The sequence below is a fragment of the Zingiber officinale genome, chromosome 6A, assembly GCF_018446385.1.
Source record: "Zingiber officinale cultivar Zhangliang chromosome 6A, Zo_v1.1, whole genome shotgun sequence".
Lineage (NCBI taxonomy): Eukaryota > Viridiplantae > Streptophyta > Magnoliopsida > Zingiberales > Zingiberaceae > Zingiber > Zingiber officinale.
This window is the reverse complement of record NC_055997.1, coordinates 143,048,736-143,120,824: the sequence shown is the minus strand read 5'-3', so window position 1 is coordinate 143,120,824 and position 72,089 is coordinate 143,048,736. Positions and strand designations below refer to the sequence as shown.

At 38.6% G+C, this 72,089-nt stretch overlaps 5 protein-coding genes across 6 annotated transcripts; 3 read left to right on the top strand and 2 right to left on the bottom strand.

The window, feature by feature from the left end:
* Positions 1–27,072: 27,072 nt before the first annotated feature.
* On the top strand, positions 27,073–29,628 carry LOC121998442 (abscisic acid 8'-hydroxylase 3-like). The gene is made up of 9 exons (XM_042553376.1): positions 27,073–27,370; positions 27,439–27,757; positions 27,858–28,010; positions 28,093–28,335; positions 28,417–28,506; positions 28,596–28,674; positions 28,763–28,869; positions 28,948–29,066; positions 29,151–29,628. Exons 1-9 carry the CDS (start codon positions 27,159–27,161, stop codon positions 29,272–29,274), a joined length of 1,446 nt encoding a protein of 481 aa, XP_042409310.1. The 5' UTR covers positions 27,073–27,158; the 3' UTR covers positions 29,275–29,628.
* A 5,347-nt stretch (positions 29,629–34,975) lies between these two features.
* Positions 34,976–38,631, top strand: LOC121998441 (protein disulfide-isomerase SCO2-like). 2 transcript variants are annotated; one of them, XR_006116498.1, is made up of 4 exons: positions 34,976–35,454; positions 35,541–35,667; positions 36,163–36,288; positions 38,271–38,631. XR_006116498.1 is itself a non-coding variant. In XM_042553375.1 (3 exons), exons 1-3 carry the CDS (start codon positions 35,077–35,079, stop codon positions 38,342–38,344), a joined length of 579 nt encoding a protein of 192 aa, XP_042409309.1. In that variant the 5' UTR covers positions 34,976–35,076; the 3' UTR covers positions 38,345–38,631. The 2 variants fall into 2 exon arrangements, 1 of the variants encoding a protein (XP_042409309.1); XM_042553375.1 differs by lacking the exon at positions 36,163–36,288.
* Positions 38,632–40,493: 1,862 nt separating this feature from the next.
* LOC121998440 (polcalcin Syr v 3-like) lies at positions 40,494–41,048 on the top strand. Its single transcript, XM_042553374.1, has one exon. It carries the CDS (start codon positions 40,623–40,625, stop codon positions 40,914–40,916), a length of 294 nt encoding a protein of 97 aa, XP_042409308.1. The 5' UTR covers positions 40,494–40,622; the 3' UTR covers positions 40,917–41,048.
* Positions 41,049–42,394: 1,346 nt separating this feature from the next.
* On the bottom strand, positions 42,395–43,204 carry LOC121994521 (probable BRI1 kinase inhibitor 1). The gene has a single exon (XM_042548528.1). The coding sequence runs from the start codon at positions 42,929–42,931 to the stop codon at positions 42,524–42,526; it is 408 nt and encodes a 135-aa protein (XP_042404462.1). The 5' UTR covers positions 42,932–43,204; the 3' UTR covers positions 42,395–42,523.
* Positions 43,205–44,466: 1,262 nt separating this feature from the next.
* Positions 44,467–57,039, bottom strand: LOC121998439 (phenylalanine--tRNA ligase alpha subunit, cytoplasmic-like). Its single transcript, XM_042553373.1, has 18 exons — positions 56,755–57,039; positions 56,536–56,658; positions 56,302–56,394; positions 54,598–54,654; positions 50,446–50,501; positions 49,689–49,781; positions 48,943–49,033; positions 48,582–48,619; positions 48,465–48,503; positions 47,844–47,920; positions 47,672–47,756; positions 47,508–47,607; positions 46,186–46,282; positions 45,991–46,062; positions 45,464–45,530; positions 45,262–45,387; positions 44,852–44,906; positions 44,467–44,762 (listed from the first exon to the last, which is right to left on the bottom strand). The coding sequence occupies exons 1-18, from the start codon at positions 56,902–56,904 to the stop codon at positions 44,709–44,711; spliced, it is 1,473 nt and encodes a 490-aa protein (XP_042409307.1). The 5' UTR covers positions 56,905–57,039; the 3' UTR covers positions 44,467–44,708.
* Between the last annotated feature and the right edge of the window lie 15,050 nt (positions 57,040–72,089).

Sequence of the window (72,089 nt, the reverse complement as noted above, 5' to 3'; positions counted from 1 at the left end):
GAGGGAATCGATTATGAGGAGACCTTTTCACCGGTAGCCATGCTTAAGTCTATCCGGCTACTCTTATCCATTGCTGTTCATATGGATTATGAGATTTGGCAAATGGATGTCAAGACAGCTTTCCTTAATGGAAGTCTTGAAGAGAACATCCATATGAAGCAACGGTTTATTGAAAAAGGCAAAGAGCATCTAGTGTGCAAGCTCAATCGGTCCATTTATGGACTGAAGCAAGCTTCAAGGTCTTGGAACATCCGGTTTAATGAAGTAATCCAGTCGTATGGATTTATTCAGTGTCCGGATGAGTCTTGTGTATACAAGAAGTGTAACGGAAACGTGGTGGTATTTCTTGTACTATACGTAGATGATATTTTGTTAATTGGCAACAATGTCAAGGTATTATCAGACGTAAGGGTATGGTTGTCCAAACAATTTGATATGAAGGACTTAGGAGAGTGTGCACACATTCTTGGGATCAAAGTGATAAGGGATCGCAAGAAAAGAATGTTGTGTCTGTCCCAAGCTTCATATATAGATACAATCCTTGCTCGTTTTAGCATGCAGGATTCCAAGAAAGGTTTCTTACCTTTTAGACATGGAGTAGCTCTATCTAAAGAGATGTCTCCGAAGACGTCGAAAGAGATAGAGGACATGAAAGCAGTTCCTTATGCTTGAGGGAAGCCTAATGTATGCAATGTTATACACGAGACCGATATCTGTTTTGCCATGGGCATGGTCAGAAGATATCGTAACCCTCGACAAGGACATTGGACTGCGGTAAAGCATATATTAAAGTACCGAGAAGGACTAGAGATTATATGCTAGTTTACCAAGCGATTTGCTCCCTGTGGGTTACACGATTGATTTCCAATCGATAGGGACAATAGTAAGTCTACATCAGCTATGTGTTTACTTTAGGAGGTGGAGCCATTTCATGGAGGAGTGTTAAGCGGAAAGTGTCGGACTCAACCATGGAAGTCGAGTATGTAGCACCTCTGAGGCGTAAAGAAGCAGTATGGCTCAGAACTTTCTAATGGACTTAGATGTGATTCTGGTTTGCCAAAATCATCACAATTTATTGTGATAATAGCTGTGCAAACTCGAAGGAGCCACGAGCTCATAAGGCAAGTAAACATATAGAGCGCAAGTACCACCTGATACGAGATATCGTGAAGCGAGGAGAAGTTGTCATCGCCAAGATTGCATCAGCAGATAACCTGGCAGATCCTTTCACTAAGGCCCTTCCGGCGAAAGCTTTTGATCGGCATGTGGAGGGAATGGGAATCAGATGTATGGTAGAAGATATGGCAGCTTAGTCATTAGTATAAGTGGGAGATTGTTGGAGTGTATACTGAAAGTCTAAGCTTTGTAAACATTCATTATCAATAAAGAATCATATTTGGTCAAATGGTCTACATTTGTTTGTAGTTGTTCATTTAATTTATATTGTAGATAACATAGTATGTGGTGTCACATACAGAAGATGATGTTATCAGTACCTTATAAATTATAAACAGTAGCTCACGACCAGAATGGAAAGGAACAAACCATTAGAAGGTCGTAGTGTAATTAGGTATTAGTTTATCTTGACTATATAATTACACTAGTACACTCAGAGTGTATTGAGTAGGACCATTTGAGATCGTTCCTTTTATACTGATTTTATAAAGGAACAAAGACCTCAGTTATTATGGAAGTGTGTGCTCTTAATCCTAATATAATAACAAGCACATATATTTGATATTTATTTCTTTAATTTATCAATGGGTGAGATTTAGTTCGATGAATCAATAAACCCGATAAGTTGGGAAATGGTATCACTTATAGTGTGTGTTGTTGATTATAGAAGGAAACTGTGTCCTAGAGATACTAGGTTGATAATGTCCCCAAGAGGAGCTCATAAGGATTGTCATGTTAAACCCTGCAGGTGGACTTAGTCCGACATGACGATAAGGTTGAGTGGTACTACTCTTGGACTTAGATATTAATTAAATGAGTTGTCAATAACTCACTTAATTAGTGGACATTCGATATCTTAAACACAGGGGGACTAACACGCTCATAATAAGAAGGAGCCCAAAAAAATGTAATTTGGGATTGGTGCGGTAGTTCAATAATAATTCTCTAGTGGAATGAATTATTATTGATAAAATTAAGTTGTGTGTTCGGGGCGAACACGGGATGCTTAATTTTATCGGGAGACCAAAACCAATTCCTCCTCTCGGTCCCTATCGTAGCCTCTTAATTATAGAGTACTATACCCACCTATACCCACCTTCTATACCCACCCAATAGGGGCCGGCCAAGCTAGCTTGGGAACAAGCTAGGGCCTAGGTATAAAATTGGGTGACCGGCCCTAGCTTGAACCCAAGCTAGTAGGGCCAAATAAAATAAAAAAGAAATTTAATTTTAATTTTATTATTATGTGGAAGATATAATTTAAAGAGAATTAAAATTAAAATATTTCTCTTGTAAAAGATCTACAAAAGATTAAAGAAAGAAATTAGATCTCTTTCCTTATTTGTAGATTGGAGAGATGTTTTATTTTGTCTTTAAAAATTATTCACATGTTGATAAAATTAAAATTATAGAAATTTCCTTTTATCAACCATGAAGAGATTTTAAAGAGAAATTTTATTTTTTAAAATTTCCTGAAACAAATTAGGAAGTTTTAATTGTTGATTAAAACTTGTCCAATTTGTTCTCCAATGATGTGGCCGGCCATGTGATTGTAATTGGGGAAATTTTATTTTATTTTCTCAATAAAATCATGTCAAGGAAATTGAGGAAATTTTATTGTAATTAAATTTCCTAATTTGCCTAGGCCAAGGAATATAAAAGAAGGGGTGAGGGTGCCTTCAAGAGAGACAACCTCTATTGTTTTCTCTCCCTCTTTTCCTTGGTGTTGTGGCCGGCCATCATCCTCTCCCTCTCTTCCTCTTGTGGTGGCCGAATACTTCATCTCTCTTGGAGTTCTTGTGGTGGCCGGATACTACTTGGAGAAGAAGAAGAAGAAGGAGAGAAAGCTAGCATCTCTTGGAGCTTGGTTAATATTTTGATTTTAATCTTTGGTAAAGTTCTTCCTTTGTGGCCGAACCTTGCTTGGAGGAGAAGAAGGTGGTTGGTGGTTTCTCATCTCGGTAGATCGTTGCCCACACAACGTCCGAGGTTAGAAGAGGAATACGGTAGAAGATCAAGAGGTTTTTCTACAAGGTATAACTAGTAATTTTTATTTTCGCATCATGCTAGTTATTTATGGAAATAATACCAAATACAAGAGGCTTACGTTCTAGAATTTCGAATATGTTTTTTCGAAGTTGTGTTCTTTTGTTTTTTTTCTTTTCCTTGTGATTTGATTGTTCTCTTTGGTTAACCTAAAGTTATTTTAGGAAATTAAATATTAGCTTTCTATAAAAGGTTTTGTCTAGTCGGTGGTGGTTGCTCCCATATCCAAGAAGGTCATGTGCCTCGCCACGTCAGTACTGGGAACCAATTATGGAAATTAATATTTAATGGAATTAATAACTTAAGGAGACTTGGGTCGAACGTGTAAAGTTCCGCAGGAGATCCAAGTCAAAACCTAAAAGAACAAATAGATTAAGTTTTGGATCAAACGTGTTAAGTTCCGCAGGCGATCCAAAAATTTAATTTAAAAGAACACATGGTAGCTAGGAAAAGGTTCAGACCTTTGTACAAAATTTTTGTACAGTGGAACCTATAGGTTTTCCGAGTAGCAACCAACAAAATATATCTACATAAAAGCCACAAAGAGTGACTATGTCATCTTGTGCCTCTATGTAGATGACATACTTATCATTGGGAGTAATGATAAGATAATCAAATACACTAAAAATATGTTGAACTCAAGATTTGATATGAAAGACATGAGCCTAACTGATGTGATTCTAGGAATCAAAATTCTTAGAATGACAGATGGACTTGTTCTTAGTCAATCCCATTACGTGGACAATATTCTTGAGAAATTCACCAAGGGTGATACTGTGTTGGCACAAACGCCGATAGATACGAGTCAACATCTATCGAAAAATCGAGGTGAAAGTATCTCACAGATAGAGTACTCTCGAGTGATTGGAAGTCTGATGTACTTGGTGAGTTGTACATGACCAAACTTGGCCTACACAGTAAGCAAACTGAGTAGATACACGAGTAATCCCGATGTTGAGCACTGGAAAGGGATAACAAGAGTACTGAGGTACTTGAGGTATACTCGTGAATATGGACTGCACTATACAAGATATCCTGCTGTGATCGAAGGATATAGTGATGCAAGTTGGATATCTAATATAAAAGATTCTAAGTTTATGAGTGAATATGTCTTCACTCTAGCAGGTGCAGTCATTTTCTGAAAATCTTCTAAGCAAACCGTAATAACCAGATCCACGATGGAATCTGAATTTGTAGCTCTTGACAAATGTGGTGAAGAGGCTGAATGGCTACGATAATTCTTAGAAGATATTCCACGATGGTCGAAACCTGTGCCGGCGATTTGCATACATTGCGATAGTCAATCAGCAATCGGTTGGACACAAAGCCATTTGTATAATGGTAAGTCTAGATATATACGTCGTAGACATAATACCATTAGACAACTACTCTCAACGGGAGTTATCACTATTGACTATTTGAAGTCAAAGGATAACCTAGCGAATCCGCTAACCAAGGGGTTAAATTGAGAGTTAGTTGCAAGCTCATCATGAGAAATAGGTTTAATGTCGTTGTCAGTGATCAATGCCGAGGACACCCAACCTATGCTGACGGGAGATCCCAAGAACTAAGTTTAAAGGGATAACTAATCTGCACTAATAGACACACTATGGGGATAACCCAATGAAACAGTGACTAGACGAGGGTAAGTCGATGGACTTTTAATTATTAAGAAGAATATATGACAACTCTTGAGGGATCACCTATGTGAGAAAAAAGTGGGGCCGCTTCGAAGAGAATTAGAGGCACAATTCTTAGAGCTTCTCACAGAACCAGGCGTGTTGGTCAAGAACGAACACACTTATGAGAACTGAGTTGTATCAGAGAGAGTCTTGGGTGAGATTTGTCACTGCTTACACAGACGACAGTATAGTTCAAGGGCATCGTGTCTACTATCAACTAGTAAGCAACCAGATCGTCACAAGGGAAGGTTCAAAGGGTAAAACCTACCTATCCTATACTTAACTCAATTGTTGAATGCTATCACATACCCTATCTCTATTCATGTGGGGGATTGTTAAATATAAGTGAATGGAGAAGAAATGGAAGAGGAAAGAGACTCCATTGTGAATGAGACTTTAGTCTCACATTGGAAGTTTCAAGGTATTTTTGTTGGTTTATATTGATTCACATATATTAGGGATGTGAACAAATGCATGTGGAGAGACTCTCTCTCACATGTGAGTGCACAGGGGGGGTGCAAATCCAGGGCTCGGATTGCACTGAGCCAAGTTGACTCGTGTGTGAGCGCGACCTGCGCACACGAATGTCGGACCGGTTGGGGCAAAATTTACCCAAGTGGAACAACCAACATTTTTCCACGTGGATCTTTTGTTGCTGTGTAATGAATGCATTAAATTCAAGATTTATGCAGAATAAAACCTGCCGAGTAATAATGAGTGAAACGGTGGTCGTTTCACTGCTCGGCTAATAATGACCATTAAGATCATTAACTCTGGTCATTGATCCGAGCTCTTATATGTCGTTGTATCTTGGGAAACAGACGACCTTTTTATGCCTCGAAGCACAGCCGGAGGTGGACGAATCTGTTTCAAGGAAACTGCGACTCGCAGGCCTCGATCAGCTTGTCCGGTCGGCCTCTTTGTCCGACTGACAGACTTCTCTGCCCGCTCGGGATCTTCGTCGGTCGGTCAGTCTCTCTAATATCCCGTCCGGTCGACCAGTCTCTCTGATAGCCTGACCTGTCTACCACCCGATTTATCTGCTCGACCCAGCCGACATCTCTGACAGCCCGATCTGTCTACCACCCGGTCTGTCTACTCGACCGGCCGACCTCTCTGACAGCTCGACTTGTCTGTCGCCCGGTCTGTCTGCTCGACCCGGTCGGCCTCTCTGATAGCCCGACCTGTCTACATCGCTCAGTCAGTCTGCTCGACCGCTCGGCTCTGAATCCCGATCAGTTGATCTACTCGCTCGGCTGATCTTCTTGTACAAACTGTCTGCTCGGCCGACCTGCCCGTCCGGTCGCTCAGCCCGCTCTGTCAACATGGTGCAGCCTGCCTTCATCACTTGGTAAAAATCAACCCCTACTGACAGCCTAAGATTATCAGCTCAGGTCATCTCAACTGTAAATTAAATTTAATTCGAATATTTAAATTTCATTAATATCCTATATATTTTCGACAACATATTGTTTGTGTCCGACAGATTTATCATCCTCTGTAACCGACCAAAGGGAAATCCTTAAGGTCTTTCTTTGTGATAAATTTAAGCAATTTGTATTTCTAGTTTGTTGCACTTTATCTTGTCCTTGTTCGATGTGCTCGCTAGAAGTTTTCAGATTTGTTTTTTTATTTAATAGTTTTGTTTGTAGACTCGAGTTTAAAAATTTGTTTCTTAGTGTGCGTTTTCATGCAACTGTAAGCGATCTACACAAAGCTATACGTGCTTGAAGTAAGTTTTTTCATAGCTTAATTCCTTCATTCTTATATTCATGTTACCGAATCATTCCAGTTGAAATAACAAAAAGAGTAGTCTAACTTGTATAAATCACCACATAGATTGCTTCTAGTCTTAAGACCCATTACAGCCAAAAATAAAAGAAAAGAAAAGTATGAACACCCATTATGTACCAAATGGGAAAAAAATGAGATGGTTATATTTTAATGTGCTAACTATTTGCAATGATGATGAGTAGAATGGCTAGAAGATAACACCTAAAAATTATGCTTCTAAACTTGGTTCTTTGACATGCATATCCAGCTATCTCATTCATATATAATTTTTATTTAGGTGATAATTTGACATTGTGCCTATGTAATAAGCAAATAATAAATGGGATTCTTCAAGTATATATCTTGATCAATTGTAAGTATGTGATTTAAAATTACGTAAATAAGATATTTCAGAATACCTCAAATCTAATAGTTCTATGATTGAAACTGTAACTTATATTCCAAATTTTCCTGTTATATATGTAAAATTATGTTTTAATATTTATGCCTTTACTATATAAGTGGTCATATTTTAAAGTTTTCTCTAGTTTCCTTCTCTCTATTCATTTAATTTATTAAATGAATAAATTGTTATTTATGTATATTCTGTGCACTGCCTACACTTAAATTTGCTGATTTAGTGAATGTGAAATGCCTTTAGGAAATGAAAGATGTGTTGGTCCTTTTGAAGGTCGGTAAAAGGAGAAGGGTAAATTGTCCTGAAATAAAAATCTAATCTTTCTCGGATATATCGATTAATTAACAGACACTTGTAATAATAAAAATAAGAGACTAAATAAAAACAAACAGACACAGAGGGTTTACTTGGTTTGCAATCAGGGGATTGCTAATCCAAGAAAAAGACGACGCAGTATATGATGATCTCCTCTGGGCGGAGTAGCCTCTTATAGCGTTGAGAGCACAAACAGAAAAATAAAGCACTAAGAAACTGTTTACAAGTTGAATTAATAAACTGTGCAGATCAGTGCTATCTTTATAGCACTGGTCGAGGTGCCCCGAAGGGGTTCTGGGCGCCTTAGGAGGATAAAATTTTATCCCTCAACGTTCAGATCGAGTTTGACTCGATCTGGTCAACATCTTCGGTCCGAGCGCCCGGAAGGGTTCCGGGCGCCCCGGGCTGTTCCGGGCGCTCGGAGCCCTAAAGTCAACAGGAATTGACTTTTTTCCTTCTCCGGTTCAGCTCGTCTCGGTCCAGGTCTTTTCGCTTCGGCTCCGCTAGCTTGGGTGATCTCGACCATTCGGAATAGGGCTCACCCGAATCCAAGTTCCGGCCTTTTCCTCAAGCAGTCTTCTTTCCCGGTTTCTCATCCCTCGAACGTCGCATACGTTCTTTTCATCCACCGGTGTACTCTTCCGCGGTCACCTCGTCCCTCGGATGCACCGAGCCCCTTGGCTCTCTCCCCGTGTCGTCCTTCTCGTTAGCCTCGTCTTCCGCTAGACTTCCTGTGTTCCTAATTAAGCTCATGCACACTTAGACACAAGGATTAGATAAAACATGACCTAATTTAACTTGTTTGATCATATCAAAATACCTTGGGGTTCCAATAAGATGGATCTAGAAAAATGTACATATTTGTTTAATGTTTGTATTGAAATTCATTAGTATAAGAACTTTGACTAAGTTCGAAGAGGTAAATCTAATAATTGTTAAATTGTTCAAGTGCCCATGTATTGCAAAAGGCATTGGAAAACAGTGACAAGATGGGTTTGCTACAACTATTTGAAGTTGGCTTCATGGATCTTAATTATCCATTACTCTAAGCAAGGTTATACCATTCGTCATATTTGAATATCGTACTTCATTTTATACTATGTTAACTAGAATTTCTTTTAACTCCTGCTTTCCCTCACCCCTTCAATTCTGATATTTCAACTTATCTAATCACAAATGTATTTATTATCTATTAGCACTGCTATTCTACTGAACATAGTTTATCATAATTATTTTATCATTTATTAGTTTATTCTGAAAAGTAACACTTTGTTTTATCTTTTTAACAATCTAGCTACATGTTTATCTTAGCACTCTTTATATGTACTTAGTGTATCTATTCTTTCCTAATGCTGCTTTGCATATTTGCTTCGATGGTACAATCGTCGCAGCCTCTTTGTCCATTTCTATCCATGTTTCATTTCCCGTGTGTATTTTTTTAAAACTTATTTTTTTTTTGTGTGTTTGTGTTGTAAATCAGGTTTAATTGATCTATTTATGGTACCTTGATGCATAGTTGCAGGTTAGGGTTCCATGCAAGAGGATGATGGACACAATGACTGGGAAGTGTGGCCACTGCAACCATCTCTCCTTTCTTAGAAGATGCGCAGGCACAGAAATTTAATCCAACAATCCTCTATATGTTGCGGACACTATTTATTTTTGTAAGGCTCAGAAGTTTGTAAACTATGACTACATACTCTTTTTTTTTATTTAATTGTTGGTAGATTATTAAGTCTATTGATGACACATCCATTGTAATGCATCCATCGTAATTCATGCATGTAGTTTCTTGATCAATGATGATTTAATGATGTTTGGATTGATTTTTCTTGAAGTATAAACAAATAGATGTTTTTTTTTAAGGAACTGATTAAGTGTTGATCCATGGTGGCATACATCTTAACTTTTTCTTCATAATATTATAAATACAATATTATTTTTTGAATGTTGAAAAATTGTATATTAAATTTTATTTTTAAATTTAGTATTTTGAATAATTTAAAATACTTGAAAATTGTATATTATTTTTTTATCATTTAAAAGATAACGATTTTTCACTGTTGTCGTAGAGTTTAAAATTATTGTTGAAGGTTATGTTGTTAAAGACACATGCTCAAAGATAATGGTAAAAAATTATTATCTTTGAAGGAAAAGATAATGATTTTTCACCGTTATAAAATTGTTATCTTTTCCTTTAAAGATAATGATTTTCATTGTTATCTTTAAACACCCCCATTAACAACATAACTTTTAACAATAATTTTTTAGGGCTTATAACAACGGTGAAAAATCGTTGTTGAATCCCAAATTTCTTGTAGTGAGAGTTATTTGATTTACTTTCTAACGATAAATTAATATAACTAAATAGAAGAGGTAACTTAGAAAGTCTGGTTCAAGAGTTATCATCTGTTATAGGGACTTCGGTTATACATTTCTAGATTACATAAGTCACTTTCTAACATTAATTTAGGAAAAGCCCTCTAATATCTAATTAGATATTCTTTTGTAGCAAATCAATCTCCTTGCAAGAGTATTGTTCTAGAGAGAATGCTTAAAGGGTTACCCCTATCAAAACACACATAAAACATGACATAAACACTTCATTGAATGAGAAAACAAATAAATACATAGTTTATATACCAACATCATAGCATAACTACTCCTTACATCCTAAGAATCGGAGGTCAATTCATTGTGAAGGATTTACAGACTAAAGACACAAAATAAAACATTCTTACTATCAAAACACAAGACAGAAAAGAAGAAATGCTTATCAAGGAGTTTGTTAGTGTCTTTGGAATTTTTCCTTGCTCCAGAAGTGGACGGATGCTATGGATTGTCTAAGATTGAGGCTCTAGGGTTTCCCCTAGAGGGGAAATCCTTCCCTAAGGAATGGGGGTGGAGTCCCAAACTAAAGATAATTGAAAAGGAGATAAAATCGCCTTATATAGGCTAGGGGTCGTGTGCCCCTGCCCTAGGCGCGCACGACCATGTAGACAGTGAACGAAGAGGTACAGTCGGACCGTGTGCCTCTCTGACCTAGAGAGGCACGGTCATGCTTTTTGGCACGGCTTGCACGTGGCTTTCTGGTGGGAGGCACACGATCGTGCCAGGGAGCAAGGCCGGGTTACTGGATCTTCACAAATTATTTCAATATGTGTCTTTACTCCATTTTCGTTTCAAATAGCGTTCTGTCAATTAAAATATGTAAAGAACATATCTCTAAACAAATAGAATGAAATTATGATATAAATAATAAAATAAAGTGCAATAAATATGAATTATATTCATAAAATATAAATAAATATACGTCAAATAATATTTAAGAATATATATAATTTACGTGCATTAGTAAGATATACTTCCGTGTTAGATCCGATGAAAAATTTGTCTGTGTTCGTATGAAACTGATTGATAAAGCATTCGTTTGGCATACAATGATAATTTAAAAAAAAAAACCGCCAAGGATAAAGCTCGAGTAAATCAATACTTATTTTCGCTCCTCATGCATGTGAGATATATAAAAAATTTTAATATTTTTTTCACCCCTTATCCCTTATCATTAGAAAGTTCCTTGTCGCCAATACTGTGAGTTCCTTGGCGTCAACAGATGCAACGAGTTCAAGTTCCAGTTGCTGTGAATTCCTTTGGTGGTAAGGCCGCGAGTTCACGGCCCTGTCGACGCGAGTTTGCGGCCCGTCTTGATTAATAAATAATTCATAGATACATCATTAGTATTATACCCAAGCGGTCTGAGTAAAGTAAGAATAAAGACAGTTAATTAATATTTAAATATTGTATCAATATTATGGGCGGGAAAGCAATCTATTAATATATAATACATAATAGTATAGAGAAATATTTTTATAAATTAAATAATTGTATAGATAATTTTACCCTTGCAACTATATTTATGGCATCAATTCTGACATTATATGTATGTATATATTTATATGCACTAATACAAATAATACTTTGCATATTTTTAAAAAAGAAAAAGGAAATTTGCATTACAATTTTACAAGTAGTATAATAATATATCAGTTATTGCTGGGAATTATAAGCAATCAATAAATTAATGTGATAATATATTTATATATACTACATAGAATTTTGGTCTTAAAGTCCCACGCACACATTGACTCTATATATATTTATTCTAATAAATTTTAACATTAATTTTTAATATGTGTAAAATAATTCATTGGATATCTAACTTTTCTTATAAAATGTCGCTATATTTGAGTAAAATATATACGGTAACTTATCTATATGTATATTTTATTATGAGATTGGTGATACTGGACCACCTAAGGTGAGTTATATCTAGGAGTGACAATTTATGACTTGACATGAAAATACGACCTGAATCGAACATGAAAAAAATCAGATTAATTATAAGTTATATCTTATTAAATTCGGATTAAGTTCGGGTCAACTTGATTGATACGATTAATAAACGGATTGACTTCGGGTCAACCTGAAATGACCTAATTACCATCCGTGAACCCGTTTATAAAAATATTTTTAGATTCGGGTCGGATTTGTTAGTTAGAGCCCTAGAGCCAATCATATGATGATTATTGTATGGACTCATCGTATCATATTCCTATGTATATATAGATATTTGTTTTGGTTATTATACTTACTTGTATTGGTGCCGAATAACTAAGAATAATAGCGTGCTTGAGTAGAAGGTTCTTATCTATATCAATTGATTGGTTGAATCGATAGTGAGATGATATAGAGAACACTACTTTTAATCATTCCTAGTCAAGTATTAACATTCAGGGACAATGTTAATGCGACGAGACTAGCATGTATGTCAACTCGATAACTTGATCTCACAAGTCATGGATATAGAGATATCAAGTTGACACATGGATATGCATTGGAGAATGTATACTGAATGACCCGCCATGAGAAAGTATCATGGATCGTTATATGAGTATCATATATTTTCTCATGTGGCTATTAGTATGACTATTAGTCTTTGGATCTGAAGTCACCATGGTTCCCTACATAAGGAGTTGCATACTTTGGCTTCGTCAAACTTCACCCGTAACTGGGTGGACTATAAAGGCGATTACTGGGTATGTAACAAATTATGCGAAGGGATATGAGTGATGTAGATGAGATCTATCCCTCCTATATAACGGGAGTGACATCGTTATTCTTGATAGAGTGAGACCACTAAGTACATGGTCATACCCAAATGAGTCAATATGAGATATTTAGCTCATTTGATTATAGTGAGTCTACTTGGAGTTCAAGATTTAGATTGATCAGAGGATGACACCGTCTATGCCTCAAATTGATCAACCTAAATGTCAAGGATAGAAGGACATTGTCATATATTGTGAAGAGTCACAATTAGTAGTCACAAGGTGATGTTGGATCTCAACATTCTTGTAACTTGGGTAGTAATGATGTGTTGCTAGATACCACTCATTACTTATGCTTCTAAATGGGTTTAGGAGCATTGCCAACGTTACAAGAACCTATAGGGTCACACACAAAGGGCAATTAGATGGAGATTATGTTCATATGATGAACCAAGAGGATTAGGTTAATGTGATGAACCAAATTGGATTAAGAGTAATCATAATTAAGCTAATTGAGTTGGACTCAATTTTGGTTCGTGTGTTAAATGAGTCTAATTAGATTTGGATTCATTGAGTCAATTTAATTCAATGGATATAGATTCATTAAATTAAATTGGTTTGAATCAAATGGTTAGATTTGATCAACCATGGGAGAGAAGAGGCCAAGTTTGACTTGACTTGAGAAGAGAAGATGAAGGTCAAGTTTGACTTGACCAATGCCACCTCATTTGTGAGTTGACATAGAATGGGTCAATGATGATGTTCCACATCATCAAGGATAGTACATGTGTGTGTCACCTCATGAGGGAGATCAAGAGTTGTGACTCTTGGTATTCCATGGAGTTTAAAATCCCCTCTTGAAGTGGTCGGCCACTTTATGTGGTGTTGAATGTTTTGTGTGCTCATTCACTACTCCTTCTTCCTCCTCTCATCTTCTTCTCTCCCTCTCCTCCACCTTGGCCGAAACCTTCTAGAGTGCTAGCGCACTCTAAGGTTTCTTCTCTATTTTTTGCTCGTGTGGATACACATAGAGGGGTGTTCACTTGACACCCTTGAGATCCGACAAATTTTGGACGAGCGGAATAAGCGAAGGACTTCGCATCAAAGGTATAACTTCTTTACCATGTAGATCTAGTGTAGATCTAGGATTAGAAAACATGTACATGAAAATTTTAATCTTCGCATGGATCCGGTAGCATGAAACTTCGGCGTTTCTGCAACACAAAAAGTGATTTTTGCAACCCGAAAGTTTCAACAAGATTCTAGTTAAGTTCGGATTATAATAAACATATTTTAATAAAATGAGTTTTTTGGGTCGTATTCAGGTTGAATTCAGATTAAGGTAAACATGATTTTATATAAATAGGTCATTTCAGATCGAGTCGGGTTCAGGTTGAATTCAGATTAAGTCGGATTCAGGATTAAATACAGATAAACGAATCAGATTTAAATCAAATAATTTAATTCGAAATATTAATCAAATCAAATTTAAATTTTTATATTACAATCCATCGATCAACCAACCTAAACTCAATCCGAATTCTCATCCTTAATTATGTTCCAATCGAATTTTGGTCTTATTGTTGCATTTAAAAAATATCTATTTTATATTTAATAATAAAAACATATAAGTCTCATTTTTAGTAAATATTAACTTCCCATTTATTTTGGTTTTAGAATTATTATAATATAATAGATATGGACAAAATCGTTTCATCATGGCATTAGCGTGATCGATTTACTTGTCATTGCTCTTCTGCTGCAGTGTGTGTAGGCTGCTGACCTGATATTAGGGACTCGTGCGGATCTCGTTCGGAGCGTCTGAAATTCATCCAGGCTTATATATTGATGGGACAGTTTTTCTTTTATATTTTTTGTTTATTTTTTTTACTTTGGGATTAAACTACTCAGATTTATAGACCATTAGGATTTAAATAGACTTGACCACGGTTCAAAATCGATAGTTCAAAATTAATAATTCGACAGTTCAGAACTGACGGTTCCTAAAATATCGACCCTTATCTTTAACCATCCAAGACGGTTACAGTTCACAGTTCGAAATCACATGTTCACAGTTCGATTCACAGTTCGCCACGGTTTAAAAGTATTATATTAAAAAAAATAAATTTAAAATTTAAAACTTAAAATATATTTAAAAAAAAAAGATTAGCATTTATTTAAGTAGTCTACATATCCCCTTAGGATATAAGGGAATCAAAGCTCATATAAATCATTTACATGTTTACCCTTTTATATTAGGAAGTGACGTTGTTATTCACTTTTATTTCCCGGCTCATTCCTATTGTATTAGTCCTTCGGTATTAAATTCTTCAATTTCGTCATCAGAAAATTGCATTCCTTGAATTCTTTTCTTGGCTCTGATCCAATCATCGAGTAATGCTTGAGCTTTCAATGAGTCACGAGACAAAGTCGATCGTCGTTCATCTAATATTTTGTCATCAACACTGAACATCTGCTACACAGCAACAGTTAACACTGGACAAGCTAAAATTTCTTTGGCGATCACAAAGAGGGCGAGAAAGTTTTAAGCCTTTTGTGACCATCGCTTTAAGATATGAAATTTTCATTATTTGCTTCACTAAAATTAAAAGAAGTTGTAAAAGAACTTGGGTGTTTTGTCCGTTCTTTTAATAAATGTTGTGCTTTTATAAATTTTAAATTACTATTAGTAGTTTATTGTATTTCATAAATATTATGTTGTACTTCATATTTTACATAATATTGATTATAAATATAGAGATAAGAAAAGAAGAATCTTTAATTGAAATTAAAGTGTCATAATACAAAGTTAGCATTTCTTATAAAACTTCTAATTTAAATCTAGTATATAAAACAAATGCAATTAAATAAATTTCAAGAATAACATAAAAATATTTTTTCTATTTAGTTTTCATAGCTAATATACAAGAAAATAAAGATTCATTATTAATATATTCATTTAAAACTAATACTATACTAGGAAATTTTTATAAAATTAAATGAACAATGGGATAATAAACACCAGAAAGTTGTTTGGTTACATCGTTAAATACTTTTAAAATTTTACAAATATTAATACAAATATTCCATTATTATGAAAATAAATATATATTAGTATTAGTAGTTTTCTAAAAAAATAAAGATAATAATTTTGTATATTGAAATGAATCATGCAATAATTGATATGTTGAATTCCAACATGGTGGTAGATCACGTGGTAATTTTTTAGGTCTCATTACATTAGTTTTATAAAACTTACCTCATTGTTTCATTATAGATGGATACAACTATAAATAAGAAATTATAGTTCTAATTGGTTTAATATGATTTTCTAAAATTTTTAATCGATATTAAACATATAAATTTAAAACATAGCATATAGATTGGACATGCAAAATAAAAATGCTTTTTCTTGGGTAAAGGAAGGGATGACTCGATCCATTTCTGTATCGATCATGATATATGTAATAACTCGGTCATCCATTTCAAATGCATATCCCGTTTTTGCGCAGCAGGGTTATGAAAACCCGCGAGAAGCAACGGGACGAATTGTATGTGCCAATTGTCATTTAGCTAATAAACCCGTGGATATTGAAGTTCCGCAAGCTGTGCTTCCTGATACTGGATTTTATAATATTTCAAAGGATTTTAAAATAATTTTTAAAAGATTTTTTAAAATAACTTTTAAAAGATTTTAAAATAATTTTTAAGAATTTTTAAAATATTTAAAAGGATTGTAAAATAATTTTTAAAAGATTTTTTTAAAAGATTTTTTTTTAAAGGATTTTGATTGAGAGTATTAATATATTAATTAATCTATTAAATAAATTAGGAGATAAGTAGGTTAATTTTTTTTTTTATTAAGGTTAAGAATTAAGTAGATTTAAATTAAATAAGTACGTTATTAATTTCAAGTTGTTAAATTAAGTCGAAATTTAAGTTAAATAACAAAGAGGCCCTCTGGCTGAAGCAAAAAGAGGGGAGAGGAAGGAGGCGTGGTTGTCGATGGAGGCGACGCCGAGGTTGGTGTGGAGAGGGGGAAAGCGGCTCTCTGGCCGATGGTGAAGAAGGTAGCGAGAGGAGAGGAGGCTGTCAGGTTTGAGATAGCATGGTCGTCGAGAGAGGAGAAGAAGAGGTGGTCGCATGCTTGAGAGGTAATGGCGGCGGAAAACATGAAGGAAAAAACCAACCCCACTCTTCCAAAGTGAACAATGACCCCTCTTAAAATCAAACTCCAAATGTCAAAAGACCTCAATGCCCTTGCCTCCTCCCCTAATCCCTGCGGGACCCCTCTTATACATCTGGATCATATATGTAAGTAGAAAATTTATATTTGATTTACATGTATATAGACTTTTAACAATTGATGTATTTAACCTTAGGTTCAAGGTAATCAAGCTCACCTTGAGCAAGAATAATTATTCCATCTGTCATGGGATCCAAAAACATTAGTATGCACTCGGCCAACATATTACATAATGGATATAATTTTCATAGTCAAGAATATGGAATAGAAAAAAATACCATGAATAACGAGGTGTGTGTTCAGTCATCTAATGATGAAGGTGCAAGCAATGATTTTTATATATTGCTAGATAAAATTATAGAGGTAAAATACCAAGGGCTAGAAATGCGAGTTATCTTATTTATGAATCGTTGGTTTGACCCTGTCAGAAGGATGAAGGTGTATCCACATGCACGTTGGGAAAATATTGTATATCAATAAGAGAAAGTTGTGAAAACATTTCAAATAGAAGAATATATTATTCCAACTTTACGAGATCTCAATGGAGTAGTGATAAATGTGGATATATGTGAAACACATGAGAATGATGATGAGTATGGATTAGATGAGGAGGAGGAGGAGGACAACGAGGATGAGGATGATAATGACAATAACAATAAGGACTTTTATTTTTGATGATGGGTAAGTTTTGTTAGCTTAATAAAAAGTTGTTATATTTTTTTTTCATATGAGGTATTTTACAAGGACATTTAATTTTAATATACAAATTTACCAAACCCATAGCTCAATGAGTTTTTTATATACTATTTTAAATTTATTTTTTTTATCGGTTAATGCACTGTATTTTTTCCTACAGGTCATTAGAGGGGCATCTAGTATATTTTTTCTCGCATTCTCTGAGTTGTTAGCAAATATAGTAAGTTTTTAATGTTCTTCATTATGCATCAAATTTATAATTTACTTTATCCTATATAGAAATTTTCAGCAAATCTTTCGACGGGTGGACGTAGATGAAGTTTATAGTGCTAATCGGATTCATCACCTGCCATTGTACCTATGTCACCTCCTGATTAGGCAAGACCTTCTCATGCACCTTTGCTAGCGCCTTCTCATTCACAATCATCAGTACCATCGCCAGTACAATTGCAAGTACTCATGCATATGTTGGTGCAGGGAGCACCAGACGATCGAACCTGTGTTATGATAATAGTAAAGAGATTCAAAGTTAAGCTGTCTTGTTGTCTAACAAGTTAAACTAAATATGCAGGAAAGTCTTAAGTGATCTTAGGTAAAGGAAAGTCCTAGCTACAGTTAGGCAGGTGGAAAGTCCTAACTACTGTTAGGCAACAAAGTCTTGGTCCGGGGGACTGGCGGAGTCTTAATGGGTTGAGGACTTTAGGTAAAATTCTAGAGTCGAGAACTTTAGGTGAAAATTCTAAGGGTCATAGACACCCGGTGGAAGTCTGGACGGGTCGTGGATCAGATGTTCAGCATGAAGTTCTGAAGTCTCGGACACTGAGCAAAAGTCTAGACGGTCTGGAGGACCGATCTGACAAAAGGTAATTTCTCCTGAGAGGAGTAGGTGAGGACGCGTTCCCTGAAGAGGGCACAGTAGGCGTCAGTCCAACCTAAAGTTTTAGTGAAACTCAAAGTCAGGATCAGACAGTCTGAAGACCGTCAAAAGTTAATTTTTATATATTGTTTGTCTATTATTCTAACTCTGTTTTACAGGAAGACTAACATTTTGTATGTTAGGATTTTGCCTTGATCGATCGACCAAATGTTGGGATCAGTCGATCAAACCACAGTGATCAGATCAGCTCACGGGCAGCCTCGACCAAGGGATCGATTGACCGAACTTCAGGTCCAGTCGACCGAGCAGTGGATAAGCAGCGACTTGATCGGGTCGGGTTGATCGAACTAGATAAGCGAGGGATCATCGAGGGTCCGGTCGATCGAACGGCGGGATCAGTCGATCGAACGAAGATCTTACCTGAAGTAGCAGCATTTGGACAGAAAGTCAGGTGGATTAAGCAAGTTCAGTAGATCGCTCAGAGGGATCGGTCGACCAATCAGTGTCGAGTCAAACACTATGTTGGATCCCGTAGTAGTTTTGATATAATCAATTAGAGTCTGCTTTCATAGATACTTTCACTCGTACTTTTATAAAGTAAAAAACAAGAGTTGAAGTGGGGATAGAGCAAAAGTAGTAAAGGTTGGGATTAATATTTATTTGATCTTAATTTAGTACTTAGATTTTATTAGTTAGGTAACTGCTCTCTCTTAATTTATATGTGTTTTATTATATCTAATCAATATAATATGCATTTCATAATTATAGGAAAAATATGATGAGCTCGAGCTAGCATATAGATGCTCACAAGCTAATGCTGATACCAAGGGATATGAGTCCTCTGTTGGCAATAATATGAGTTTATGGCTGGAGGTCAGTGGAGGAACCAAAAGAGAAACGATATTGGGAATGAGTTCCTTGAGCGTAACCCAGAAAATAGTTGGTGCATCTTGTTCCACCCCACCAATAGTAAAAGCTCAAATAAATACCATGATTGAAAAGGTTAGCCATTTGAGAGAGATATTATTGCCAAGAGATCAAGAAATGGCACAACAATAGGCGCTAAGGGATCAAGAAATGTTCCCAAGGGAATATCAAATGGCGTAAAGGGGTCAAGAAATTGGCGAGTTGTGCCGACAACAAGACTTTATAATGCAGCATCTTCAGTTAAGCTCCCCTCCAAGTCAGATTCCTCCCCATTTTGGTGATGATGGTGGCGACGATGAAGGTGGTAATGATTCTTCATGATTTTAATTATGTATAAATGTTATTTGTCTCATAATTAGTGTTTTCAAATATTAATTCATGGATTGTGAACCTTTCACTTTTGTAATTTTTTATTAATATTAACAAGGTTGGTGAGGCGAAATCTATGCTAGAGGAAAAAGTAAGTATTAAGTTTTGTATTAGTTTAAGTGATTTTCTTTCATATTATAAATGATATTTTTTTTGTTTGTTTGTTTTGATGCAAAAAAAAAAAAAGATTGGATGGAGAATAAAGTTTTTATAGAAGAAGAAGATGAGTTTGTGTTTGTGTATTTTCTTTTAAATTAACTTGTTTAACTTCTTGGAGTGTTGGATATTTTTGGATATCATGAAAGACGGGGGTGAATCATGTGATTTTAAAAAACTTTCTTTTATTTTGAAATTAAGTACGCAGCGAAATAAACGAAAATAGAAGACGAGAAAAGATAAGACTGAAGCGATTACTTGGTTCGGAGCCTTCGACAACTCTTACTCCAAGACCCACGATTTCTCGAACCGTATCGATGGGTAATCCACTATAAACCTATTCTAGAATCGCTAGAAGACAGAATCGAATACAAGTACAAAAAAAGGGAAAATGTAACTGATGCGTTGATGATGAGGGGCCCCACCCCGCTGCCATGGTGGAGGTCAAAGGAAGTCAAAGTCAAGACGGTCAACGGGTGGACGGTATTGGCTGGTCGGGCGAGGCATACTCTGACCGGGGCTCAAGCACTGACCCATCGTCTTTGACATAAGGAATAATCAAACCGACGCTCAAGGGACGTGCAGAAGCCGAGCTGAGCGGCTCCTCCGCTCAGCCTAGCAGCAGACTCGACATCAGACTAGTACACCGACAGTGAACTGCGTGCCAAGCGGCTATCCCGCTCGGCCTAGTGATGGAGCATGTGGACAGTGGGCTTCCGACCGAGCGGTTATCCCGCTCGGCCCGGTAACGAACGACACTAGGACAGCGGACTTTCAGCCGAGCGGCTATCCCCGCTGGCGCAACAATGAACTTTAAGTCGAGCGGATATCTCACTCGGCGTAACAGTAGACAGCTCAAGGATAGCATAATTCTGGCCGAGCGGCCATTCCACTCGGCCAAGTAACAAACACATCAGGATATATTTTGATATCCTTTTGGGAGCTAGTGCCGCTGACAGGCGACATGGTCAGACAGAAGATCGTAAGGCGGAAGCTTCTACTGTCACTTCAGAGATATGCTCGATCCGTTAAGGTACTGTCTTAGGGATACTTTACTGACACGTCTTTTCAGAAAAAATTTTGTGATGCGTGCTCACCTTGGGAAGCGTGCACGCACGCTTTCGAGGCTCTATATAAAGGGGATCCAAGCATCGGCGGAGGTATGCTTAACACACGATTTCTACTGTTGCGCCACAGTTCTCATTGCTTCTTCTTGTTTCTTCTTGCTTCGTCGGAGACTGACATGAGCATCGGAGGGTCATCATCGGGGACCCCTTCTCTGGCTAAGCACTGACGCTGCTTGAGTTGCAGGCAAGAGCAGAGTCCACGAAGTCCACAGGTGGTCAGCAGGAGCGTCACGTCCCCGGCATCCATCTCATCGGCTTTCGTACAAGATCAGTAACAGTCTACACTTTCCTTTTGCAAGTAAGAAAGATATACAAAAATATTAAAGCTTTACCAACACTTAGAGGTGTAGAGTCTGAACGAGCTCATGTGTCGGTGTTGGTCTGCCAGCAGTAGTTGGATGTCACGGAGTAGTAGTGTATGTAGGGGATCGGTCGGTCGGCTTGAATGGTGGTTGGATAGACGGCGCCCCCAAATTGATTGATCTTCCTACACTTGTTAGTATGCGTAGCGGAATATACAAAACAAGCAAGCTAAAGGAAATTAAACTAAAGACAAGAAAGAATGCAAACCAAGCTACACAATCATTTACGTGGTTCGGAGATAAAGTTCCTACTCCACAGCGTGTCCTTGAGGTGGACGATCCCTATCCGTCGGTGGATTACTCCCCAGAAGACCTCCGGCTAGTTCACGTAGCTCTTTGTGGGTGGAGAAACCTCACCACAACTCTCACCAAGGACTCTTTACAAGCTAGGACACAGGTAGACTACTAATAGAGATTAACCACCTCTATTTCGTCAACTATAACCAAGCTCCCAAGCTTTGGTAATATAGGTCGCGGGTTGAAAACTCCGCCTACCAGTTGACTGCCAAAACATGCAGTGGACTCCCCTCTGTAGAAATTCGACAGTTACATCCCAACGGCTCGTCGACTGGTGCAGTCGACTAGTGCAATCGACTGCTAAAACATGCAGTCGATTGATCCCCACTGACCGAATGAACAGAATCATTCTGTTCGCACTCAGTCGACTGCTAAAACATGCAGTCGACTGCTACAGTAGCGCTACAGTACTGCTACAGTTACGCAACAGTGCTGCTACAGTTACGCTACAGTGAAACCCTAAGACTAGGATTTTACTCCGAGTACAATCTCTCGTGCACTCGTATCCTCACCCTTATGACTCACTTGATGCTTCTTTGCCGCCTTGACCTCTTGCCTTCAAGCCTACTTCCTTTGGCTCTCGTCCCTTGGATGCATTCAAGCCCGCGGCTCGTCCCAATGCCATCCTTCACGTATGCCTCGAAGTCGCTTCCCTCGGCCCTTGTCCTCGCTGCCTTATCCACGGTCCCTCGGATGCTCCATCCTTCACCAGACCCGAAGTCATCAACCTGAGTCACATGTGTATCTTTCAAACTTGCACAGCTCAAATACACATATCAAATACAAGAGTGAACCTAACTTAAACCCTTTGCCCAAATACCAAAACACATGGTCGCACGGACCATTATTGCTCCAACAGTGTATAGTAGTACAACATGTTTGGAGCAGCAGAAGAGGCGTAATAGCTCGAAAATCAGTTGTTTTTTCAATGTTGGCCAAACCCTTCTTTTATTGGCTGTTGAGGGTGCCTCCAATCCTCCTTGAAGGCGCCTCCAACTGCAAATGTAATCCTTTGTTTTCATACTTGATAAGCTCCACTAACTACGACTTCCATCTGCGCGAGGGCACCTCCAATCACTCCAAGGCGCCTCCAATGCACCTCCGAGATGCCTCCAATGCCTCTAGGGCGCCTCCAAACTTTATTTGTAAACCTTATCTCTTGCGGGCGCCTCCACCCTATCTAGGGTGACTTTCACGTGGATTTGAGGCACCTACGAGCACCTCTGAGGATACTGCTCATCCGAAGTTGATTTTTGCCATTTAACCGTTCCAAAATGTATTAGTCCAAAAATAAAGTGTAACATGCAAACTCGAGTTAATTAGCACAATATAGTATAACATTATTATTGATTAGATCATGTGTTACCAATATCATGATTTAGTCAAGATCTCAATTTAAATTTTTAAAATGAACCTAAATAGGACCAACGCCTATAGTTCCATCAGGACTTGTCCTCACTGAATCGCTTTCTTCTAGTGACTTATCTTACTTACCATTTGTCGTACATAACTTGTCTTTTGACCCACTAGGTTTTTCCGTCAGTTGTCAGGTCCACAAATCCAACTAGACTTCGACCACCTGTCAAGTCCCACAACTCAGCCGGACTTTCCGCCAGATATCGAGTCGCTCTTGACCTATCTAGACTTCCCACCAGCTATCAGGTCCACAAATCTAGCTGGATTTCAGTCTAGTGTCAGGTCCTCTAGACCCGTCAATTCCTACACACTTGATAAAGATATCAGATAACACATAATCTAACTTTAACCATTTGTCATTCATTAAAATATATGTTTGACCATTGATGTCAACTACATCAACAATATGTTTCTTTAGACTTTTTTGTATGGTTATATTTTGACAACTTTGGACTTTTGTTATTGTAGATTTAATTTCGAATATTCATAAGATGTGTATATATATGTTAATTAGTGTAATAAAATGTTATAATGTTCAATAGGATGTGTTATAAGTGTAATAAGATGTGTGATAATACTAATTAGAATGTGTAATAAGATATGATAATGTTCAACAGGATGTGTTGGATGTATAAGATGTGTTATTTGGATTTGTTTTAAATAGGTTTGTAAATATATTGAATTGGATTGTATTAACACTATAAATTGAAGAGATGGATTAGTTCTGTCTATTTTTTATTTAGGGATGAATTACGAAAAAAATTCATTGCCAAATTATCATAAATTACCGTGTATCGATAATTTGGTGACGAATTATTTTTCGTCCAAAATTTCATCCCAGAATATGAGACGAATACACAGATTTGTCCCATATTCTGGGAAGAAATTGATTCATCGCAGATTAGTCAAATTAAAATTGGTGATAAAATAGAATTCATTGTAGATTTATCAATAAAATTATTATTCGTTGTCAAATTTGATCATCCTGCATTTGGTGATGAATCTATTTTTGTTGCTAAATCTACTACAAAAATAATTTTCATTGTCAAAATTAGGACGAAATCTAAATGTAGTCATAGTGTTGCCTAGGGAATTTTGTGACGAATTTTGTTTGTTTTTTTTTTTTTGTAGAATTAGCAACGAAAATCAAATTTGTCCCCAAATTTGACGATGAGTTTGAATTTTTTTTCGTCGCATAATTTGGCGACGGAAATTTTGGGATGAAAAATATTTCTCCCAAAATTCGTCCCAAAACTTTTTACGATTAAAATATTTTACAAATTCATCCAAGAATGTGGCATTTTTTTTAATGGATACTATTTGTTGGATCAATAAAATTTACATATCACTACCGTAATATAATATTATCCGAACCTAAGCCCTCATAAATTTAATTTACACTCTATCCAAAAGATTTCACTTGATCCTACCAATAGAAATATATTTGATCTTATAATCCTATGGTGTTTTTATATTTTTAATGTGAGATTTTGATCGTAATCTCAATAATTTTAACTTTAAAAAAAAAAACACTCATTTGATATTCTTTTAATTTGGACTCTCTTTTCATATTTGTCCATAAATTTAGACCCCAATCACACAATATACATACACAATCTCCACATTATGCATACCTTTGAGAATTGATTTTCATAATTTCCTAAATTCTAACGCAGTGTAATTAGCAGTTATTTTTAAATAAATCACTGCTTTTAAAATCTATTTAATATAAATTTAAAAGATCCCGAATATAACCATGAAAGCTCAAGTCATCCGCAAAGTCCAGTGTCTTATTTTTCGCAAGCCCTCCAAATGAACCCCAAAGGCTCTATTGATATTGAGAAAGTAGGTGAATATTAATAGGCATGTAATTGAGCAAAATCGAGTTAAACGTTTGAATGTTTGAGTTTAGTTCGTTTATAATTGAGCCGAACTCGAGTTTTAAATTTATTTAACGAATATATTCATGGCTCATGAGCTTATTCAAATTTTTATCGAACCTAAATGAATTTAATAAATATAAATTATAAATTTAAATATTCATTAAAAATTAAATTATATATTTAGAGAAAATTATAATATTCTTATAAAAATATATTTCATAAGTAGAATGTAAAATTTATAAATTCAATATCAAAATTATTATTTTTTATTTAAAAATTGATTCATGAACTTAACAAATATGTTCACGAACGACCCTCCGTGTTAGTCCTGGGACAAGTTGGCGGGGACGCTAGGGGCGAACGCATCTGTTTTTACCATCATAAAAGCTCAATCCAGTCTCTTATTTTTCGCAAGCCCTCCAAATGAACCCCAAAGGCCCTATTGATATTGGGAAAGTATGTGAATATTAGTAGAGGTATAATCAAGTCGAGCCGAGTTGAATTCTTGAATATTTGAATTTGGTTTGTTTATAATTAAGCCGAGCTCGAGTTTTATCTAACGAATATATTTGTGGCTCACGAGCTTATTCGAGTTTTTATCGAGCCTAAATGAACTTAATAAATATAAATTATAAATTTAAATATTTATTAAAAATTAAATTATATATTTAGAAAAAAATATAATATTCATATTAAAATTTATAATTTTATTCTAATAAATAAATTTAATATATTTATCTATATGTTTCATAAGTAAAGTGTAAAATCTATAAATTTAATATTAAAATTATTATTTTTTATTTAAAAATTGATTCATGAACTTAACGAACATATTCACGAGCTAACGATTCGAATATTATGAACCTTGACCTTGATTTATTTATCTTAATAAATTTCATTAAATGAGTTCAAGTGAACTTTTATCAAATCGAATTTTCAGTAACTTATGAACATTTTAATTCATTTATCCCCTTAAATATTAGACGGTAGACGCATCTTATGTCTTAAATATGGAGCGTGACTTAACAAAAAGCATCGTACAAGTCTTGAAAGTCCTACAGACGTGTTTGCTTAGAAAACTAAATCAATTTAGATTTATCATTCTAAATTATTCAAAACTACAAAATTATGACGTATAATGAAGATCAATGAGCATAATCTTCATAGTCGAGAACAACCGACTGCCCCAGCATGGCCCAACTCATCTTACGTAGCCACAGTGGCATCGACAGCTCACGTCGTCGCCATCTCTGCCGTAAACCAGTCCTCTGCCGAAACATCTTCCATTATTAATGTAACTGTTGCATGACATCTCGGGCATTTCAATAAATTTATACCACAATATTATTTTTATATTTCATATTTTCACAGACATACATCCTTTCCCACCACACGTACATGCCACATCCAATAAAAATCTTCGTCTATTTACATGGACGAACTCATCGAGTTAATAAACAAACACTGTAGAGAACTTTTCACGTCGTCTTCAGCGCTTGAAAGGAGTTCGGTGAGACCCACCGACACGCCGCCCGCCCAGCTGAGGGATCCGCTGGGGACCGGATCGTCCTGCCCGGAACGCGAGATCGGGCCGCTAGAACCATCTCCGCCCCGACCACTGCAGACTCGACGCGTGTCCGCGACGCAGCTGTCTTGATTTCGACTTCGATCCGCCCCGCCAAACTGGACCGACCCGACTCGTGGCCGGTTCACCTGATGTGACGCGATCACCGTGAGTTTTTTCGCTCGTAACCGTCTCCGATCGATGCGTTCACTGTTATGAAAGAGAAGTCAACGGGCTTTCCAGTAAGTGCTCGATGTGCGGTGACGTTCCGGTATATTTCCAGTAGCCGCTAGACCACGACTATAAATTTCGTAACTGAATACCGTGACGGTCTTTCACAGAAAAAACCGTGACGAAGTCGATTAGGCTGAACTTTGGTGCATATAAATCGGCTCAATGCATGCGACACATGCAGTGTTGCACGAAGACTTTAAATACAAATTACGCTATTTATTGATAACTCTAAAATGAATTAGTACTCTTGACGATAACAAATATATTTACGCGAACAATATTTTTTTGGTTCCGTACAATTTTGGCCTGACCTCAAGAACACGCATGCCAATTCCTTCTTCCCCTCTATATATACTCATCGAAGCTTTCCCATGACTCCATTGATCAAGAAACACACTTCTTCCTCTCTCTGTCTCTCTCTCTCTCTCTCTTTCCGCCATTATTCTTCCATCTCCATTTCCCTCTGCCGCAAGTGCAATATCGGGGATGGCTTGTGCCGTTGCTTGCACCCTTCTAATAGGTCTGGCGGTAACCTATGTCCTCGTCAGAATCTCGAAGCACAAGATCAGTAAAGAGCCCCATCGCCGGCGCCGCCAGCTCAAGCTCCCTCCGGGATCCATGGGATGGCCTTACATCGGGGAGACCCTGCAACTCTACTCCCAAGACCCCAATCTCTTCTTCGCTACCAGACAAAAGAGGTACCAATATAATAATTTGATCTGAATTGTTTGTTTGTGAACCACGATGAACGCATGCATGCATGCAGGTACGGTGAGATCTTCAAGACGCGCCTGTTGGGCTGCCCCTGCGTGATGCTGGCGAGCCCCGAGGCCGCCAAGTTCGTGCTGGTGACGCAGGCGCACCTCTTCAAGCCGACGTATCCCAGGAGCAAGGAGCGGTTGATCGGCCCCTGGGCCCTCTTCTTCCACCAGGGCGACTACCACCTCCGCCTCCGCAAGATCGTCCAGGCCGCCGTCTCCCCTGACGCCCTCCGCGGCATCGTCCCAGACGTCGAACGCCTCGTTGTCCCCCTCCTTCGCTCCTGGGACGGCCGCGAATTCAGCACCTTCCATGCCATGAAGCAGGTGAGAGCATTTGAGTCGTAGAATTTCATATTCGAGGTTCACGATTGAATCTGCAGGAAAACAGAGTGTGACAAGATGTACCCGCTGATTTCGCATGCAGCTCCCGTTCGATGCGGGCGTCCTTGTGATTTTCGGAGGTCAATTGGAAGATCGACATAGATCGGAGTTGAAGAAGAACTTCTTCATCGTGGAAAAGGGTTACAATTCTTTCCCCAATTCCTTTCCCAGAACCACCTACCACAAAGCGATCCAGGTATCATATCAGCGAACACCTTCGTTTCCGCTTCATTCACCGCCTGTTCGTTGCTCAATTTGATAACTTGAGTTTAAACCAGGCAAGAAAACGATTGGGCGGCATACTAGCCGAGATCATGAACGAGAGGAGGAAACTCGGATCGCCGGCGAAGTCCAACGATCTGCTGTCGCGTCTCATGAACTCCGAGGAGCGCCTGAGCGACGACCAGATCGCCGACAACGTTATCGGCGTGCTCTTCGCGGCGCAGGACACCACCGCGAGCGTCATGACGTGGATCCTAAAGTTCCTCCACGACGACCCGAAACTTCTTCAGGCGGTCAAAGTACGTATACCGTAGAATTAATGATCCGGCGAAGAATTAATCTCTGACCTTGGAATTCTCGATCGATTCCTGATCATGCAGGACGAGCAAATGGCCATCTGGGAGACGAACGAGCAAGGACGGCGACCGCTGACGTGGGCCCAGATACGAAGCATGATCCTCACACACAAGGTAGATCTGTGTACCACTCTCTCCTTCTCACAGTTCAAACAAGAACTAGTTTAATTTTCATATTTATAAGCTTAAACAATCTTATACAGGTCATATTAGAGAGTTTAAGGATGGCGAGCATCATCTCTTTCACCTTCAGGGAGGCAGTGGATGATGTAGAGTACAAAGGTATTTAATTTCTTCAATCGTCAATTGTAAACTTTCTTCAGTTGTAGCATTTGAAGTGATCAGAGAAGTGTTAATGGATCTTCTGCAGGATACCTGATACCAAAGGGATGGAAAGTGATGCCTTTGTTCAGAAATATTCATCACAATTCAGAGTTCTTTCGAGAGCCTCAGATCTTCAACCCTTCTAGATTCGAGGTATGACTATCGATCGTTTATCAAAGAGTTCCATTATTTAACTCATTTATTTATTCTCAAGAAGTGTAAACCACACAGGTTGCTCCAAAGCCCAACACCTTCTTTCCATTTGGGACTGGAATCCATGCTTGCCCTGGCAACGAGCTAGCCAAGCTAGAGATACTTGTTTTGATCCATCATCTGGTCACCAACTACAGGTATATTTATGCATCATCTCGGTCTGGTTCGAACCGCATGAATATCGGCTAACCCGGTTCGATGTTGGTTGAACTGTGACGCAGGTGGGAGATCATGGGGCAGCAAGGTGGTGAGGTAGAGTACTGCCCTTTCCCTGTCCCAAAGCAGGGCCTGGTGGTCAAGCTGTGGAGAGTGTCCGATAGCAGCAGAGCAGAACAATCTTCATGAAGCTAGCTGGACAATTTTCTAAGTTTCGTTGTAGTTTACATCACATTCAAAGAATACCAGTTGGAGTACTTCTTACAAGGAAATTAAGTGTATATGAAGGTTCAAGCAGCAATAACCTTGGCTCTGGCTATTTCTTGTAATATGCAAAGTTCAAGTTAGAAAGAGTTTCTTCAAACACTTTCCAGACTTTACAGCATTTTGTCAGGATAAGGTATCGACAGATTCTGAGCAAATCTAGTGTGGGATAAGTTCAGCTCTCTAGTCAATTCATGAGAGCATTTTGTCAATATAGACGGATGAACAAAGTCTTGAAGCAGATGAGATGAGCTGAAAATGGGAGACTTGGGGCTTAAATGTACGACTCTTTTATGTGTAAAAATAAATTGTCGGCTCGCTAGAGATGCGCTGTCACATGGCTAAAATGGAACACAAAGCGTTAAATTACGGGTAAAAACTTAAAAGAGGGTCCATACAAACGTGTGATGGACGTTTCTTTCCCAATTAAAGTTAAATGGACTTTACATTTAAAGCAAATCATCTTTAACAGCATTTTAATGAATCGCTTATATAAATTTATAAAATATTCATTTCACATAGTAGCGTATAGTTTCAAATTTTATAAATTATATATCTATTTTCAATTTTATCGTTATCAGTCAATTGATAATTAAAAATAATTTAATTAATTTAATTCTATGTAAAAACGTTTGATACGATGCGTAAAGGTAGGACTTGGTCAAGGGGACATGACAGTCAGGAGTCAATGGGATGTGGTAGTGAGTCAAGGGGGGCGTGATCCAGCTAACACCAGGTCTGGAGTTCTAGGCGAGAAACTAAGATAGATTACTTAGGCAAAAGGTCCAGGTCAGAAGTTGACTCTAAATGCTCGGTCGAGATGTCTAGGTCGGGGATCAAAAGGGTTGTGCAAGTAAGAGATCCAGGTTGGCAGGGCAAATGGGTGCACTAGTCGAAGTGCTCTGGTCAAAAAGCCGGGAAAGTAACATCAAGAATAAGAAAGACGGGGAAGGAACCAGTCAGGTCAGGATTTACAGACTAAAACTGTCGGGCCAGGCTATGCAGGGTAGGATTTACAGACTGAGACTTCTGGGCCAGGCTATGTAGGACGGGATTTACAGGTCAGGAATTACAGACTGAGACTTCTGGGCCAGGCTACGCAGGGCAGGATTTACAGGTCAGGATTTACACACTGAGACTTCCAGGTCAAGCTATGTAGGGCAGGATTTACAGGTTAGGATTTCCAGATTGAGACTTCCGAGTCAGGCTATGCAGGGCAGAGTTCACAGACTAGGGCTTACAAGTCAGGACATGTTGGTCGGGATAGATCGATCAGCCGGAACTTCTCCCTGCAAGACGGTAGGTCACTACACGACAACTAAGCCAGAGAATCGCAACCACTTGTCAGAGAATAATCACTGTGTGTCAAGGTATATTCCAATGGTCCATGACTCATCACCAGAAGAACCTTCTTGTAACCTATGATATGATGCCACGTCGCACTTACCCCCAGACAAAGGTCTGACACCCGACATTCCCTAACATTTGCCAGAGACCAAAAGTACGCATTGCCATATAAAAAGGGGTGTCCTCTCCCTTACACAGGTACGCTCTCACACTTTTTGCATCTGTCTTTTACTTTCTACAATTTTACTGTTCTTCAGGGGAAAAAGTACCTGACTTGAGCGTCGGAGGTTTTGTGACGGGGACTTTTTCCCTGGTTCTTGGTCCCTAACGTGAAGGGAGCTTGTCTGAGTGTGCGCAGGGAGCTCCTGCTTCTAGACCCTCGTCATCACCCCCTGTCAGTAGCCCGTGGAGCTTGCCTGTGCAGCCTTGTCCTTGTGGAACGTCTCCGTCAATTTCCGTCAACGCCAGTGACGACAGAGCCGACCTCCGTCTGACTCAAATTCCAGACGGGATCTAACGCTCAATTTATAATTAAATCACTCGAGTTGACTGATTGTCGACGGATTTATTTTTTTAATCAAAATAGATTTTAAATAAAATTAGTTGATAGATCAAACGATCTTGAATTGATATGAAACTAATTTTTATGTGTTCGTCTATCCCTTCTAATTATATTTATGCTCTTAAACATCAATTTGGCATTAGGTATATTAACCGGTCTATCTAAAATCACATGATTAACCAAATGATCTCATATTAACATGAAACTAGTCTTATGTGTTCCACTACATCTTCTGATTATAGTGATGTCCTCAAATGTCAATTTGATTTAATATATTGAGAACAATAATTTTTTAACATGAATATATTTAAAAAATTTAATTCATAATAAAAAAATCATTACTCTCAATATATTAGGTCAAATTAATTTTTTAGGGGATATATATAATCAGGAGAACTAGCCAAACTCATAAGATCTAATTTCATATCAATCCAAGATCGTTTGGTCCATCAATCAGATTTTTGAAATATGAATTAAAATTTTCAAATATATTCATATTTTTAAAAATATTTATCTTAATATTGGGTCAAATTGATGTTTGAGGATATGAATATAATCAAGAGAGGTAGACAAATATATAGGAATTTGTTTCATGTCTAATCTGAGTTCGTTTGGTCCATCAGTCGATTTTGGTCAAACGACTTCAAATTAACATGAAACTAGTTTATATATATTTGGTTAATTCTTTTGATTATATCTATGCTGTTAAATTTCAATTTGACCCAATATATTTGAGAGCAATCATTTTTTTTAACATGAATGTGTTTGAAATATTTAATTCATGTTTTAAAAATATGGCTGATGGACCAAACAATCTCAGATTGACATGAAACTAGATCCTATATGTTCAGCTAGTTCTCCTGATTATATATATGCCCTTAAACATCAATTTGACATAATATTGGAAGCAATAGTTTTTTGAACATGAATTAAAATTTTCAAACATATATGTGTTCAAAAAATCATTGCTCTCAATATATTGGGTCAAATTGAAGTTTAAGTGCATGGATATAATCAGGAGAACTAATCGAATATAAAGGAACTGGTTTCATGTTCATCCGAGGTCATTTGATCCATCAGCCACTTTTGTCCAAAACCGACTTATGGACAGAATGACGTCGTTTGATCCATTAGTCGGTTTTGTCCAAAAATGGTTGATGGACCAAATAACCTCGGATTGATATGAAATAAGTTTCTATATATTCGTCTACCTCTCCTGATTATATTCATGACTTCAAACATCAATTTAACCTAATTTATTGAGAATAATTATTTTTTAATATGAATTAAAATTTTCAAATATATTTATGTTAAAAAATTATTGCTCTCAATATATTAGGTCAAATTGAAGTTTAAGGACATAAATATAATAAGGAGAGATAGTCGAACATATAGTAACTAGTTTTATGTTAATTCGAGGTCATTTGGTCCATTAGTCGATTTTGGGCAAAACTGGCTAATGGATCAAACAACATCGGATTAACATGAAACTAATTCCTATGTGTTGGTCTACCTCTCCTTATTATATCATGCCCTCAAACTTTAATTTGATCCAATATATTGAGAGTAATAATTTTTTGAATACGAATATATTTAAAAAATTCAATTCATGTTCAACAAATGATTGTTCTCAATATATTGGGTCAAATTGATGTTTGAGGATATGGATATAATCAAGAGAGTTAGATGAACATATAGGAACTTGTTTCATGTCAATCCGAGGTCATTTAGTCTATCAGCCAATTTTGGACAAAATTGGTTGACGGATCAAATGACGTCATACAGTCGATTTTGGACAAAATCGATTAATGGATCAAATGATCTCGGATTGACATAAAACTAGTTCTTAATTGTTTGACTAGTTCTCCTGATTATATCTATGCCCTTAAACTTCAATTTAACTTAATATTTTGTGAGTAATGATTTTTTGAACATAAATATATTTTAAAAATTTAATTCATATTCAAAAAAATATTGCTCTAAATATATTAGGTCAAATTGATGTTTGAGGGGATAGATATAATTAAGAGAACTAGCCAAACTCATAGAATTTAGTTTCATGTCAATTCGAGATCATTTGGTCTACCAATTATATTTTTTAAATATGAATTAAATTTTTCAAACATATTTGTATTTAAAAAATCATTCCTCTTAATATAGTATGTCAAATTGATGTTTGAAAACATGAATATAATCAGGAAAGGTAGACAAATATATACAAATTTGTTTCATATTAATCTGAGTTCGTTTGATCCATCAGCTAGTTTTGTCCAAATATTAATTTGACCCAATATATTAAGAGTAATGATTTTTTAAATACGAATATGTTTGGAAAATTTAATTCACGTTTAAAAAATCTGATTGATAGACCAAACGATCTCAAACTAACATGAAATTATATCTAGTTTGGCTATTTCTCCTGATTATATCTATCCACTCAAACATTAATTTAACTTAATATATTGAGAGCAATGATTTTTAGAACTAGGAATTAAAATTTTCAAATATATTTATGTTAAAAAATCATTGTTCTTAATATATTGAGTCAAATTGATAAGGGCATAGATATAATCAGGGGAGGTAGAGGAACACATAGAAATTAGTTTCATGTTAATCTGAGGTCATTTGGTTAATCAACCAATTTTAGGCAAAACCAGCTAATATACCAAACGTCAAATTGACGTTTGAGGGCATGGATATAATTCGAAGAGATAGACAAATATATAGGAACTAGTTTAATATCATTCCGAGATCGTTTAATCTATCAACTGATTTTATCTGAAATTAATTTTGATTAAATTAATCGACTAATTTGATTAAAAATCGGACATTTTGATATAGAGCCAAATTGATTTGATTGTTTTAAAATATCATCAACTAATAAGGATAAAATAAAAAAAAATATGTCCATAATTTGATAATTTTAAAACTTAGAAGAAATGAATATTTTGTAACTTATATGGGCGGTTCAGTAAATAAAAAGCTATTATCCTAAATACTTTTGAATCAGATTTAAGATTTAGACGGAATTAGTTACTTGTCTAATGTGTAATAATTAGTTGTTAGTTGTTATAATAGTGTCATTAATTTTTATATTGATTTTACTTATTAAAAAAGTAATAATTTAATGAAAATAATATTTCAATCCCTAAACAGACTAAGAAGACTCTTTAATATTCACTTGATTATGATCAATTAAATAAAAATTAATAAATAGTCGGTGCACCTTGTATCTCCTATCATCGGTCCTGAGACAAATTGACGGAGACATTAAAAACGAACTTATTCATCTTTTATCATCTCTGTATCTCCTACCACCTAAATCTTAAATTTAGGTCCAAGGTATTTCAAGTAGTTTATTTTTGGACACCTTTTATAATTTTTACCTTTAAATTATTAGTACAATATTATTTTAATATTTTCTTAAAATATTATTTTACTGATATAAATATTTAGAGATATTATTATTATTATTTTGTTGTTACCAATGAATGATCTGGCCTTGTCCTTTGAGCCGGACTTGGACTCGAGGCACATGGGCTTGATGGTGGAACTCGGAAGTCGGAAGGCCCACTTCACGGCTCCGGACCGCTCGGTCCATTTACAGTTCTGGATCTACGTTCATCCAAATCACCGACCGATTTGGACCGAATCGACGGTCACGATCGATGTAATTCCCGATGAAATATTCTATTATCCAGTGGGAGGCGCATTCGTTTCTCATCGACGCTTTGATTCGAGGTAGGAGGTCGGAGCTCCCCCTCGCCTCGGTGGGCGAGAGACATCCAGGAGTGGGAAGGCGATGAGCTTCCCTTGCAATGTATCTCACGAACCCTAAATCTCTTTCTTCCGACTTTTTCTTCCCTCTCCCGCGGTTTCCCTCGCACCGCCCCGTCCTCCGCTGCCGCGCCGCAGCGGACGCCTCATCCGACTGGTTCCGCCCTCGCAGCGCCCCCCGGGATGGAGGGCGCATGGCGGCCCGTGACCCTGGGAGTCGGGTCAATGCCAAGGAGGAAAGCAACGGCCAGAGCAACAGCGGCAAGAATAAGAAGAGGTGGTGGTGGTGGTCTCGGGACCGGGAGAGCTACTTGGCCGACGATTCCGACGCCCTGCCTCTTCCGATGACCTATCCAAACTCCTCTCCGGTGTCCCCGGAGGAGATCGACCGACGGCTCCAGTGTGACCCCGACATCGAGGTTTTAGAATGTGTTGCTTGTGCGTATGTTTAGGTCTGTAGTTGAATGCGAGGGCCTTACGTGTGTTTGGTGTTATGTTCTGATAGGATTGCAAGGAAGTGGTGTACGAATGGACGGGAAAGTGTAGAAGTTGTCAAGGGACGGGCTTCGTCAGCTACTACAACAAAAAGGGGCGCGAGACAATCTGCAAGTGCGTTCCTTGTCTTGGAATAGGTTCGACAGCTCATTACTCTCTTATATTGCTTTTATTTCCGTTTAGAACCGAATGCATTTTTCCATGCGGGTTGGCCCTTGGGATAGGTTTTCGCAGCTCATTGCATTATTTGAGATTGTATTTGTTTTCGTTTCGAATTGAATGCATTTTTTGATGTGGTTGATTGAAACAATTGTTGAGAAGACTGATTGACTGAGCCATTTATATTTATCTTTTTTTCATGGTTTTTTCTTGGGCACGGACTAGAATGCATGCACGGCTTTTTCATTCAGGAAAAGAACTAGGCACAAATAGGAGATAAAAAAACATTTGTCATATGTAAGCAGGAGAACTTTTAGTTGTCCAGAAACTTTTCATAGTGTTTAAACTGCATAGGTCTTTTTTTAGTTCTTTTAGTTATATTTATCATTTCATTGCAAAAGAGAAGTTGCCTAGATTCTATTACCTTATGCAACCATTCTTGGCTCTTAGTTGATGTTCCCTCAATCATGCAGATGCTGACGGGATTTCTCCTCCTCCTCCCTCCTTTTAATTCTTTTTGTCCATAAAAAAGTTTCATCATGCTTTGACACCACAAATGACGTCTTTTGGTCTTCAAAGATCTTCATCTTCATCAATTGGTAAGACCTATAATATTGAAAGAAAGTGTCAAGAACCAAACAGAATTGTCTTGCTCTAGGTAAGGTTTTCTTGGACTATGTGGGTATAACTTATAGATAAAGAAATAAGTTATGGATTAATAAAGTGAAGTGTTGAGAACATTTTGATCATTATTTTGGCTTCCAATTAGTTATCTTTTTTTGGTCTTTAATGATTGAATATTTTTCTTATGTGTTCTTCTTGAAACATTACTTTGGCAATGGATAAAACTTTATCATAGTCCATGTTGGTCAATTCTCAAACAAGATTTATTATATTGCTGATGATCAATTTGTAGAATGTCTTTTGTTGTCATAGTATCTAGAAAATGTTTTGCTGAACTAATAAGAGTATTAGTAATTGTTTGGGATCAATAGAAGATATACAATATTAAAAAATTAAGTGTTCATGAGTAGTTAAGTGCAACCCTGTATATGAGAGCAAGGGAATAGGTTAAGATTATAAAAGAAAATGCCTAAACACAAGTTACATAGATAGTAGACAAATCAGATCAAACCACAGTTAAATATATGAGTGGTTAAGGGAGAACAAGTAAATCATAACTATATAAACCTTGGTATTGTTGATATGATATTATAATAATTCATCAGTATACAGTAGTCATCCCAACTTTCTCAGACATGATTTATAACTGTAAAAGATACACGTTGCCTTATCCAAATAGTCGTGGTTTATTGTTTGTGATCACAAGAAATATTGTGATCTTTGATGGTTCTGAAGCACGTTTGAAGGGAAACAAGGATTTGTCTTCTATGCTTTCTTGGGTTACATTTCACGGTAACAATGGCCTACTTGTTAGAGTGGGAAGGATTTGATTTACACTGCAATAGCAACACCAATGTAAAGGTAATCATTAGATGGTTAGTGAAGCATTAGGGACCACTTTTCTCTTGTGTTCCAGTTGACTTGCTATTTCAATGAATGAAATTCTCATTTTTTCTTTTTGGTTTTGATTGCTTCAAGGCCTTTTTCGTTCCAGTGAAGAATCCAGGTCCTTTCATGTCCATTTTTTTGAAATCTTCAAATGGAAATTAAATATGTTCTCAGCAGCTTTTAAATATGCCCCCAACCTGTTTTTTATGACCTGATAAGGAAGACTCTCTCAGGGTGCTAGGAATCATATTAGGAATTCAGCTTGCTGATTCCAGTAAAGAAAACTAGAGATTCGAAGAGGCCACCTGTGATGAAACAGAATTTCTGCTTATTAAGATTGCCATTTGCCAGTGACAAAAAATACATTTCCTGGAAAAGAGATACTCGTGAGGATAATGCTTCTCACTTACATTGTTTAAGATTTGATACTGATGGTTCTCACTGATCCACTAGCTAGGCTTAGGAAGTGTAAAGCTAACTCACCATATGAGTGAATTGAGTGATCAAACCAGCAAAATGAGTTTGCATAAGTCGAATATGAAGGTTCCCTTTTGCCCATGCAAGCGACTTAAATTGTGCGCTGAGCAATTAGACACAAATCTGGCAATGAAGAATAGAAAAATTCCTCATACAAGACATTATTGCTATACTAAACTTCTGTCAATACGGAGTCCCAGGAAAGGGTGGGACTATATTGGGTCTATTATACGCAACCTTACACTGCATTGTAGTAAGCTATTTCCTCAACTTGAATCTGTGATAAGGTTACGCAGCAGTAACTTTACCATTGGACGAAGGCTACCTTTCACAAGACAGTGTTGCAGAATGTTACAGGAAATCCACTAGCTGATATAAACTCACTGCGACTATGATTGGGATAAGTAGTCAAATCCTCGAAAGCAATTTTAGAAGTTGAAATATATTTCTTCTTGAAAAGTAAATCAGCTTTAGTACTTTAATGATCCAAACTATTTTTCTGCAATAAAATGGTTTCATTAGTATGAAATGGCACCCGTAAACTCTTTAGACAATTGTTTAGTCTAAATATTTTTCTTTTTTTATTGTTCAGGATATGTCCAGAAAATAACAGTGCGCACGGACATCAATTTGATGGAAGATTTAGATAATGAAAAACCTCCTTAATACCTTGCTTTCTGGTGTCCGCAGGCATCAATACTTATGTTTCCTTCAACGAGTTATTTACTAAAGTTTGCACGCAAATTTCTTACATACTGGCTACAGAAGGCACTATTCTTTTTTGAGATATAATATGTTTCTAGATGACATTCCCAGCAATTGGCTATAGAATTATTGAGTTCCTTTTCATAGTAAAGAGGCTGTTGAGATTGGACAATATTTTCATGTATGCTAAGCTTGCAAGACAAGCAGTTCATTTACATAGTAATTCTGCACCCCAAAAAATTAAGTCATGCGGTTCATTCTGTTTCGGATTTAAGCTTTTTAATATGGAGTGCAAAAAGAAAATGTCTACAGAATGTACTTTTCTGGTGCATTTCGGCCTCATGAATCTTTATTCGATTGGGAAACATGCAACATTTGGAATTTAAATTTTGTTGATGGTATCACAGGATGATCATGGTAGCCTGCCATCTACTTTCACGATTAATGTGTAAAACTAAAATTTCCATTTGTTGGTATTTGAAGGGAATTATTCCTCGATGAATAGTCATATTTGGCAACGAACTGGATAAAATCTTGATCAAAGAACAAAAATCATCTTTAAGGCTATGTTTACTTGGGAGAGTGGAAAGCAAAATTAAGGAAAAGTTTCCACAGTGGAAAAATTTTCGTCGTTTACTTCATTAAAATTTTCCGAAGGAAAAGTAACGCAATCCATCTGCGGATAATTTTTGAGCCAAAATCGATCACCTCAAAATTGGACGGAAAGCAGCGGATGGGAAAAAAAATAACGCATGTACCCCTTTTGCATTCACAAAATTACACCATATACCAAAAAAAATGACGCATGTAGCCTTTTTAACTCATAAAATTACACTATGTACCAAAAAAAATGACGCATGTACCCTTTTTGATTTACAAAATTACATCATAAGTATTCACCTTTCTCTATCAAGGTAAACAAGTGTGCAAAGGAAAAGATTTATTCACCATTTCTTTTCTCTTCCTCCAAAGATAATTTTTCATAGTTGATTCCTTTCCTTTCCTCATCCACACTCTTGAGTAAACATAGCCTAAGAGCGTTCTTGATTATAGCAGAGATTTTTTATAGTGGCCATGGCATGAGTTTTCTAAAAATTGATAGATTCGAAATCCTATCTACTTGTTTTGGTTTAGAGCACCTACAATGTTGTTAATGGGGAGCATTAATGCGGACGTGTATACCAACGTGACAGTATTGTTCATCTATTGTAGCATTAACGCGTTCAAAGAACTCTTTGAACGCGTTAATAGCTACAGAATGGTAAAAGAAAATAAAAAAACAATAGCAAATGCCATTAACGCGTGAGCGCGTTAATAGCATTGGGAATGCCCTTAGAGATATTAATCCATTCTTTGAAGCAAGCGAACTGCTAGACTACTGGATTACGACACCAGGAGCCGCTGTGATTCCGAATTTATCTGATAGATAAATTCATCTAGATTAAAAGAAGAAGATAAAGGCAACTGTATTCGTCCCTAATGTTCTTGTTAATTCGAAGGTAAATTACAGGTGACTTGTAACCTTTAGAATATTGACTGACGCCTGAGTGAGATATTTACTTCGAACTTTAGATCTTATAATGATAGTACATCATATGCTAGTCAATGAACCATCCCGAGAAAACTATGATGCAATTGGTACAAGCTACCATGGTCGAGAGGTTCATCAAAGTTGCATTACGGATGATCTTTGAATGGAGTTGTGATGGACGAGAATTTAGCTTTTATATGCTGCTGCGCGTCATCAGCCACTTGTAAATTTCCACATAGAAAGAGCTACAATTTTGCTTCGATTATACAAAGTGGCAAAATAGTTGGGAAATATTATTCAGCCAAAGTGTCTAAAAAGTTATTCGATGCATCGAAATCATCACAGCCAGCACAATTGACGGTGGGCAGCACTGAAGCATCTTGTTCCTTCATTTTAACTTTGCTATCTCCTATAGGCGTTTCACACCTGCCGCAATCAGCAGGCTTCTTCTCGGCTTCAATCACAGATTTTTTGGAGGATAATCATCTGTCCACTTTCGAATTCCAGTGCAAATTGCCTAACTCGTCAATGTTAACTGTTCTAATCATACATTTCTTTTGTGTGTGTGTTTAGGAGGGGAATCAATTATCAGACAATGGGCTTCCCACCACTACTCGTTTTATTTATTTATTTTGGAGAATAAAGTGATGTGCGATGTTCTTATAAAGAACTCTGTTCTGCTGACAATGCAGTTCACCAAGAAGCAGGATGGCCATCAAGCAAGCTCCGACTTCAGCAGCGCGGGCGGTGAGCGGGGAGATGACGGTGGACGAGTTCAAAGAATGGCTGAAGAGGTTCGACGCCGACAAGGACGGCCGCATCAGCCGCCAGGAGCTTAGGCGTGCCATTCGCAGCATCGACCGCCGGTTCACCGGCTGGAAGGCCGGCCGCGGAATCCGGTTCGCCGACACTGATGGTGATGGATTCATAGAAGACGATGAGATCGACAAGCTGGTGGAGTTCGCTCGGAATTCCTTGGGCCTTAAGATCGTTGCTTACTAGTGGTAATCTCTCCGAAGAGAAATAACTAATAATCGAGTGGTGGTGTTGTTATTATTATTGTTGCTATTTGCTTGAGCAAAAGGTACTTTTGCTAATGATCCGTTAATAATTGGTGGGTTCAAGTCCATTCAATTCGATCTAAATTCTCCTTAGTTCTAAGTGGCTTGATTCACCGAACCTTCTGTTGCCGCCTTGTCGGTCGGATCAAGTTTGGTCAGGACTCGAGCTAAGATTGCTAGACTGAAAGTGAGAGGAGCCTAGGCAGTGACTGTTTCAAGTTAAATCTCCTGTCCCAAGATTTCTGTGTCTCCGTGTCCCCTCATCGATCAGATGAACTAGATGAAATCTCAAGGATACAGTGCACATCACGATAATGTCATGACTATCTGATCGATGAAGAGATATGAGAATACTAGAATCTTGGAACAAAGGATCTGATTTCCTGTTCCAATGACTCATGGCTAATGTATCACTAGAATTTGATGAGTTGTAGCCATCAATGGAGTACAACTACAGATACAATGAATAAATTGTCTCTAGTCTCGGTGTGTTCAAGCCGGACCGAATGTAAACTGTAAGTATGTGATTTGATTGATCTAATCAGAGAAAACTCAAATCCAAACTCTTCATTGCCTTGTAAGTTGTTTTGGTGAATTTTAAGTGCAAGATAATAGACTTTTTCACTATGCCCACACTCACTAATCTGGCAAGAAAATGATAATATTTTTTTAAGAATTTATCCTTGAAATTATTAATGTGTGAAGTTAGCATAAATTAAAATTAAAAGAATATGTTTCTATCATAGTTAAAAAAATAATAAATTTAATTAATTTTATTGACTAACCCTGGTAATCGATTGATCCCATAAAAATTTTTTTAATAAATTAAAAAATAGACAGTTTTTTTAAATAGTTATAGGATGTTTAAAAGGGTGTCGTATCATTATTAATTAAAATTTTCTTCATAGAAGATATTGATTATCTTTGACCAGAAATTTAAATCTAAAAATAATCTTAAAAATTCTAAGCATTTGTTGGAATGTCTTTTAAAATCCTTTTACGTGCTCACTTAAAAAAAAATCATAAATTTTGATTCCGATTGAATGACCTGAAGAAATATAGATTTAAAATTATAGATTGAATGATGAGGAGAAAAAGACTTGAATTTACAGGACAATATGAAAAGTGAAAAAAAAAAATAAAATAAAGCAACACTACAAAATAAAAATAGTAACACAATGCTGATTTAAACTCTCATTTTAAGATATTGTCGCACTACTTACCATCGCATCTCAGTCCAAGGTTAGAAAGTTTTCTTATATTTGTTTGTATGTGAATAAAAGTTTTTATTATTATTATTATTATTATTATTAATTGAATGTCTATATATATATATATATATATAACATAAAATCTGTTATATACTTTTAAAATAATTTCCATAATAAATATTTTTAAAATGTTACGGGACAAAAATCATTAAATTTAATAGACTGATTAATTCATTCACATTAATTTCTCAAACTTCCAACATAAAAAAAAAAAAACAAAGTTCACCTCTTTTTATCGCCATTCAACAGTCGACTGATCTCAGGCAGCCTCTCGCCGTCAGCCAGCCAGATTCTCATTCCCTTGATGCTCGGAATTCGCAAGTGAGTTCTTGCAGTGCGCGATCGCCGCCTGTATCGCGCTCTGCAGCTCCTCCATCGTGCTTCCGTTCGAGGACGAGAAAACCGACGACGCCAGCGCCCCGCTGTTGGCGCTGGGCGTCCTCGCGGACTCCGGCGCCGACCGCAGCTGCTCCGTTTTCCTCCTCTGCTTTCCTCTCTTCCCCTGCTCCTTGAAACCGGGATCGCCGGAGAATGAGCACGGCCTCCTCTGCAGCGCCTTCTTCTTTTCTTTCTCCCCTTTAACGAACAGCAGAGGCTGCATCACGCTCGCGTAGTACTTCTTCAGGATCCGGCTCATGTAGACCAATCTCCCTCTGTTCTTCTCCTTCCCATTCTCGCCATCCATCCCCGCTCCCCTCGATTTGCCTTCGTTGCCTTTTTACGCGCGTTGGCGAGGCCGGAGAAGGAAGAGAGCAAGCACTTGGAGTTGGTTCCTACTTCGTCGTGGAGCTCCGTCGTGGGCTAGTAGTAGGTGGAGAATGGAAGGATGTAGTGAAGGAGAATTCATGAGGAGAGGCTTCAGAGGAAGCAGAGCAGTATTTGTAGTGTTTCTCTGTTTTTAACATTGCCCGATATCAAACCTCTGTTTTTGCCTTTAATATCATGACTCGTATCGTATCTATCATTTCAGTATTTAAAGTTCACTCGGTACGGTGGTTAAGATATCCGTAATTTACACTGGGACGGATCTACGGGAACGAGCAAATAACCTTTACCATGTTGAAGGAGTATTTAAAAAAGGAAAAGAAAATCTACCAAATACCTACCCGCGTATCTATCCATTAGATCGCGTTCGCATCTGACAAAAGGAAACCTAAAAAAATTGCACGTTCTCATTAGAAAATTTAATATCCATACTATACCGTACGCATGCATGCTCAATTAAATGGATCAGATGCATTTAAAAAAATCAAGCTGATATTCTGTGCGATGGAAATATAAATTAAAATTTTAAATTACCTTCCATATTCAACGATTAAACATTGTCCAAACACTCTCTCTTCAACTAACGTACCGAGACTCGAAAGGAACTAGACAACCACTAGCAATGCTCTTAATTATTTGTTGGCGAAATAGTAGTAGAATGATGATTGGTGTTGAGTGCTAACGGGAAATTAGCCATGGAATTCTTTGTTTTGTTCCCTTCCATGATGAATGCAAATACGGGGAAGTGACAACTTCAATTTAAATGTTTTTCATAAAAGAAACTAACATTAATGAATTGATTTGACGGGCAAATTATATCAAATGGACGACCTTTGTTGTTTTGTTTAGACAGTAGAGCATAATTAGTTGGCTGGCACCCATTATCATATCAAGCATGAACAATTTGGCAGTTGTCCCTCGACAGTTGTCCCTTCAAGATGATCTAATAATTAATACATAAAATATTATCATAAAATTTAGAATTTAAATCTCTCAATATAATCGAGATAAATATTTTTTTTATATGCTAATCACTAATCCCAAGACGACTAATAATCACTTATGATTTATCTCCTTTATATTGAATTGATTCATTGATGCAAAATATGATAATACCCATGCCAAATGCTAGTCGTCACCGGTTCCACGATGAGATAAAGAAATAAATGAGATAAAGAAATAAATGAAATACCGAATGACCCCTTAAATGGAAGAAGTATTTGTCACAGCTACAACTCAACCACTTACCCATTGATACTAGTCGACCACTTAAATACCAACTCCTAGGCCAGCTGGATTGATCCATGAATTTAAGTTGCATGGGGCTGGACAAGCATGACCTACATGGAAGACCATTTCACGTATTTGGAGACAAAATTATACTAAATTAAATGAATTGTATATTATAAGAAACACCATCAATTGAAAATTAATCCACAACCCAAGGAAAACGAATTAAATTGAATGCAAAAAAGTGCAATGATTTCAATCTTTGGGCCATTGTAACTAATTTATGAACCCAAATATCATCTCTTTCACCCTATATTGCACTATGTAGTCTTTATTAGCAAACATGTAGCATAACAATGTCTTTGAAAAACATCTTTTGTATCAGAACAAACAAAAATGAAAAGGAAACAAAACACCAGTCCACTGATACTAAATGGTAAAAGGATTGTATTGGATGCTGTGGTGATTTACTGCAGCCCCAATCTGCATATAGGCCCGTTCTTTATAACATTGAAATCAACCTGAAACCAACGATAATTATGTCTTAGCCCACAATTCTCTAGCTACTGATGTATTATAATCCAATCATGCTTTTACGGTGTTTCTATACCTTCGGTCCAAAGAGATCTCTGATGTTGTCAATTCCATACAAGATCATCGTTGGCCTGGGTTACGCAGAATAATGGTAAGTGTAAGTAAAAAGTACATTTATTCCAGAAGAGAAAAAAAAAAGGTTGTGCCATAGATCCAAGTGATGGGACCAGCAAGAAATTGCATTAGCTTATTAGCTGTGTGTAGAGCATAGATTTCTTTATAGGGCAAAGGAACAGGCTAGAGAAGTGAAAAGGTCAGCATAAAGTCAACAACAGAATCCGCCTCTACAGAGAGGCAAATAAAACAGATTGTTGACTACAAATGTAGGAAACATGATTCTGAAATAGCCTAAATAAGCTAAATAAATTGCTTTCTAACCCAATTGGACATGTGCATTATAATGAATAAGGAGCAAAAAAAACATACCTTTCAAGGGAGAGTCCCCATGCGATAACATTGACATCCTCAGGAAGCCCCATCGGAAGTAGCATTTCTGGTCTGAACATGCCAGAGTTCCCAATCTCAACCCACTTATTCAAACCATCATGATAGCTGTGTGAGAGAGAGAGAACCAGATCAGACAAGATTGGGACTTTCTGAGTAACAAATCGTGAACAGAATTTAGTACCTAAAGATTTCCATGCTTGGTTCAGTGTACGGATTGTACGCTGGTTTGAAACGGAGCTTTGTCATGCCTACAAAAGAATAACGATAATAACTCCACTTTCAAAGAAAGATAAACAATGCCCAATAATTTATGTTTCAGTTAAACTCGTGCAAAGATGCTTTACAGTTAAAAAAGGTGTTTGAAAAAAATATTATAGCTAGCAAATGAATGAATAAGCATATGAATGCTGAAGAAACTAGAATCTGGAAATGCTAAAAAAAATCTGGATCCTCTTGAATCATGGTTTATGACCAGCCCCCTATTTAGCCACGCCACTCCAGGAGCAACTATTCATATGCTCAAAAACATTGGATTTATGGATAAAGAAATGATGTGTTGCCAGGATGATATTATCAACAAGTCAACCCTACTTCCATCAAACAATTAGTTAAATTATCTAATAGTTACACATGCAAAGATAGAAACACAAGACAATAGCAAAAAGACCACTGATAATAATGAAAGAGTTCCTTGCATTGTTTTCTTACCAAGGCGTGCAAAGAAGTCCTCCAATACCCCAATGAGATCACCAAGTGTGAGTCCATGGTCACAGATGACTCCTAATAACCAAAAAAAATTGAAATGTTTAATGACTTACAAACAATGATGATTAAAAATGCACTTTGTATGAAATTACAATTGTCCAGCCAAGATATGATGGTCTCAGAACTGCAAATCAATACCTTCTATCTGATGGAACTCTGCAAGATGAGTTCTATCAACCGCTTCATTGCGAAATACACGATCAATAGAGTAGTATCTCTTTGGCATGAAAGGTTTCTGAATAAGGAAGAGACTAGTTACTATGGATCACAAAATGAATCAAATTAATAAACAATAGCTTATAAATCCAGAAAAAAATAACTGTTGACTACATATAAATATTTTGAAGCAAATAATAAATAATCAAGCAATATGGGATAGCAACCATCTCAAACTCACATAAACTAATATGGGATAGCAATCATCTCAAACTCAGATAATAAAGAGACATCAAACTGAGTATCTAACTGCATACAAAAAGAAATCTCAACACAGGCAAAAAATAAAAATGAATATGAATTATGTAGTTCAACTTCAAGAATTTGAACAAATTCAGCAGGTACAACACTATATGTTCATCCTGGGAGTGAGTTGTAAGTTTAGCATGAATTTCATAGTTAGAAGTAATTGTCAGTGGCAACTAGAAATATGATTACATCATCATTATTTAGAAAACTAGGGATGTGAGGATTGATCAAGAAACAACTTATAGTTGTTGTAACACACGTATAATCTGAAAAGTAACTAGAACTTATGCAGTTGATTAGAAACATACCTTTAAATTGACAACTAACCAATTTAATATCTCAACTCTAGTTCCACTATCAAAGCAATAGATGACAACTTTTGTGCATTACCAGAGTATCAGTTTTTTTTTTTGGCAACAAAAGAGGAGTTTGCCAAACAAGGTAACCACTACATATTCTCACTAAGTATACCATTATATTTGCATGTGCAAGACTTTTAACCTAGGATCAGCTGAAGTGTAACTATTTCATCAAGTCATAATCAGGCACTACAAGTGAAATATCATCATCATCCAATACATATTCGCATAAAACAATACTTTCTCCAACTCTAACTTCATAAAATGCATCTACAATATTTTTACTTTGTCGCACTAAGTATTTCTCTCAGAATTCTTACAATATATCTTCATTATGCTACATAAATCGACTATGATATTACAAAGACATTAGCAACAAGAATGAATGATACATAAACATCATATGATATAATTTGAACATGGGATACTACACAATTGCTACAAATTTAGCTTAATATATACGATAACATTAATTGGAGTATAGAATGCCTTGAGTTCTAGGAAAAGTTACCGAATACTTTGCGATGCAAATTAAACTTGGTTTGTAATGCAGAGAATGAATAAGGAATCTCAAATAGGAATTTCAGCAACACAAGTAGTGAGTTTAACAGAATTAAAATCAGAGAAAAAAAACACCTTCTGAGCAAGCATGTATAGCATTCTTGTGGAAACTGCAGTTGTGTGTGTCCGAAGCAAATTCTTGTCCGCTTCATCTCTTTTCCAATCATATCCATAGCTGGAAAAGGAAAGACCTTGTAAGCAATTAAGAGGATATGCATAGAAGAAAAAAAATAGTATACCCTTTGGATCCATAACCACCAACTTCATGAACTCGTTTCACCCTCTCAACATAATCTTCAGGTAAATCCCTTGTAGTGGCAGGAGCTGTAGAAAATAATTAATCATGTAACTATCAGCAAATTTGAAGGGGATAGATGACAATAAGAGATGGATTTCACATCAACATTCAACCTTTAAGAAAGAAAGTATCATGTGAATCACGAGCAGGATGCTGTTGTGGCTGGAATAAAGCATCAAAATTCCAAAAGCTGCAAGAAAAAAGTGAAAAAAAAAAGGGACACAAATTCCATTAAGAAGTGATTGATTCTAGAGTATTATAAACATTTATCTGTAAGGAATTTGAACTTTTTACACACAATAAAAATGAAAATGACCAAAAAGTTTTAAGTAAAAAATATTTAGAACTCTTAAAAACACTATGTAAAAGAGTTGGATTTATTCAAAGAATAAATGCTTCATAGACATAATTAACTTTCTCACTAGGCACAACCCAATATAAGTGCATGTTTCATCGAAATTGATTGATTTCAATACTGAATGCATGAATTCAAACATATTTTTTGGTGTTCATTTTCATATGTGATTATCTAGTGAATTTCATATTCATGCAATTTCTTAATTATCAAGTATGTTTTGTTAAACAAGTAACTCAGCCTAATCCAAGCATCAAATCAACTACTATTTTTGCAGACTTATCTTCTCAAACTTTTATAAGAAATAACTAATTCTGTTTCCAATGATACCACTAGAGAAAAGGATTAAGTAGTGTTGATAAGTTAAACATGTAGTTACCTACTCTCAACGAAGTTATTCGTTGGCATCTCCTCAAAACTGCATGAAGAATACTTCAAATTATGAATCCATAAGAATAGCATATGAAGAGAAGCTGAAATCCAAAATTTTGTTTACCCCATTTGTAAGAAGATATTTTGAATTTCCTCACGGACCTGTGCATGAGAAATTCAAAAAGTTTAGGAAAAATTGAAATTTTTTATTCAATACAGTAAATCTTGCACATACGGACTTGTGCATTTGATAATTTTGCTGTTAACTAAAAACTATCTTAAATCTTGCACAACCATTTTACAAGGATCACCATTATGAAAGATTCACAAAATTAACCATGGCCCCTTGCCTTTATGGAAGTACATAACATATGCATAAATAAATAAACAAATATTTAAAAGATAGAATAGGTTTTCATTTTACTCTCATAACAATCAAATATTAGCTATCTTAATAAAGTATGTAGGGATGATTTGAACCATGCCTCTAGCAAAGGTTGCAAGTAGCCAATTTGAATTGGTTGCCCTTGAGCATTAAGATTGTACTCTTTAAACTCTAGATCTTTCCAGTCACCCCTTCAACAGAAGAGAAGAAAAATAAGAAACAACAAAGTATGAAATATTTCTTGCACTCAAAAAGATTAAAGATGTAAAAGAGATCTAAACAAAATTGGTGTGGAACCTTAGAAAGTTTTAAGACAGAAGAAAAGCTAGCAAAATCAAGATTGAGCAGTCGAAGCCAAAGCCCTAACTAGCATGCAATCATCAAAAACCGCCACGGAATAGTTTAAACAAAGAGTAATAGAGAAACTTACCTGTAGTCGAGCAAAGAAAACAAACTGGAGTGTAAAGGACTATCATGTCCGAATAAAATGGAAATAATACGACAGAAACTAACTAGTAATGCCTATAGACGAAATACCATAGATCTGGTTCTGAACTACCAAATGTGGAATATTTACCACAAAATAGCAAGGGAGATACCTCAAAAATTATTGAACAAATAACAAAAAGTTCAACTCTAATATGAATAATACAGTCATGGATAGAATAAAATGTGTTCAAGCAATTTCATATTGGAAACATACTAACATTTTAACAAGCATCAAAACAGTGAGAAGGATTTATCACATGCAATGAAATATAAACTTCAAAATTGCTTCTGAACTAAAATATAATCAAAGCTGAGAAAAAAAAAGAAAATTTAAAATCAAGAGCATGAGGAAGGTACTTTTGTAGATGTTCTCGAGTCAAATCAGTCGCTGCTTTTTTCCTTTTTGAAACATACTTGGGACCTTTTCTTAATTTGTAACCCTTCCAAGTCCTGTAAGAAGAACAAAAATCAAGTGGAAAATTATACAATTACACATAATGGCAGAATTAGATCTACTAAAAATATAACTATGTGGAAGCACAAAGAGGCGACCACATAGAGTATACAAACAAGTACATAGTTGACATGCATAGGATTCTCCATCTGCTTAATAGGATTCTGAAAGACAATAAAATATCAAATTGAGATTATTTCAGTGTACTTCCTGATATGCCCAATCTACCAAAGTCATATTCAGTGCTAAGAAGACACCCAAAGTAAAATCTTTAACAAGATATAGTAGGCATTGCTTCCTAGCTTTTCTTTCCAAGGAGCAGTAGAAAAGGTTAGCATGAGGAAAATAGAAGTATAGAACCAGTATGTATGTTAGTCAAAAGAGAAAAATGGAAACATTTATGGCGATATCACCATCAATTCAAGAAATTATATTTTTTGTTTTTTATAGGGGACTTCATTATAAAGTAGTCTCAATTAAGTACCTTTTAAAAGAAGTACCAAAATCACAAAAAATGAAACTACAAAAATTAGAGGATACTGGTATTGAACTCACCAACTAACAAAGACCTAGGTAAATAATTTTCTCCTCACACTTGAAGCCTCAACCTATTCTAGAGGAATAGACAGTAAAAGCAATCGACAAGGAAATATTTCTTACTGTTTGACGATAAGCTTTCTTTTCAACAGTTCTGCGACATCATTCCCATCAACGAACTGTAAGCACAGTTTTAGCTCCAATTAGGACATGAGATTAGAACACTAGTCTAATATTAATAAAATTTGATCTGATGATTCCACAATACAAAAGAATGTGCAACTGGTCATAGAAATGCATTAACATCCCAAATTATTTTCTTTTCCTTAATGAACAAAGAACAAAATTAAAAGGTTTGAATACAACCTTTACAACAATCAGAGCTATGCCAAATTTTATTTCCATATATATAACAAATGTAAATTGAAAGTTCATAATTGTATGTAGTGAACATTACCAATCATATAACAATATGCCTTAATGAACAAAGAACAAAATTAAAAGGTTTGAATACAACCTTTACAACAATCAGAGCTATGCCAAATTTTATTTCCATATATATAACAAATGTAAATTGAAAGTTCATAATTGTATGTAGTGAACATTACCAACCATATAACAATATGCACTAGAGACCCAAAAGTGCTTAATGAAATATCAAAATAGTATGAGTATCACTAACACTACAAAATATACACATAAACCATAAAGGACTTTAATCCTCTAGCTATTAATGTGCAACTTGCATTGCCAGTTTATCACCCAATCAAACAATCCCAATTTTAATTGCCAAATTCGTTTTGGGGGAGAGTAAACTTGACAATGCAATAAAATATGATAGTCATGACTCAGTCGAAGGGGAGCCTTGGCGCAACGGTAAAGTTGTTACCATATGACCAAAAGGTCACGGGTTCGAATCCTGGAAACAACCTCTTGCAAAAAAACAGGGTAAGGCTGCATACAATGGATCCATCCCCGGGACCCCGCATGGCAGGAGCTTCGTGCATCGGGCTGCCCTTTTTTTTTTTTAGTCATGACTCGGTCCTCACTAATTAGCAAAAACAAGACACAAAGTTCATCCAAACATAGGAGTATAAGCATAAATAAAGCTGAATAAAGAATCGTTTGCATGACAGATTGAGAAGGGTGTGCCAAATATCTAGTACATCTAGATTGAGAACCAAAATTATAATGTAAAAGGAACTCCAGGGAGCACATCATCCCCTCTCTTTCCAAATATCCCTCTTCTAATTGGGCTCTTAAAAAATCACATCATGTATCTATTAAGTAATTCTTCATAATTAAAATCCCTCTTCTATTAAGTAATTCTGAAGAACATTTAGTCACATTCAAAAGCGGGAATAATAGATCGCAAATTGACTTTCTTATGGTTAGGAAGAAGGATAGAAAGATTTGTAAAGATTGCAAATTCATCCCTGGAGAAAGCTTAACTACCCAACATAGGGTAGTAGTGTTGGATATACGCCTCAAACATAATATCAATAGAAAGAAAATATATACAATTCCTAGAATTAAGTGGTGGAAGTTAAAGGATGGGAAACAACATATATTTAAAGAGAAGGTAGAAGTACAAGCATTAGGTGAAATATACGATGACTCTAATACAACATGGGATAAGATGGTATCAAAGTTGAAAATAGTAGCTAAGAGTGTCCTTGGTGAGTCAAAGGGGCATGCACCGCTAAGTAAAGAATCTTGGTGGTGGAATGAGAAAGTACAAGAGAAAGTGAAGGAAAAACGAATAGCTTATACGGAATTATATATTTGTAAGAACGAGGAAAATTTAAAAAAATATACAATAGCCAAGAAAGAAGCTAAGAAAGTAGTGAGTGAAGCAAAAATGAAACTTTTGAACGATTATATCAAAAATTGGATACAAAAGAAGGGGAAAGAGACATTTATAGAATATCTAAAGTGAGAGAAAGGAAAACAAGAGATCTTAGCCAAATAAAATGTATTAAAGATGAATGTAATATTGTATTAGTAAGCGATGGAGAAATAAAAGAGTGGTGGAAGAGGTATTTTCATTAACTTTTTAATGAAGGTTTAGGTGATCAACTTAACTTAGGTAATTTAAGTAGGTCAAATGAGCATAGAAATTTTAATTTTTATCGTAGAATTCAAAATTCAGGAGTAAAACAAACTTTAAATGAGATGTACAATGGAAAAGCCGTTGGACCAGATGATATTCCGATAGAGGTATGAAAGTGCTTAGGGAAACAATGTATTGAATGACTTACAAAATTATTTAACATGATATTGAAAACGAAAAAAATGTCTGATCAATGGAGGATAAGTACTCTAGTTCCCTTATATAAGAACAAGGGAGATGTACAAAGTTGTACAAACTATAAGGGTATTAAATTAATGAGTCATACTATGAAATTTTGGAAAAAGTAATAGAAAAAGATTAAGGAAGGAAACCACAGTGACAATAGAAGTTATATATCTTCTTAGACAATTAATTGAAAAATATCGGGAGCAAAAACAAGATCTACACATGGTATTCATTGATTTAGAAAAAGCTTATGATAGAGTCCAAAGAGAAATTATATGGAGAATTTTAGAAAAGAGAGGTGTTAGCGTAACATATATTGAACTAATTAAGGATATGTATGAGGATGTAACGACCAGAGTAAAGATTTCAAGTGGAAGCATTTCTAATAAAGATAGGGTTACATCAAGGATCAACCCTAAGTCCCTATCTTTTTACACTAATTATGGATGAACTCACTGCGCACATTTAAGACATAGTACCGTGGTGCATGTTGTTTGCAGATGATATTATTTTGGTTGATGAGACACGTGAAGGAGTAAATGCTAAGCTAGAATCTTGGAAACAATAGAAGGGAAAGGTTTTAAGCTTAGTAGATTAAAGACGGAATATATGGAATTTAAGTTTAGCAATATTAGAAGTAATGAAACAATTGTTAAGATAGGAGAGGACGAGTTGCCTGGAACCGAGAGATTTAAATATTTAGGTTCATTTTTACAAAATGATGGAAGAATTGAGAGAGATGTCTTACATAGAATACAAGCAGGATGGGTGAAATGGAGGGGAGCGTCGAGTGTTTTATGTGACCGTAAAGTACCTCTTAAACTTAAAGGTAAGTTCTATAAAACCGCAGTTAGACCTGCTATGTTATATGGAGCTGAATGTTGGGCTATGACTCGAGCACATGAGAGTTGCAGAGATGAGGATGTTAAGGTGGATGTGTGGACATACGAGGATGGACAAAATAAGAAATGAGAGCGTTAGAGAGAAAGTAGGAGTTTAATTTGAGGAAAACTCGAGAGACACGTTTAAGATGGTACGTACATGTACTTAGACGACCAATAAATGCTCCAGTTAGGCGATGTGAAACTATGATAAACATGCATATAAAACGAGGAAGAGGAAGACCAAAAAAGACTTGGTTAGCAACAATAAAACAAGATAAAATTTATTTAAATATAGATGATGATATAATAGGAGATAGAGCTCAATGACGTAAAAGGATTCATACAACCGACCCCACCTAGTGGGAAAAGGTTTGGTTGTTGTTGTTGTAAAAGCATATACCCTTGTCTTAGAGGCTTCTAACTATTTTTGAGGAACTTAATGTTTCAGTTAATATGCATCGAGTTGTCTTGGATCAAAACACTTTTTGAACAAAATACCCAGAACATGCAATAAAAGTAGAAGTTTGCATTTAATTCCTAGTACACTTTTATAATATATTTATATAACACTGTCACTAATTGTATACATCTTGACATCAAGCACTGCTTTTGTCTGACATTTAAAATAATGGATCCGAATAAAATTCTACGAAGCAAGTAAATTATCAGCATTAAAAGTAGAAGTTTGCATTTAATTCCTAGTACACTTTTATAACATATTTATATAACACTGTCACTAATTGTATACATCTTGACATCAAGCACTGCTTTTGTCTGACATTTAAAATAATGGATCCGAATAAAATTCTACGAAGCAAGTAAATTATCAGCATTACTCATATGCAAAACTATTCACCATTATAAGCAATCTGAAAATTATTTTCTGACAAAAGCAAAGAACCCCAGTAGAAAAAATTACTAAGATAAATGGATCATCCTTACATAAATATTAGATATGAAAATTCAAGTAGAAAAATGCATCATTGAGGCATAACTGCGACAGAATGAAGGGAATTCTGCTGTTTTTTGAATAAAAATTATTAAATTAACTAAAGACAGTTAAAATAAAACACATAAGTATGTTATACGAACCTTTCCATCTTCAATTCCTTTTAGCAAATCCTTAACTTTGTCCTCAACTGCATCAACCTATAAAAGGCATTAAACAACAGAATAAAGTATAACAAGGTGTACTATAAAAGGGTTTTCAAAGCAAGATAAAACATTTTGATCATGGTTTAGTTTGAAAATAATTCTGTGTGACAGACAATAAGGTCCCTGATAAGAATGTCCAGCTAGAACAAGCAATTGCAAATTGCATGTACATGGTCCTGCAAATAATTGAACCAAAAATACAGCTAAAAGTAGTAGGTACATGCTAAAACATGTGCTACTTTTCAATGATCTATGCTGGTTGTCAAAAATTTAACTAATGCCAAAAAAGATAATAAAAAGCACATGAAGGGTTTGGTGCCTAGTTACTAGCATCCAATTTACTCAAAATTTTGACCAGTTTGGATAACCATTTAAGTAGTATAATACCATAACATCCATTCAGTTTACCAAAAGAACTTGTTTACAACTAGAACATGTTTCATTTTAAATGCCTAGAAGTGTCATAGAAATAAAGATTAATCATCATCATCATCAAGCCATGATTATTCCAACTATTTGGGGTGTCTATACATAAATTATATTCCTTCCACCGAGTTCTATGTAAAGAAATATCACTAGTAATATTCAAATCAAGTATTTTTTATATTACGTTTACTATTTTTTCTTTTTATCTCCCTCTGCCACCCACACCCTCGGATCTAATAAATTTATTTCTTCACTGTAGAACCAACAGGTTTTCTTTGAATATCTTAATACCATCTTATATCCTATTTCTCTCGCTTTATTATCAGTTGGAGCTACACTAATTGCTCTAAATATTAGCATAGATGAAGAAACCAATACTTAGAAAAAGCAAACATGAAAAGACTAGCACAATCACACCTCACTTAAATGAAACAACTAGCTCATTAACTTTTTTTAAAAAACCACTTACTCAAAATGCTTAACCCAAGCTAATAATAGATCATTCGTTCTTTTAAAGCTTCTTTATAAGCCAAAGTAAACTAGAGTGTCATAATTAAGATGGCATCGATTATATCTAGACGTTCATATCAAGACCCAAAGTCCAACTTACAGCCTAAATTTTTTCTAGTAGGCGGCATGTGATGTCCGATGGTGGACACCATCATGCAACACTTTTCAATAACTTACTATACCTAAAATTAATTCTGCTCTTGAATCAATTGTCAGTATCAACTTAGATGAAAAGAGATATTGACTCATTAACTTGTTAGCTCAGTCACTAATCCAAAATGCTTAAGCGAGTTAATACTTAATAGTAGATCACATAGCCTTAAAGAACTTCTTTCTTAGCCCACATCTCATTACTTGGAATACCTAGGATGTCACAAGCATATCATGCAGGCATGAGGCAACCCTCTCTAAAATCTCATTGTGCCTAGGATTAGGTCCACTTTGATACCAATTTGTCATGACGCACTAGATAAGAGACTAATTAACTTATCATTGCCCTGAAATGCTTACGCCTAAGTTGGTAGTAGCTTATCCATCTTTATAAAGATTTTTTATTAATCCACAATTCATTGTGTGGGACTAAACTAGCTAACTAGGATGCCACAGGCATATAATGCAGAGAAAGTCCTGACCACCATTTGGAAATATCTTGAAGATAACAAACAGAAAGGGAACTAAAGGATAAGAGGGCAAAATCTACCATACCTTCCTTGTTACAGATCCCTTGGCAATTTCAATCCAGTTGTTCTTTTTAGACCAGGATGACCCTATACTGAATACTTTTGGGTCCAACGTTATCTGAACCAACAGCCAAATAAATTAAATAGGAAATGAGGATGACCAATGCAAGCAATACAACTTCAAAGATTGCAACTTCCCCAATCACTACAGATAGTTCGGTCTCGACAACTAAATTTTCAACAAATAAGCAACACTCACCTTGAGATTTGCAAGGGAGATACCCTCTGGAGGCACTGCTAGGAAGAAGTTAACTTCCGGCGACCCTTCCACAGCATACAGCTTGCCCTCTTCGGTAAGGAGATAATTGTCCTTCTTAAAATCCTACAGGAGAGCACAGTAAGAAATCGCTCCCAAAAAAACTTACGAACGGAGAATTTGGTGGGTGACATTAACAGAAGGGATCAGACGTTAGAAGACCTGTGCATCGATGATCTCGAATCCATTGAGCCGCTTGATGACGTTCTCAAGCTCAGTATGGTCGATCCCTAAGCCGGCGGCAAATTCATGAGAGTCGGCGATCTCGTCTTGAGACTGGAGAAAACCTAGAATGGCATCCTCCGCCACCATTTTACTGCTACTACTGTCGCCGCCTCCTTAGGGTGTCGCCGCCTCTGCCTCCGCTCCGCCTCCTTAGGTGTCGCCGCCTCTTTAGGGTGTCGCCCCTCCTTAGGTTCACAAATAGGCCAAACTGCATTATATGGAGAAAGTAACGTGCATCGAGTCGGATAAAATCTTCGCAAAATCTAAAATTTCTAACAGTTGACACCCATTAGAATTATTTAATTATGAATTATTTATTTTTAACATAATAATTATTTATTTTTTTATTCTTAATCCTCATTATAATTATAACTTGATAAAAATTAAAAGATGATCTCAAATTTTACAAGTCATCAAACGTATGTTTTTTTAAAAAAAAAAATCAAATGATTAATCTTCCATGATTTTATCTCAAAATATCTATCTGACACTACAAAGTTATTATTACAATATATTTAAAGTGAATTTAGGATTTAAAATTTAACATTTATATCATGTAATATTTATTCAGTAGATATATAGTAGCTACTCAACCGTTGCTATAATATTTTTAGTATAAGTTCAGGACTTGGGATTTAGGATTTAATATCTCTAAATATTATTATACAAAACATACTATTTATCAACTTGGTCAAAATTATTTAAACTTCGTTAAAATCACTTTAAATAATTGCAAAAGTTATTATGTAGCCTATTTGACCCTAAATCTTAATTTAAGGTCATCATAAATAGGTTTGTAACAAATATTGAGTAGTTTTTACATGTTATAATAGTTACTTGGTAATTTTTATACAGTATAAATTTTAGACCTAAAATTTTAAACTCACTTTAAATATATTATAGTTTCTATAATATTGTTAGATCAAAGAATTTTTGGATGTGAGGAGAGCTCATTTAATTTTTTGAAATAACAAATCTTCGTATGATAGGATGTTTCTCTTAATTTGTTGGTCTTTTTTTCTTAGTTGGCACTAAATATTTATTTTATACTGATTAATCTTTGGATGATCGGTCTAATCCCACATAAGTTTCCCACTAGTAAAGTAAATCTGAAAGCACTCATATTGGACAGTTCATTAGTTCAGTATTTTTAAATCAAATATCCATTAAAGAAAATTTATTTGTTAATTTATCAAAATTATAGCTCAATCCTTAGATAAATTCATGAGAGTTGACGATCTCGTCGTTAGACTGGAGGAAACCTAAAATCGCATCATCTGTCATTTTCTTGTCGCTGCTGTCGCCGCCTCCTTTAGTAGTAGGGTGGAGACTGGAGATAATGGTTTACGAATAGGGTTGTTTTTACGAATATGCCAAGTTGTGTTACATGGAGAAGGTTACAGTGCATCGAGTCAGGCATAATCTAAAATTTGCAACATTTAACACCCATTAGAATGATTTAATTATGAATTGTTTATTTTTGACATGATAGTTATTTATTTATTTATTATTTTCTTATTCTTTATCCCCCATTGTAATTATAAATTGGCAAAAATTAAAATACCGTCTCAAATTTTACAAATCATCAAACGTGCGATTTTTTTTTTGAAAAAAAAAATCAAATGGGTGATCTTCCGATGACCTTATCTCAAAATATCTATCTGACACTATTACAAAAGCTACCGAGTAGTTATTACAACATATTTAGAGGGAGTTTAGGATTTAAAATTTAATATTTATACCATGTAAAAATTATTCAATAGATATGTAGTATTTACTCAGTGGTTGCTATAATATTTTTAGTATGAGTTTAGGATTTTAGATTTTGGGTTTAGAATCTCTGAATATTATTATATAAAAAATACTATTTATCAACTTGGCCAAAATTATTTAAACTTTGTTAAAATCACTTTAAACAATTGTAAAAGCTATTATGTAGCTGATCCGGTTGTAAGAACAGGAGCCCCCCGTCCGGTGGAGTCAACGTCACGTGGAAGTCAAAGTGGTAGGTGGCCGGCCGGAGAGGGGTGAGTTCGATCGGCGGGGCGGCCGGTCGGTGTCTAGTGGATGGTTGAAGGCGCCCTGTCGAAAGTCAGGATTCCGGCGCTCAGCGGACAAGATCGCAGGGCCGATCGGACTGCACGCTTGGCCAAAGCCATCAGGTAACATACTGCTAATAGTCTCCATAAAGCACGTGATTGAGAATCTCCAAGTAAACCACTGTATACGTCCGGCCGGATGTCGCGGAAGCTGGCCGGCCGGACGCCCTCCAGGGAGTAAGGGCAAAAGGACAAGTGACATCTTTTTCTGACAGCGGGTATGTTCCATATGTAGGCCATACTCCAAATCTTATGACAGGGGGTTCCGCTGTCCCATGGAGGACATGCTCAGACTGTAGCGGTATGGGTCAGGTAAGCTCACTGACAAGCCCTTACTGGGGTATGGGCCACGGACACGTGTACACCTCGGTATGTGTACGCTCGCTTCTCCGCTGCCCTATATAAAGGCCCTCATCCTTCGCCGGAGGTACGCGTTCTAATATTTTTGGAGAGCCACTTTTTCACTGCTTGCTTACCTGACTTGAGCGTCGGAGGGTCGTCGCCGGGAACCCCTTCCCGGCCCGACTTTTGTGCAGGCTCGCCGGAGATTCGTGCGACCAGACGGGGGCCTACGTCATCGACTAAGAGAGTGCCACGTGCCCAGCGTCCGTTGGTTCAGCGATTCGGACAGGATCAATTTGGCGCCGTTTGTGGGAACGCTCCTGCATCCGAGCGGAAGCAATGGACGAAGCTGGACGACAACACACGGTGACGCTTTCCACGGAGGAACTCGACGCTCTGATCGAGAGGGCCACCAAGCTTGTGGAGCAAAAATAGAAAGCACCAACCGAGCGGCCTGAGCAGCAAGCAACGTCAGCATCTGGTGGCCGAGCGGAAGCACCACAGGCCACCGTTGCTTTCCATCGGGCCTTATTCCGCACCCCTGAAGCCGCAGCAGCTAATCGAGATCGGGGATCATCTTCAGAGGAAATGCCGAGACGAGATGACAGAAAAGGGAAAGCCCCCCGAGCGGACGCATCGCCCGAGCGGATTAATCGCCAATTTTCAGAGGCTATTCTACGAGACCCTCTGCCCAAGCACTATGTGCCTCCGACGATCGGCGAGTACAATGGAACCAGCGACCCGGATGATCATTTAGGTAAATTCGATAACACTGCAACTCTGCATCAATACACAGATGGGGTAAAGTGTCGAGTTTTCCTCACCACCCTTTCCGGATCGGCTCAACGATGGTTTCGGAGGTTGCCGGACGGATCCATCACAAGCTTCAAGGACTTCCGAACGGCCTTCCTCCATCATTTTGCAAGCAGTCGGCGCTATCAAAAAATCAGCGTTAGCCTGTTTGCCATCAAACAGGAAGCCCGCGAATCGCTCCGAGCTTACATCCAGCGGTTCAACAGAGTGGCCATGGACATTCCAACGGCCACCTCGGAGACCATGATGAATGTCTTCACACAAGGCCTCGTGGATGGGGATTTCTTCTGATCACTCATTCGGAAGCCGCCTCGAGACTACGACCACATGCTACACCGGGCCAACGAATACATCAACGTGGAGGAAGCCCAAGCAGCCCGGAAAAAAGAAACTCCAACCGAGCGGGCTCCTCCTGCCGAGCGGAAGCCGCACGCTCAACCACCCAGAGGACCGAGGGCCGAAGCAATCCGCTCCCCCCATGCTATGTCCCACGTGCAAGAGGTAGCTGCCGCTCGGCCCAAGCCAAAGAAGAAACGGACCCCAATGTTCTGCTCCTTCCACCGGACGGATATGCACAACACAAGGGATTGTCGAAGTCTTCCCTTGATTGCTCATCCCGTTTCCCGAAGTGGTGGTCGACGATCGCCCTCATCCGATAGACGACAGAGGACTCATGAAGCCGATCAGACTCAAGCTGACAGGAGAAAACAACAGACTCCCGATCGGCATCGCTCTCCGAGGAGGGAGAATCGCCGAATGTCTAGAGAACGGTCCCGACCGTCCGCTCGGGAAGAAGAAAATAGGAGCAATACTTCCCGAGGCGAGATCAACATCATAGCTGGTGGGCCGACCGGAGGAGATTCCAATCGAGCAAGAAAGGCGAGCGTCCGGCAGCTCCAGATCCATGCAGTCGGCTGCAGCCGAGAGCGGGCGAGTGGACCCGAAATCAGTTTTGGGCCTGGGGACTTGGAAGGAGTTGAAGTGCCCCACGACGACGCTCTGCTCATCAAAGCGATAATAGTCAACTACACTATTCACCGCATTTTTATTGACACAGGAAGCTCGGTCAACATCATATTCAAAAAGGCGTTCGATCAACTGCAAATTGAACGCGCCGAGCTGCTGCCCATGACAACCCCCCTCTATGGGTTTACGGGCAATGAAGTCCTGCCGGTCGGACAGATCCGACTGGCTATCTCACTGGGAGAAGAGCCGCTCAGGAGGACGCGTACAGCAAACTTCGTGGTGGTTGACTCTCCCTCATCATACAACGTCATTTTGGGACGACCGACGCTCAGCGAATTCCGAGAGGCCGTCTCCACCTTCCACCAGAAGATCAAATTCCCCGTCGAAGACAAAGTGGGAGAAGTACGGGGAGACCAACTGGCAGCTCGGCGATGCTACGTTGAGATGGTCCGAGCAGAAGCCAATTCCGCTCGGAAGTCGCCACGGATCGAGGTAAACGCTATAACTGAGAAGCCTCCCTCTCTAGTTTATGAAGAAAAAGAGGAAGTGCAGATACACCCGACCCAATCGGAGGCCACGACATTCATCGCGTCCGATCTGGAAGCGAGTCAGAAGGAGGAAGTGATCCGATGCCTCCGAAGAAATCATGATGTCTTCGTCTGGTCGACCCATGAGCTGCCCGGAATTTCACCAAGTATAGCGCAGCACGAGCTCCACGTCCGCCCGAATGCTCGGCCAGTAAAGCAAAGAAAAAGGGACTTCAGCGCCGAGCAGAATGCCATCATCCGAGCGGAAGTTGAGAAACTCTTGGAGGCCGGCCATATACGCGAAGTTCAGTTCCCGAGCTGGCTGGCGAATGTGGTGCTAGTTTCCAAGCCCGGCAACAAGTGGAGAGTGTGCATCGATTTCCGGGACCTTAACAAGGCGTGCCCAAAGGACTTTTACCCCTTGCCCCGAATCGATCAACTGGTGGATTCTACGGCCGGCTGTGAGTTGATATGCATGCTCGACGCCTATCAGGGATATCATCAAGTGCCGCTCGCCCGGGAAGATCAAGAAAAAGTTAGCTTCGTGACGGCCGACGGCACCTACTGCTATAATGTGATGCCGTTCGGATTGAAGAACGCGGGAGCCACTTATCAACGCTTGATGAACAAAGTGTTCAAGGAGCAGATCGGGCGGAATCTGGAAGTTTATGTGGACGACATTATTATCAAGTCTGTCCGAGCGGTCGATCTCTTCAAAGACATGGAGGAAACCTTCTGAACGCTGCGGAAATATGGAGTCAAGCTAAATCCCCAGAAGTGCCTGTTCGGAGCAAAAGGAGGGCGTTTCTTAGGTTACATAGTGACCGAACGGGGTATCGAAGCAAATCCCAGCAAGGTGAAAGCCCTACAAGACATGCCGCCTCCAAGAAATATGAGGGAAGTGCAGCGTTTGACCGGTCGGATAACTGCTCTGTCCAGGTTCATCTCTAAAGCTGCCGACCGGAGCCTTCCTTTTTTCAAGATACTGCGCAAGGCCGCTAAGTTTCACTGGGACGAAGAATGCGACCGGGCGTTCGAAGATTTGAAGGCATATATGAACTCTCTCCCGGTATTAGCCAAGCCGGTTGCGGGTGAGCCACTTTGTATCTACTTATCTTCAACCGAGTAAGCTGTCGGCTCGGCACTAGTAAGGGCGAGCGGAGAAGAGCCTGTATATTTTCTGAGCCATATTTTAAAAGATGCTGAATCTCGCTACACTGGGCTCGAGAAACTAGCTTTCGCTTTGGTCCTCGCCGCTCGGCGCCTCCGTCCTTATTTCTTGGCTCATACTATCATCGTCCGGACGAATAGCCCATTGGGAAGAGTGTTGTTGAATCCCGAAGCGTCCGGACGGCTCATTAAATGGACGATGGAGTTAAGTGAATTTGACATCCAATACCAGCCCCGCTCGGCAATCAAAGCGCAGTCCTTGGCAGACTTTGTGATTGAGGTGCAGAATTCAGAGCCGGAAGCTATGTGGGAAATATTTGTGGATGGATCATCCACTCGGCTCGGAAGCGGGATTGGACTACTGTTGCTCTCCCCTCAAGAAGAAAAAATGCACTTATCCGTCCGAATGAATTATAAAGCTACAAACAACGGAGCAGAGTATGAGGCCCTCATAGCCGGATTGCAGGCAGCACGGCATGTGGGAGCCGGTCGGGTAACGCTCCATTCGGATTCGCAGTTGGCCGCTCAGCAGCTCTCTGACACCTTTGAAATCAACAGCGCTCGGCTCAAGCTCTACGCTGAAGCCTTTGAGAAGCTCAAAGCCAATTTCAGAGAGGTTATTATCCAGAAGATACCCCGAGCAGAGAACCAAGCGGCCGATGAGTTAGCCAAACTCGCAAGCTCAATAACGCCGGTCGCCATCCAGCAGCCAATTGAACAAGTTTCGCTGGTGGCTCACGTCGACCGGATGGAGGGCCTCTCGTTTCCGAGCGACTGGCGGACACCCATCATGGAGTTTCTCCGCTCGGGTTCTACGTCGTCCGATCGGGATGAGTCCCAGCTGCTAAGGAGGAGAGCCGGTCGGTTCACGCTCATTGGAGATCAACTATACAAGAAGGCTTTCTCCCGCCCGCTTCTGAAATGCGTGAGTTCAGAAGATGCAACATACATCCTCCAAGAAGTGCATCAAGGGTCGTGCGGGGGACATCCGGGCGGGCGATCACTAGCTAAAAAGATACTGCTGGCCGGATACTTCTGGCCAACTTTACAAGCAGACGCCGCTCGGACCGTCGCAACGTGCCTTTCTTGTCAAAAGTATCATAATTTCTCTCACCGACCGGCGGAAGAAATGAAGGCCGCTACTGTCTCTTGTCCGTTCGACCAATGGGGAATGAATATTGTGGGTCCGTTTCCTATGGCGACCGGACAGCGAAAATTTTTATTGGTGGCGGTTGATTATTTTTCCAAGTGGGTGGAGGCCGAGCCACTAGCCAAGATCACCGAGCAGATGGTCAAGAAATTTATTTGGCAGAACATCATCTGTCGGTTCGGCATCCCCCGACGACTTATTTCTGATAACGAGCGGCAGTTCACAGGAAAATTGCTTGAATATTGGTGCAAAAGCTATGGTATCGAGCAACACTTCACATCTGTAGCCTATCCCCAAAGCAACGGTCAAGCCGAAGTAGCCAATCGGGAAATTCTTCGCATTCTGCGCGCTCGGCTCGACCATTTGGGAGGAAGTTGGGTGGATGAAGTGTCGGGCGTCCTATGGGCCATCCAAACGACTCCAAAGGAAGGAACGGGCGTCACGCCTTTTCATCTGGTATACGGCGGCGAAGCGGTGATTCCCGTCGAAGTCGGTGTCGAATCCGTCCGGATCCAGAATTACGATGAGGGCAACGCCGAGCGGAGGAACATGGAGCTGGATTTGGTTGATGAAGAGCGAACCAAGGCGTCCGTCCGGCTGATGGCGTACCGTCAACGGATGAAGCAAAACTACAACAGGCGCGTAATCCCCAGATCATTCCAGGTCGGTGACCTTGTCTGGAAGAAAGTGAAGCCGGTCGGCGACGTTGGCAAGCTAGAAGCTCCCTGGGCAGGCCCCTTCAAGGTTATCGAAAATCTCCGCTCGGGCGCTTACTATTTGGAGGATGAAGACGGACGGCAGCTGGACCGGCCATGGAGCGCGAATCATCTCCAGCCTTATCCCGGATAAGAGGTGCACTGATGTAACTCATTTTTGTGCATATCCTAGTCACCCATGTCCTTGTAATGCAGGAAGCAGAAATGAATTAAAGGATGGCTAGTGTGTCAGCCGAGCGGCTGTGTTAAAGATTAGCCTGTAAGGCCGTCGAGCTCCGACGTTAAATATCGAGAGATGAGTCGGCGTCTATAAACCCTTCAAGCGGAAGACCGTCGAGCTCCGACGTTAAATATCGAGAGATGAGCTGGCGTCTATAAACCCTCAGAGCGGAAGACCGTCGAGCTCCGACGTTAAATATCGAGAGATGAGCCGGCGTCTATAAACCCTCCGAGCGGAAGACCGTCGAGCGCCGACGTTAAAAATCGAGAGACGAGCCTGCGTCTATAAACCCTCCGAGCGGAATACCGTCGAGCTCCGACGTTAAATATCGAGAGACGAGCCGGCGTCTATAAACCCTCCGAGCGGAAGACCGTCGAGCTCCGGCGTAACGAGAGACGGGCAGGCGTCTATAAACCCTCCGGCGGAAGACCGTCCGAGCTCCGGCGTTAAATATCGAGAGGCCGGCGTCTATAAACCCTCCGGCGGAAGACCGTCGAGCTTCGACGTTAAATATCGAGAGACGAGCCGGCGTCTATAAACCCTCCGAGCGGAAGACCGTCGAGCGCCGACGTTAAAAATCGAGAGACGAGCGGGCATCTATAAACCCTCCGAGCGGAAGACCGTCGAGCTCCGACGTTAAATATAGAGAGACGAGCCGGCGTCTATAAACCCTCCGAGCGGAAGACCGTCGAGCTCCGACGTTAAATATCGAGAGACGAGCCGGCGTCTATAAATCATCCGAGCGGAAGAGGCCAATAAAAAGGATGCAATTGTCCAAGAAACTCGCCATCAATATCGTTCGATCGTCTCTACGTTCCACTCGGCCCAGTACCCAAAGGTACTTCATCGGTGTCTAGCGAGCGATCTCTGCTATCAAAGCGGAATATTGCATATTGGAAATATTACATGTTTAGCCGAGCGGAAGGGCAACGCCAAATACTTGCGTCTCATAATAGGCGAGCGGACAACACACATTAACTAGCAAAAGGACAAAGTACGCGAAAGGGAAATGTTGCATTAAATTTAAAACTTTAGGCCGAGCGGCCTAAGTACAAAAAAGGATCACTTTTTGGCCTAGCGGCCCAACTACATCTACCGACGTCTACTCAATGTAGTCATAAAGGGTCTTGGAGATGTTATCCAGAAGCGCCACCTGATCGCCGGCCGGAATAGTAGTGGACTCCGGAAGAAGGCCATGAGACTTCAGATATGTCATGGTGGCGGTCATAGCCAAGTCGAAGGCTGTGTACATCCGCTCGCAGATTTTCTCCGAGAATTCGGGCGAGCGGATGTAGCCCTGTCTCAGAGCAGCAACCCGACTCGGCTCGGCCTCTTGGTACTCTTTGAAGGCCAATTGGGATGCAGCGAGGGATTCCTGCAAAGTGGTCAGCTCGTCCTTATGCTTGGTGGCTTCGGCCGAGCGGCCCACCTTCTCCCTGTCAAGCTGCTCCGTCAGCTCCTTTACCTTCAGCTCCAGGCCCCGAGCCTCCACGTTCTTCTTTTCTAAGTCGGAAATGGCCATGTTTTTCCGAGTGGTGGCCAAGGTTATTTTCGTGTCGAGTGACTTGACTTGTCGCTCGGACTCGGCCAGGGCATGGGCCTGATCGGCCGTCTTTTTCTGCTCAGTCGCCAACAAATCTTGAGCCTTCTTAAGCTTCTTCTGCAGCTCGGAGTACGACGGGCCTTGAGAGCCGGACGGACCGCACGCCGCCTTCAGCTACCTTAACTCCTCATCCACCATGGCTAGGCGGTTGGAGACTGCAATCTCCTTCACCCATCTCTGGCAAAAGAAATTTAGAATTGTTAGTGGCCGATCGGAAAGAATGCATACAAAACTTCGGAAAAAGCGAACTTACCCCCGTGGCCTCCTGCATATGGCTATTGGCCAAGTTTCGGGGGGGAATCAGCGCGATGCGCGCCCGATCATCAGCCCACATCTCAGCTAGGGGCCCTTTCAAGGTAATGGTGTGCTCGGGCGCGGTTGGTCGGTCGGCCTCTGGCAGCAGCTCTTCAGTCGGGAGATGAAGAGTGACCCGAATCGTGCGGCCATGACCGGGGGTCGTCCGACCGGCGGTCGGAAGGGGATCAGAAGCCGGCGCAGAAAACTGGGAATGAATGGTTGAGCGCTGGACTGAGTGACGAGCAGGCGGAAGGGTGCTGACCGGAGTAGCCGCAATTGGAGCAGCCGGCTCGTCCCATTCAGAAGGCGTCTGGTCGGACGAAATGGCTTCGACCTCTGGCGCCTTGCCCCGAGCAGTCGCAGTGACCCGCTCGGATGGTTGGACCGCGGAGGTAGCCGACCGAAGGGGAGTCTCCACTCGGCGCCTCTTTTATAAAGGTTGTCCCTCTTCCCGAGCGGAACCTTCTTCAGGGGCAGTTTGTCCTCCGCTGGGAGTGGCTACGCTTGCTACATTCTGTTGAGAAGCCGGAGCGGTTGACTCAGCCTGAGTCCCGCTTTCTCCTTCATGGGATCCGACCGGCTGGATACCCAGCGCTTCCATTTCTTTGGCTGCCGCGGCTTCGAGCACCGCCGCCTTTCTCTTCAGAATGTCGGTCATCTCCGACTCTATGACGATGTCCGCTGCAAAGGAAAGGAGAAAAATCAGTTAGCAATCAAAGCAAACGCCCAAGTAAAATTCTTACCGAAGTCGGTCGGAAGAGGAGTCCGTATGGGACTCAGGCCGAAGATGTACATCACTCCTTCGTGAAGAAGCTTATTGATGTCAAGTTGCAGACCGGCTAGCATATTTGCAGCATGGAGGTAGTCCGGTCGGGTCTTGAATTTCTTCAGCTCGGGAGTGGGGGGTAGGTTGACCTGCCACTTGGTCGGGAAGTTGGCCTGATCGGGCATGAGGATGTAGAAAAAATAATCCTTCCAATGTTTATTGGAAGAAGGTAGTTTGTTGAAGAAGACTAAGCCGGGCCGAGCTTGGAACATGAAGGTGCCCAGCTCGGCTTGCTTGGGATAATAGAAATAAAAATAGACCTCCGGTCGGAGGGGGATGTTGTGAATCTTGAACAAAACAACAATACCACAGAGGAGACGAAAGGTGTTGGGTACCAGACTGCCGAGCGGAACACCGAAAAAATTACAAACATCTATGATGAACGAATGTACAGGGAAACGCAGACTCCGCGCGGCGGCCTGTGCGGCCGGGCGGAAGGACCGGCTAAAAGAAGTTCAAAATCTTCGAGGATTTCAAAATTATCAGTTAGAGTGTCAAAGTCACGCTGATCAAAGCGTGACTGCATGGTAGTGTACCAAGGGCCAAGGGACTGGTCTTCGGGATGGGAAGAACTAGCCATGGGCCGATCGGAAGAAATCAAGAAGGCAAAAAGGCAGGAGAAAAACAACAGCAAGCGAAAAGAGGTTTCAAGGATTGAAACGGGGGAGAGAAATACGGAGTAAACACCGGAAGCAAGGAAGAAAAGGTATAGAGCCTTACTGCGAGGAAAAAGGATCAAGGAAGAGGCGCCGGAGAGCGTCGGAAAGCAGGAATGGAATCGCCGGAGCACCGAAACACCAGAGACAAAGGTAGAAATCGCGAAAGCAAGTGAGGGGAATAGGAGAGAGCGAAGATTTTATATAGCGGGGGTCGGGCGGCCTCCGCCGTTGGATCCAGGTTACGGGAATCAAAGTGCACATCGCGCCGTCCATTTCGAACCGCCTCGATCCCATCGAAGCACCACACCGCCGCCGCCGTAAGATGATGACAGTTCGCCACGTGGCGTTTGGTCATTCGATGCATTTAATGAGCGCATGCTCAGCCTTAATGTCGAAGATTGGCACGGGTTACGAAGAGATCCGAGGAAGGTTGCTGTTGACTAACCTTAAAGGTCATCCCTGTGAAAAGCCGAGCGGATTAGGTGTGCCTAAAGGCGCCGCCCGGCTAGGCTAACAGTCCAATCAGTCGGACTAATCGACTCCTTCGACTAGACTTGAAGGGGAGGCAAGTGATCCGGTTGTAAGAACAGGGGCCCCCCGTCCGGTGGAGTTAACGCAACGTGGAAGTCAAAGTGGTGGTGGCCGGCCAGAGAGGGGTGAGTTCGACCGGCCGGGCGGCCGGGCGGCCGGGCGGTATCTAGTGGATGGTTGAAGGCGCCCTGTCGAAAGTCAGGGTTCCGGCGCTCAGCGGACAAGATCACAGGGCCGATCGGACTGCACGCTCGGCCAAAGCCATCAGGTAGCATACTGCTAATAGTCTCCACAAAGCACGTGATTGAGAATCTCCAAGTAAACCACCGTATACGTCCAGCCGGATGTCGCGGAAGCTGGCCAGCCGGACGCCCTCCAGGGAGTAAGGGCAAAAGGACAAGTGACATCTTTTTCTGACAGTGGGTATGTTCCATATGTAGGCTATACTCCAAATCTTATGACAGGGGGTTCCGCTGTCCCATCGAGGACATGCTCAAACTGTAGCGGTATGGGTCAGGTAAGCTCACTGGGGTATGAGCCACGGACACGTGTACACCTCGGTATGTGTATGCTCGCTTCTCCGCTGCCCTATATAAAGGCCCTCATCCTTCGCCGGAGGTACGCGTTCTAATATTTTTGGAGAGCCACTTTTTCACTGCTTGCTTGCCTGACTTGAGCGTCGGAGGGTCATCGCCGGGAACCCCTTCCCGGCCCGACTTTTGTGCAGGCTCGCCGAAGATTCGTGCGACCAGATGGGGGCCTACGTCATCGACTAGGAGAGCGCCACGTGCCCAGCGTCCGTTGGTTCAGCGATTCGGACAAGATCAGTAGCTTTCGTGACCCTAAATCTTAATCTAAAGTCATCATAAATACGTTTGTAACAAATATTGAGTAGTTTTTACATGTTATAATAACTACTTGGTAGTTTTTATATAGTATAAATTTTAGACCTAAAATTTTAAATTCACTTTAAATATATTGTAGTTCCTATAATATTGATAGACCCAAGAGAATTTTTGAATGTGAGGAGAGCCCATTTAATTTTTAGAAATAAGAAATCTGCATATGATATGATGTTTCTTTTAATTTATTGGCGTATATTTTTTAGTTGGCACTAAATATCTATTTTATACCGATTAATCTTGGGGTGATTTGTCTGATCCCACATAATTTTCCCACTAGTAGAGTAAATCTGAAAGCACTTGTATTGGGCGGTTTATTAGTTCAGTATTCTTAAATCAAATATTCATTAAAGGAAATTTATCTGTTAATTTATCAAAATTATAGCTCAATCCTTAGATAAATTCATGAGAGTTGACGATCTCATCGTTGGACTGGAGGAAACCTAGAATTGCATCCTCCGCCATTTTCTTGTTGTTGCTGTCATCGCCTCCTTTAGTAGTAGGGTGGAGATTGGAGATAGGGATTACGAATAGGGTTGTTTTTACGAATAGGTCAAACTACATTACGTGGAGAAGGTTACAGTGTATCAAGTCGGGTATAATCTAAAATTTCCAACCGTTAACACCCATTAGAATGATTTAATTATGAATTATTTATTTTTGACATGATAGTTATTTATTTATTTATTCTTTTCTTATTCTTAATCCCCATTGTAATTATAAATTGGCAAAAAATAAAAGACCGTCTCAAATTTTACCAATCATCAAACGTACAATTTTTTTTTAAAAAAAAAAAATCAAATGGATCACATGATCTTATCTCAAAATATCTATCTACAACTATTACAGAAGCTATTGAGTAGTTATTACAACATATTTAGAATGAGTTTAGGATTTAAAATCTAACATTTATTCCATGTAAAAATTATTCAGTAGATATATAGTAGTTACTCAGTAGTTGCTATAATATTTTTAGTATGAGTTTAGGATTTGAGATTTAGGGTTTAGGATCTCTGAATATTATTATATAAATAATACTATTTATCAACTTGGCCAAGATTATTTAAACTTTGTTAAAATCACTTTAAATAATTGTAAAAACTATTATGTAGCTTTTGTGACCCTAAATCTTAATCTAAAGTCTTCATAAATACGTTTGTAACAAATATTGAGTAGTTTTTATATGTTATAATACCTACTTGATAGTTTTTATATAGTATAAATTTTAGACCTAAAGTTTTAAATTCACTTTAAATATATTGTAGTTTCTATAATATTGATAGATCCAAGAAAATTTTTGGATGTGAGGAGAGCCCATTTAATTTTTAGAAATAAGAAATGTGCATATAATATGATGTTTCTCTTAATTTATTGGCGTACTTTTTTTAGTTGGAACTAAATATCTATTTTATACAGATTAATCTTAGGGTGATCAGTCTGATCCCATATAAGTTTCCCACTAGTAGAGTAAATCTGAAAGCACTCGTATTGGGTGGTTCATTAGTTCAGTATTCTTAAATCAAATATTCATTAAAGAAAATTTATCTGTTAATTTATCAAAATTATAACTCAATCCTTAGATAAATTCATGAGAGTCGGTGATCTCATTGTTAGACTGGAGGAAACCTAGAATTGTATCCTTCGCCATTTTCTTATCGCTGTTGTCGCCGCCTCCTTTAGTAGTAGGGTGGAAACTAGAGATAGGGGTTTACGAATAGGGTTGTTTTCACGAATAGGCCAAACTGCGTTACATGGAGAAGGTTACAGTGCATCAAGTTGGACATAATCTAAAATTTGCAACAGTTAACACCCATTAGAATGATTTAATTATGAATTATTTATTTTTGACATGATAGTTATTTATTTATTCTTTTCTTATTCTTAATCCTCATTGTAATTGATGCGGTGATTAAGAGAGGTCCCACCCTATTGCCAAGGTGGAGGTCAAAGTCAGGACGGTCAACAGGCGCACGGTGCTGACCGGTCGGGAGAGGCATATCCCGACCATGGGTACGGAGTAATCAAACCGACACTCAAGGGACGTGCGGAAGTCGAGCGGCTCCTCTGCTCGGCCTAGTAGCAGATTCGACATCAACTGAGCACGCAGACAGTGAACTACCCACCGAGCGGCTATCGCGCTCGACCCATTAATCGAGTATATGGACAGTGGGCTTCCGGCCAAGCGACCATCCTGCTCGCCCCGGTGACAGGCGATACTTGGACAGCAGACTTTCTGTAACACCCGTCCTTTACTACTAACCTGCCTAGTAAGGACGGGGTTACTTACTTTCTACTTACATAGCGTACGTACAAATAGTTTTCTTTTTCATTTTTCTTTTCAAAACAGCGGAAGTAATTGATCATTTAAAACATAACTAATCATACCAATATGCTCAGCATAGTTATAAACTTAAGGAATCATAATCATCCATTCCTAATCATAAGCATAAG

Bases quoted from the DNA above. Each gene is read 5' to 3' on its own strand.
- LOC121998442 (XM_042553376.1), top strand. From the start codon at position 27,159: ATGGCTTGTGCCGTTGCTTGCACCCTTCTAATAGGTCTGGCGGTAACC. The intron at 28,336-28,416 runs GTACGTATACCG...CTGATCATGCAG, and splicing joins AACTTCTTCAGGCGGTCAAA to GACGAGCAAATGGCCATCTG. The intron at 29,067-29,150 runs GTATATTTATGC...ACTGTGACGCAG, and splicing joins CATCTGGTCACCAACTACAG to GTGGGAGATCATGGGGCAGC.
- LOC121998440 (XM_042553374.1), top strand. From the start codon at position 40,623: ATGGCCATCAAGCAAGCTCCGACTTCAGCAGCGCGGGCGGTGAGCGGG.
- LOC121998441 (XM_042553375.1), top strand. From the start codon at position 35,077: ATGTATCTCACGAACCCTAAATCTCTTTCTTCCGACTTTTTCTTCCCT. The intron at 35,455-35,540 runs GTTTTAGAATGT...ATGTTCTGATAG, and splicing joins AGTGTGACCCCGACATCGAG to GATTGCAAGGAAGTGGTGTA. The intron at 35,668-38,270 runs GTTCGACAGCTC...TTTATTGTTCAG, and splicing joins CGTTCCTTGTCTTGGAATAG to GATATGTCCAGAAAATAACA.
- LOC121998439 (XM_042553373.1), bottom strand. From the start codon at position 56,904: ATGGTGGCGGAGGATGCCATTCTAGGTTTTCTCCAGTCTCAAGACGAG. The intron at 50,502-54,597 runs GTTCGTATAACA...CTGTGCTTACAG, and splicing joins AAGGAATTGAAGATGGAAAG to TTCGTTGATGGGAATGATGT. The intron at 45,388-45,463 runs GTACTAAATTCT...TCTCTCACACAG, and splicing joins CCAAGCATGGAAATCTTTAG to CTATCATGATGGTTTGAATA.
- LOC121994521 (XM_042548528.1), bottom strand. From the start codon at position 42,931: ATGGATGGCGAGAATGGGAAGGAGAAGAACAGAGGGAGATTGGTCTAC.